Source organism: Mercenaria mercenaria, chromosome 13 (assembly GCF_021730395.1).
Source record: "Mercenaria mercenaria strain notata chromosome 13, MADL_Memer_1, whole genome shotgun sequence".
Classification (NCBI taxonomy): domain Eukaryota; kingdom Metazoa; phylum Mollusca; class Bivalvia; order Venerida; family Veneridae; genus Mercenaria; species Mercenaria mercenaria.
Window position 1 is genome coordinate 67908016 of NC_069373.1, and position 72089 is coordinate 67980104.

At 35.5% G+C, this 72089-nt stretch overlaps 1 protein-coding gene across 1 annotated transcript; it reads right to left on the reverse strand.

The window, feature by feature from the left end:
- Window positions 1-19523: 19523 nt before the first annotated feature.
- On the reverse strand, window positions 19524-27448 carry LOC128547992 (uncharacterized). The gene is made up of 3 exons (XM_053522161.1): window positions 27194-27448; window positions 20187-20353; window positions 19524-19663 (listed from the first exon to the last, which is right to left on the reverse strand). The coding sequence occupies exons 1-3, from the start codon at window positions 27388-27390 to the stop codon at window positions 19539-19541; spliced, it is 489 nt and encodes a 162-aa protein (XP_053378136.1). The 5' UTR covers window positions 27391-27448; the 3' UTR covers window positions 19524-19538.
- Window positions 27449-72089: the final 44641 nt, after the last annotated feature.

Sequence of the window (72089 nt, forward strand, 5' to 3'; positions counted from 1 at the left end):
GTGACGAATTATACCCCCACAATATGGCCTTGTCACAGAACTAAGCCAATGTCAAAGTCGAACTTGCTTGACCTTTGACCTGCTGACCACAAAATCAATACAGGTCATCTGCTAGTCATGATCAACCTCCCTATGAAGTTTCATGATCCTCTGCCCAAGCGTTCTCAAGTTTAAATGACATTTGACCTTTGGAACTCAAAATCAATATGGGTCATCTGCTTGACTGACCAACCTCCAGATTAAGTTTTCTGATCCTAGTCCCAAGTATTCTCAAGTTATTGTCTGAAAACTGTTTAAATGTTCCGGGTCACTGTGACCTTGACCTGTGACCTACTGACCTCAAAATCATTAGGGGTCAACTGCTAGTCATAACCAACCTCCATATCAATTTTTTTCATGATCCTAGGCCCAAGCATTCTCAAGTTATCATCTGGAAACCGTTTAACTGTTCCAAGTCACTGTGACTTTGACCTACTGACCTCAAAGTCGAACTTGACCTGCATTTCATGATGTTACACCTGTGTACCAAAATATATGATCCTAGGCCCAAGCGTTCTCAAGTTATCCGGAAACCATTTAACTGTTCCGAGTCACTGTGACCTTGACCTTTGACCTTCAGACCTCAAAGTCCAACTTGACCTGCATGTCATGATGTTACATACCAAAATTTATGATCCTAGGCCCAAGTGTTCTCAAGTTATCATCCAGAAACCATTTAACTGTTCGAGTCCCTGTAACCTTGATCTTTGACCTACAGACCTCAAAGTCCAACTTGACCTGCATTTCATGATTTTACATCTGTGTACCAAAATTTATGATCTTAGGCCCAAGCGTTCTCAAGTTATCATCCGGAAACCGTTTAACTGTTCAGGGTCACTGTGACCTAGATCTTTCACCTACTGACACCAAATTCGAACTTGACCTGTATTTTCTGATGTTACATCTGTGTACCAAAAATTATTTAAATTGGACAAGCCTTTCTTGATTTATCATCCGGAAACCACGCAAAACCAACGGACCGACTGCCAAGCTCACTCCTATATACACCCCCGCCCCCTCCCCCTCAAATTTCGTTTTGTGGGGGTATAATAAAAGCTAACCTTAGAATCGGGCGATACAATAGGGCCAAACTGGAGCAATATACACGTAGAGAGAACATTAGAATACACAGCTGGCCTTTAAATGACGATGTCCCAAGCAGATTATTGTGCGTTTTATCTCCAGGGCCAAGGGACCAAGGTGTCTGAAGTTTTCAGGCTCAAAAAGAACATGAAAAATTCCAAGCAATTTAAGAGTCTTCATTACAGAACATAAGACACAACTAAAAATGATTGTAAAAATGTTAAAATCAGTAGAGATGTGTCTAATGTATTCAAATTTATTAATGCCAAGGAAGATTACTTTTTGGAGATGTATTTGTCTTCATCAAAGCTGGAAAGTCGCCATATGACCTATAACTGTGTCGCGGCGACGTTAAACTTAAATACATCTCCAAAAAGGTTGAATAATGCAAATCAGTAATGGCTTGCTATGGCGACTACCCTATTTTAGTGACTTTCATTTCTATGCTAATTTATCTTATGCCGTTTATGTTTAACAATTCATTTTTAATACAGAATAATCGTGAGTGATCAATTGTATCCAGTTAAGAATTGGAAAACATCTATTTACAGCATTGAAAACTGCATAAATAGGAGTTGTCAGAGGACATGGCCGTTTTGCTGGTCATCAAAGACCATAGTTTTTAATTAAATTTTAAGAAGCCCATTTTAAAATTGCCATTTTAAACACACAAAAATAATAACACATATACTAATAAAAAAATCCAAGCTTTTGCATTATTATAGGAGTTACTCAGGGCTGAATCATATTTCTTATCATTAAAAACAAACATGCACATTTTATGAGATAACTTGAAAACAAGTTGGGGCATACCTAACCACAGTTTTATAAACTGATACAAGCGCGTATGTTCATTTCCAGTACTTTCAGCGAATTTACCATTAAACATAATACCAAATGTAACAATTAATAGTCTATGTCAACCGTTATTTATTTAACACGGAATTTATTTCTGTTCAACTCATTAATCGTGTAATTCAAAACGTTTGTGAGTCTCCTAAGAAATATTCTAATTTGATCTCGCTAAAACAAATGTCATAAAATGGAATTGTTCATCGCTATTATGATATTGTGTGTACTTTAAGTGACCGATAATACATACACGTAAACATTTCAAAATTGTATTGGAAAGATCACTGCAATTATCAATGATAAAATACTATACACGGAGAGGTTCCTATCTAAACTCATCCAGTATTTCATCTAGCGTTGGCAAGGTGGGCGAAACTAGACTTTTTATATGCCAAATACTCGGGTCGGTTATTGCGAAATTCGACGACATCTCTGAAAGTTGATTAAAATAGGTCTGGACGTTTATAATAGTCCCACTTGGTTGCAAAAATGTTCATCAGAGCTCAATATAAAAAATACACTTTAAACTGCAACTCCTAAACAGCTGTTATCATTTTGAAATAATTTTACACAAACGTTTCTTGTGTAACCCTTTGAAAAGAATGTTTACATTATTCTGTTTCGTAAAAACACATATATCTAATGGAAAATTGATCCGTATATTATTCCAATTCGTCCCGTCCGCTTAGCTCAGTAGGGAGAGCGTTGGTCTACGGATCGCGGGGTTGCGAGTTCGATCCCCGGGCGGGGCGTATGTTCTTTGTGACGATTTGATAAAAGACATTGTGTCTAAATTTATATATTTATATTGGTTTTACGGCGCACCAACACAGTATAGGTTATATGGTGCCAAACAGGACTACAAATTTTGGTTTCACATCTCATTTACATCGAAATAAAACATGAGGTATGGAATCAAAATTTGCATACCTGCTGGAATCACAGAGTTACAGCAAAACAAAGTGTTAAGACCCTATTAGTCGCCTTTTACGATCATGCAAGGGACAGGCAGTGGTTCCAATTCACATTGTGTCTAAAATAATTCGTCCTCCACCTCTGATAATTCATGTGGGGAAGTTGCCAGTTATTTGCGGAGAACAGGTTTGTACTGGTACAGAATCAAGGAACACTGGTTAGGTTAACTGGCCACCGTTACATGACTGAAATACTGTTGAAAAACGGCGTTAAACACAAACAAACAAACATCGTCCGAAAAACTTACGCAAGCGTGCTTAATTACTTTTTCCTGTTTGTTTATTGAAAAAAAAATGAAATTATTCTTGTAAGAAACGCTTAAAATAAAACGAGAGGGACATCATGGCCCTATATCGCTCACCTGAGTTTAGTTGATTGCTAAAGTTTCAAATACAAAATGCAGGCGAGTAGGTCATATTAAAGATTGTTCAAGAGAACTATAATATGTTAAAATATACAGGTGGTCCAAATCTCTTTGCTATAGCTTCAAAAACAAGAAAATAGGTCGGGGTTAACAATATTAAAGATGAGTATTGAAATCTGTATCAAAAATTAAACAGTTGGTCCAAATTTCTATCCTTTAACTTCAATAAGAATGTTTTAAAAGGTATTTTCCTATACAAGTATATTAAAACCATGTGCCCCCAGACCCGGGTGGGGCCAGGTTTAGCCACAGGGGATAATTTGAGCAATCTTGAAACAAGCTTACTATACAATGCTACATACCAAATATCAAAAGCTCTAGATCATGTGGTTTTATACAAGAAGAGTTTCAAAGTTTTCCTTATACAAGTCTATACAAAAACATGTGACCCCCAGGGGCCGGGCCATATCTGACCCAAGGGGGATAAATTGAACATTCTTGTTGGAGGACCTTTAGATTATACTACTACGTACAAACTATCAAAGTCCTAGGCTCTGTGGTTTTGGACAAATAGATTTTCAAATTTTTTCTTATATGTCTATATAAATTATGTGGCCCCAAGATTTTCAGTTTTCCTTATATAAGTCTATATTAACCATGTGACCCCCAGGGCCGGGCCATATCTGACCCAAGGGAAATAATTTGAAAATCTTGGTAGAGGACCTTTAGAAGATGCTACATACCAAATATCAAAGCCCTAAGCCCTGTGATTTTGGACCAGGAGATCTTCAAAGTTTTTCCCGATATAAGTCCATATAAATCGTGTGACCCCCCTGGGCGTTGACATATTTGACCCTAGGAGGATAATTTTAACAATCTTGGTAGAGGACCACTAGATGATGCTACATACAAAATATCAAAGCCCTAGGCGTTTTGGTTTTGGACGAGATTTTCATTTTTTCCCCCTACGTAAGTCTATATAAACCATGTGACCCCCAGAGCGGTGCCATATTTGACCCTAGGGGGTAATTTGAACAATCTTGGTAGAGGCCCACTAGATGATGCTACATACCAATTATCAACGCCCTAGAACCTGTAGTTTTTCTAAGCTTTCCCTATATAAGTCTATATAAACCATGTGACCCCCAGGGCGGGGCCATGTTTGACCTTAGGGGGATAATTTGAATAATCTTGGTAGAGGACTGCTAAATACAAAATATCGCAGCCCTATGACATGTGGGTTTGGACTAGAAGATTTTTAAAGTTTTTCCTTACGGTTGCCAGGGTAACCACAGTTCTGTATGAAATTCAATTCTTCGAATACGTTTTAAAGAAGACCATCGAATGAACATCCCTTTGAAGTTTCATCAAATTGGCCTTGTGGTTTACGACGAGGTGTTGTTAAGGTTTAGGAGTATATCACCAAAACACAGAAATATTCTATAAACGAACAACATCGTTACCAATCTTTTAACTGACACAGTTTTCAGCAATTGTTTATTTTTATTTCTTTACAAATGGCATTCATTTTCAAAGGGGGACAGCTTTTTCAGAGTATTTTAAGTACTGGACAGTACGGCAGAACATGAAAAAATGAAAACATACTTAGGGTATATATATTTCTTTTACCTATATGTGTAGTAACTTTTGCCTTCATTGTACAAATTGGTGTATTGTGATATGATTATTTGCTATTACACAATACATTCGTTTGAAAATATATGGACATTTTACTTGCGTTAAGCAGGTTCTTCAATTATACGTATGCTTTAATATTTTGGTTTTATATTTTGAGACATTTCTGGCGTTACTTAACCTCCGCGCGAATCGAACATGTAGTTTCGAACCCACTGTACTACGATTATACTTTACCTTAATGTGTTCATGCATTAAAAATACCACTTTAATCATGGGTTTGAAGATAACGGCGATTCCTGGTTTTAATATGTGTCCGTCCATACAATTCCTAGACTAGTTTTTCCTAGCAACAAAAAAAACAAAACAAAAAAAACACGGGTATGAAACGTTGCCTGCGGCACAAAATGTGCCGCACTGAAATGAAAGCATCGCGCCTCCGACGGCGCAGGCATTGCGCAGGATGTTTACAAAAATAACGAGCAAGGTGAGTAAAATTGAATGTTTTTGGTTATTGTCTTTTTACAGTAAAAACGTTTTAGAAATCGGGGAATGCAGCGGGATGTAGTTGTGTCTTGCCGATAAATCCATGCCCAGCTTGTGAACAAATATGTAATATTGTTATTTTGCGCGTGTTTTTCATCGGATACAGTAACGTGAAAATTACAAAAGCAGTGAATATTCCGAGTCATTTCACCTACTGCTGAAAAAGGAATGATGTATTTATGTAGTATATTATATAAAGCCATCACATCTGATCTGAAATGAAAGCATCGCGCCTCCGACGGCGCAGGCATTGCGCAGGATGCTTACAAAAATAACGAGCAAGGTGAGTAAAATTGAATGTTTTTGGTTATTGTCTTTTTACAGTAAAAACTTTTTAGAAATCGGGGAATGCAGCGGGATGTAGTTGTGTCTTGCCGACAAATCCATGCCCAGTTTGTGAACAAATATGTAATATTGTTATTTTGCGCGTTTTTCATCGGATACAGTAACGTGAAAATTACAAAAGCAGTGAATATTCCGAGTCATTTCACCTACTGCTGAAAAAGGAATGATGTATTTCTGTAGTATATCATATAAAGTCATGACATCTGATTGATTGAGATTAAATACATGGCTAGGAAAAGGCATATCCCCTCGTTCTGCCGACTTTTCAGTCCAGTGCCGCAGGCATCTCGATGGTGCCGCAGACATCGTGAGAGGCGCAGTAATCTTGAATACTATTGTAGTCAGTAGTTCGTGTAATTTCGACCTTCTAACATGTATTGAAGTACAAAAATATCAATAACAATGTTGTTCCTCCAGTTATTGTAGTAGTAAGACAAATCTTCTCAATCCGAACATTGTAATATAAACAGCTATTTTAAGAAGTTTGCAGTTTTTTCTCGCTGTTTTGGGAATGGGGCCAGGGAATTCACGTCATTTTGTATAGATTTGGAATTCATTTTCTCTCGTAAAATAGCAGTATTACTAAACATCCCATTTGTAACAATTTTGATGCTTATAGTTAAAAGCAAGGTATAAAAACCAGCATCGGAGCACAAAAACTGTAATAACTTTTGTCATTTTTCAACTAATTTTAATGTTTTTGTTTCTGCTTCGAGTTTTTGTTTTTCTTTACAGTTTGGGCGTACTTTTTTATTAGCGGCGAGCTGAATTTCACCCCCCCCCCCCCCCCCCCACTCCCTCCAAAAAAAATAAAATAAATAAATAAATGGTGAGATCCGCAGTTTTGGTGTTCCGAAAAAAAAGGAACGCTATAATACACACAAAAAACAAAAAACAACAACATAAAAAAATGAAATTTCTCTCGCTCATCTAGCGCCATGGTTTTCTGTAACAGTATATCAGCACAAATTTCACAGTTAAGTCAAGATATTTACATACGAACGAAGAATATTTAAAACGATACTGTTCCCAAGTTTTGTGTAGAAAAGAACCAATGAAAAAATTGTCCAAAATGGGGCTTAACTTGTTCTAATTATTTCTGAAATTCTACAAAAATATTAACATATTTTACTCACTCTTTGTCGTTCAACTATGATTTAGGTCTGTGCACTGAATGTACACATAAAGTTTTCGTCTGATCATAAGGAGAAATGATTTTCTTTTTCCTTTTAATATATATTGAATTCATGTACATCCATCTGAAAATATAATATAAACAAGATATTTAACTATCGATAACTTCATTGCTTCTTTTCCACACAAAACTTGGGAACGGTATCGTTTTAAGGGAAGTTTTATATTTTTAAGGTTTATTTGGTGTCTTTTTTGCGTTCCTTTTCTTCGGAAAGCCAAAACTGTGATTTTTCGCCATTTTATTTCGGGGTTTGGGGGGAGGGGGGCGAAATTCATCTCATCGCTTATCAAAATAGTACGCCCAAACTGTAAAGAAACAAAAAAAAATAAAAAAAAAAAAACTTGATGCTGAAACAAAACATCAAAATTGGTTGAAAAATGACCAAAGTTATGACAGTTTTTGTGCTCAAATACTGCTCATCATACCTTGCTTTGAACTAAGCATCAATAATTGTTACAAATGAGAATGTTTAGTAACTGAATATTGTTTTTAGGAGAAAATAATTCTAATTCGATACAAAATGACGTGATTTTATCAACTGGGAGGCACCTGGTCCCACCCTCCAAAAGAGCAAGAAATAAAATATTGCAAACTTCTTAAAATTGCAATTAGTATTACAAAGTCCGGATTGAGAAGATTTGTCGTACACAATAACTGGAGGAACAACATTGTTATTGATATTTTTGTACTTAAACACATGTTAGAAGGTCGAAATTACACGTAAGTACTACCGACTAAAATAGTAGTCAAGATGACTGCGCCTCTCACGATGTCTGCGGCACCATCGAGATGCCTGCGGCACTGGACTGAATAGTCGGCAGAACGTGGGAATATACCTTTTCCTTGACATGTATTTTATCTTAATCGATCAGATGCCATGGCTTTATATAATATACTACATAAATACATCATTCCTTTTTCAGCAGTAGGTGAAATGACTCGGAATATTCACTGCTTTTGTAATTTTCATGTTACTGTATCCGATGAAAAACACGCAAAATAACAATATTACATATTTGTTCACAAACTGGGCATAGATTTGTCGGCAAGACACAACTACATCCCGCTGCATTCCCCGATTTCTAAAACGTTTGTAATGTAAAAAGACAAAACCAAAAACATTCAATTTTACTCACATTGCTCGCTATTTTTGTAAACATCCTGCGCAATGCCTGCGCCGTCGGAGGTGCGATGCCTTCATTTCAGTGCGGCACATTTTGTGCCGCAGGCAACGTTTCATACCCGTGAAAACGCAGTACAAAATATTTTTGTGAAAAAAACTAATAAAACTTTCTGAATGAAATGAAAGTCCGTTTTTTTTCGGCGTGCCGTATTAAGCACGATTTTATGACCTCGTATGACCTTATGTCGCCTGAATAATGTACCAATCGGATTGCTTGGTAAGGTATTCTCGGTATTTTCAGCCATAAAGAGAGATTTTGTAAGAGTGGCGCTGATTGGAGGAAAGGCTGAAAATGCTTCGCTCTGAGTCATGTGTGACACTGACTGAAATGACAACGCGTTCGTCATCTATAAACTCTGTAAGTATAGCACCATCGGGTTGTATGCGTACCACTAGAACAGGTGTGTGTAACAAAATATTCATCTGCTCATCCGGACATATTTCTGTTTTGTTAAGTTTCCTTTCCTTAAGTTTTGTTTTTACAAAAAGGTTATTTGTTTTATACAGTCATTAACTCTTAACCTGCATTACAGCAATAATTTCTAACCAGTGCAAATCATTACTAACCTGCAACAACATGTCAGATTTTAGATTTTAGACACTAAATTTTTAATTAATCTTTCCAGTGAAAACAGTACTGTACACATTCTGAACGAAAGACAAATTTGATAATAAGCTGAAATAGGGTAAGGATTCATGTTGCTTCTAACAATTCCAGAAATAAAGTATAGAACGTATTTCAATATTGTTTGCTTACTGTTACCATCTTTTAAGCACCAAAGGCTCAAAGTGAGCTTTTGTGATTGTTTTGTGCCCGTCGTGTGTCCCTCCACAATTTCTAAACACAGTCTTCTTCGGAACTACCATCCTCATTTATACAAAACTTCACAGAGGCCGCTTTCAACATTGCCAAAAGATTTAAAATACAGGTTTCTGCCCATATATATCTTGTGCTTCAGTTACAACACGCCGACCATCTTTTTTAAAGATATTTCCTGGTTGCATAGTATAAATACCGTGTCGTAGACTTCTGTACGAAAAAGGTCATTGTTTTTAAATAATTTTGATAATTGTATCTAATGTTCGATAAAATAGAAGTTTTACTGAAATATCTTGAATAATTTAGTTCAACACTTTGTATAAACATACAGGAAATTCTCATACATGTATCTTTGAATCCCGTCGAAACGAGATCCGATACATTACCACATTTTAACTAACTCATCCTGAATTAGTTATGTATCAGCATGTTTGGAAATAAAAAAAGGAAATCTCCACTTCGTATTTTCATGATGATTAAATCTGATATAAGAATTGCATGTTAAAAGTTAAGTTTTAAATTTACTATCTTAAAGTGACTACTCAGTATGGATTATCAGTCTCAACTGGAATTTAATCTTTAAGTACCATTAAAACTTGCTGTCAAAATGTCAATCTAAAACCCAGCGGACACCGAAAATTGTTTTGTGAACAGTAGGCATGGGACGCATCCATGGTCAAATTCCGATAATCATGCATTCATATGGTATGTGTAGATACTCGGCTTTGGGGAACTTGGACAAAGATTTAAACTCATGGTATATATTGGTTTAAAATTATGATGTAGCCATCTTTTATATCCTGATAACGTGACCGAGAAAACTGAATGAATTCAGTACCGTATAAAAATGAATTTGTAGGGTTTGAAAAAGTTCAGAATATACATGTATAATACAAACTTGAAGTAAGACACTTTTACCGCGGTGCATTAAACTGTAACGCATTGTATCGTGCATATTCAAAATTGTGCGTCGTACAATAGCATTTCAGCGACCCGAGTGCAATAGTACGAAACTATGTTTCTAAAATCACTATATATATTCTTTAATACCAAATATTCAACTAACTTGTAACATATGTTGTTTTGATTACCTGATTGAAAATAGGCAGACTTCTTGCGGCACAGGTGAAGAGTGTCTGTCTCCTTACTAGGTGGTCATTGGTTGAAATCCTTGATTAAAAGGTATGTTTGATCATTGAATTAACACCCGTTTTCACTGCTAGCGAATACTGGCTAGAACCTCACGAAATTGACTGCAAGCGTATAAAAAAGTTGGTACATTTCAGATAAAAAATAATAAGTTTGCGATGTCTTGTTTATAAATACGGTAGTCGAAAGATTTGTAAAGATACATTAATAAAAAAGGGTATAAAAGGTAAAAAAATATTTTTTAAAAATAATGCGCCAATGCTGTTAAGAATGCTTGTAAAAAATATATGTATATCGGTAATTCGTATATACAGTACAATGCATATTAGTAAATCTTATAACTGTCTTTTCTCGGATATTTTAAATGGAAACAGTATTACGACATTAGAACCGGATGCTAAATATGCCACTGTTCAGTTATGCATAAAAAACTTATATACAGTTTGAGAAAACCCCTATAGTAAGTTCGCAGTCCGCAGTACGCAGTACGCGTCGAAGTAAGCTGAAAATCTCTATTACTGAGTCAAAATTTGCAGATTAATGATCCTGCCTTTTTACAAAACTTACTGGTTGTTACTAAACAAAACGACCCGTGGTGATATAATTAAATGAAGTAATACGTATTGCTGCCTTGTATACGGCACTTTAATAAAAATATGAACAAATTAAAAGATACTTTTGTTAAGGTCTGGTTTGTATTTCAAATTGCAAATTTTTCAGCAAGTGAAAAACTTGATCAGACATTCGCAAAATTTAGTGACTACGAAAAGCAGTGGATAATAGAATGTTCATCCAAGAAGTTATCAGTTCATGGGTTCACAATCAGTCTTGATACAGAAGGTACAATGCATTGCATGAAAATGGAATTGATAATTGAATCAATTGTCATATCTTTAATGTAATGAAAAGATCCTTTGGAGGCAAAAATGCAACCAAGAAGAATAATAGCAGACTCCGTTTGATCGAGTCTGTTCATGAGAGGTAATTAAATTTGCAACACCTCTCATGCCCTCTAGCTCTGGCTTTAGCGGAACTCTATTACACATATGTTGAATGGACCCCATGGTCAAGGACCAGAAAATATAACAACACTGAATGCAAGTACGAGGAGATTAAAAATTGCTGTTGTGATAGTTAATAAAATCTATAAAAGATGGAATTGCACTCTGTGCATCATTGAAAGTTCCATGTGCACCGCCGTATGAATACCTCTTCGGATGTCTGGTACTTACTTGTGTTTTGCTCATGCTGGGGATAGAGGGCGTGGACGGTAGCTTGCACTTCCACTACCGTCCGCGAACAGGCTAAATCAAACAGAGTCGTAACATTTTCCACTTGTTTATTTTATTTTATTATTTTAGAAATAGAAAAACAAGAGGGTCATGATGACCCCCGATCGCTCTCCTGACTAATAAAATCTGTAAGAAGATCCCTTGGAAGCAAAGAATACAACCAAGAAGAATAATAGCAGACTCGGTTTGATTGAGTCTGTTCATGAGTGGTAAAGAAATGTGCAACACCTCTCACGCCCCCTAGCACCGGCTTAAGCGGAACTCTATTACACATATGTTGAATGGACTCCATGATCCCAAAAGACCAGAAAATATAACAACACTGAATACGAGTTACATGTTTCAAATGTGAAACTGATTCTAAAATATTAAGAATTTCATATTGATCGTCACTGAAAGTCAGACTGAAACTGCACATGTCATCCTAATTTCAAGGCTGTATCTTAACAAGAGGGCCATGATGGCCCTATATCGCTCAACTGAGTCGAATTGCTTGCTGCTTAAACAAGTTTCTTAATTTAAGCTTTAATTAAAAAACAAAAAAATATTACAGGTGGTCCAAATCTTTTTGCTATAGCTTAAAAACAAGAAAGTAGGTCAATAGGTCACATTGATGGACACTGAAAGTCAGCTTAAATATCGGCATGCAAAACTGTATATGTCATTCAATTTTCAAGGTTGTATCTTAAAAAAAAAATAGGTCTGTAGGTCAAATTGATGGTCACTGAAAGTAAGTTTTAAGACTGGTGTGCAAAACTGTACATGTCATCCAAATTTCAAGGCTGTATCTTCAAAAGCAAGAAAGTAGGTCAGTAGGTCACATTCTTGGTCACTGAAAGTCAGTTTTAAGATCGGCATGCAAAACTATACATGTCATCCAAATTTCAAAGCTGTATCTTAAGAAACAAGAAAGTAGGGCCTAAAATATCAATTATTGGCCCTTTAAGGGGCCGTAACTCTGGAAACCATAATGGGATCTGGCCAATTTTCGAAAGGAACAAGATATTATGCCAGTACCAGTTGAGTGCAAGTTTGATAAAAGTTGATTGCAAAATGTGGTCTCTATCGTGTTCACAAGCCAAAAGTAGCAAATTCTGGCCATTTAAGGGGCCATAACTCTGGAACCCATGATGGGATCAGGCCAGTTTTAGAAAAGAACTGAGATATGCCAATACAAGTTGTGTGCAAGTTTGATTAAAATTGCTTCCAAAATGTGGTCTCTATCATGTTCACAAGAAATTGTGGATGGACGACGGACGGACGACGGGCGATCACAAAAGCTCACCCTGTCACTACGTGACAGGTGAGCTAAAATATAATCCAAACTATTTACAGTCCAGAACGGACACAGAGAACATGACAACATGTTTCAAATCTACAGTCCAGTATAAACAAAACACAAGAATACCTTCCAAAACTACTTACAGTCGAATACAGAGACAGAGAATCAGCAGATATCTCATACAGTCCAGGGTTGTCACAGGATTTACATCCTGCACTGAAATTTAAAATATAATGTTTTTATTGATAGTAGATGATAGTAGATTGGCAAGGTTCAACATCTGAGATCTGAACATTCAACCATGACTGCTTTCATATCAAACTAAATAATGATAGGTTATTCAACATTGTTTGAGCAATATATTGATATATTTGGATAATCACTAATTCATGAAACATAATAAGAGAGACTGGGTGTTAGTCTGAATATAAATTTATTGTTCTGTATAGTAAAATGTTCATTTTTCCTTTCATTCTGTGTTTACCCAGTCTCTATATTCCAGGAGATCTGATTAAGTGATACTGAAGACAGAACAGTTCCTACAGTGAGACAGATGCTGGGCTCCATGAACTGGAATTTGTAATAATGTCACATCATTCAGTATGGAATAAACCGTTATCATACAGGGAACTATAATGATGGTAATCTTGCGCATGTAGAGCAGAAATACAGAATAACATACCCAGCAAACACCTGACGTCGAAACAACGTTGGATTTTGGTCGCGACGTCGGCGACCTAAATACAACGTCTGTTCAACGTCATATTCACGTCGTCTAGTCGATGTTAGATTTAGATGTCTATACGACGTTGGATTCTGGTCGGACTGATAAGAGAATGAAATGCTGTTCTAAGTTAAACAACTATTTGGTGTAGAATTTAGAAAGTCTGAAACAAACCCTGAAATATTCAAGTCCAAATATCATGAAATCAAATCAACTTACAATGACTATTTTGCAATTTACACAGACGGTTCAAAAGATGAATCAGAGGTTGGCTGTGCTGCTGTCAGCCTCCTTCATCAATCAAAATTACGTTTGCTAAATAATGCAACAATATTTTCAGCCGAGGCGAAAGCTATTGATTTAGCTCCAAATTTTATATCAAAAAATAGTGCACAAAATTTATTATCTTTTCCGACTCGCTTTCTGTTTTACAGTCAATTCATAACCGAAATATGGAAAATCCATTCATTCAAAATATTCTTCTCAGGCTTCATGAACTGTCTTTAAAAAAGTTTATCATATTTTGTTGGATTCCTAGTCATGTTGGTATTCATGGAAACGAGGATGCTGATATTGCAGCAAAGAAATCCCTTTTATTATCACAATCTAATTTGAAACTACCACATACCGATTTTAGGCCCAATATAAACAAATACATTTTATCTAAATGGCAGTCGTCATGGAACCGTGCTTCATTAAATAAACTTCATGATATCAAATCTACTCTAGGGGAATGGCACCAAGGGAACATATCTGTTCGCAGGGAGGACGTTGTTCCTTCTCGCTGTCGAATAGGTCATACCCGTTTGACTCACTCTTACCTTTTGAATAAAGAAGATCAACCCGAATGTGTACCATGTCAAACACCGCTAACTATTAAACACATTTTAAGGAGGTAGGTTACCTTGTTACAAGGGTAAATTCAAATTAGTTGAACCGCAGCATCTTTTTGTATTTCGTGTAATATGAAGTTTTAACTGCTAAAATCTCAGTTTCGTTTGTCTCTGTCCCTTCAAGTTCAATTTTTATACAGGTTTGAAGAACAAGACCCTCCATAAGTATTTTATATTGAAAGAAGAAGGAAAATGCGGATATTTAACACTTTTCAGTGTATTTTGGTTTCATTGATATCTGTAGAAGTCAGCATAATCTATAATTTTACTAGTATGCACGTTAGCTTTCTAATATAAGCTTAAAATGTATATGTCGCGGGGCTCGTGTTTCCATAGTAACGCATTCTCTCTCATTTTTAAACAATTATGTATAAAAATTGGGGTTTTCGACGGCTTCAGTGCCATTCTGTTAATGACCAACATGGAATATTTGGGTAATATTATTAGCAAAATACCAAGCACTATACATGGAACCCTATTTTTTTAAAGTTTAAAGTAACCATGGCAACAGAGATGTTTAAAATGGATTATATCTTGCTTTTTGTCGTAATTTCTTATAAAATAATATTGAATAAGATTATCTTTCTAGTTGATATAGCTTTAAAACATATTATTTCTAACGTAAATTATATTTTCGTGTTATCTGAATTTTTTTAAAACAAATTTCTAAGCTTAGAATACTTACAGCAGTACCCCTCGTCTGGCATTTTGCATGGAAAAATCGTTCAGCATGCTACTATTATTCTCATGGATATTGTTGAAATGAAAATAAAAAGCCGAAGCTGTGTTTCTTAAATAGACTAGTGTCAACGCTTTTGAATTTTACATTTAGATACATAGGTCACGGGCTTCGTTTCCATGGTAACATCAATTCAATTCAAGAAACCACAATTTTTTACTGAAATTTGAACAATTTTAGATCTTAGTTTTAGTATATAAGTAACAAATTATCAACGGAACCTGTAAAATAGGTATTACAAATCAAACTGCTAGATGTTGTATTTGAAAATGGCCGTAACAAGTAACATCTCACCCAACTATATTCCAAATAACCTTGGTTACCATCATCCATTTTCTTACATTCCGCATAGCATTTCAATATAACTACATAAAAGAAGCAAAATATTGATTATTATTCAGAGCAAAAGACTCATGAAAAATATTTCAGCAAATAATGGTTATTTGAAAATAGTTTGAATAAAGAAAATGCACAGAATTACGTACTTTCAAGATAAAAGCTATTAATTTTGCGCGGTAACTGACACGTAACGTCATGACGTCAATGACGTCATTTTAAGGCAACATTGTTTTGAAGCGTTTCTGCGGCAATTTATTCATTATTTCTGCATTATTAAACCATAAAGCGTCAGATCGAAGACAGGTCTATGATTTGTTTTCAGAAGAATGAATATACAAACACATTTAGTTTGTCGTAAACGTCGTCGTAAATCGTCACGTTAGCTTCCGGTTGGACATGCGTACATACAAATGTAAAGGTAACCTACCTCCTTAATCGACTGTGTGGACTTCGCTACACAACGCAGTACATATTATGACGTTCAATCTTTGAGAGAATTATTTGACAACGTTTCAGTCGGAAATATTTTATCGTTTTTAAAGCAGATAGGAATATATCAAAAGATCTAACACTTCTTATTTTTATTTACATCTTGCAATATTATTATGTTTGCAGCTGATATTTTAACACACACGTACATACATTTTTACATTACTGTTTTTAGATATGCTTTACATTTTTACATGGATGCTTTTAGATATGTTTTACATTATTCATAGTGTTCTTTACATTTTTACATGGATGTTTTTAGGTATGCTTTATATTTTTACATCAGTGTTTAGGCTTTACAGTTGGCATTTGCAATATGACTTCTTCTCGGCGATAAGAAAATTTCATTTGGATATTCATGTGACACTGCATTAACAAACATAGTTGACAACTGGATTAATACAATAAATGATGGTAAACTTGTTGGAACAGTTTTTCTTGACTTGTCAAAGGCTTTTGACCTAGTCAACCACAAATTACTTGTTGAGAAACTACAATATTACCATCTGTCTTCAAGGACAATTCAATGGATCACATCCTATCTCTCAAACAGATTACAGACAGTCAATGTACACAGAATTGATTAAATTTCAAAAAAGAACTGCCAGAATCATTCTAGATAAAAGCTATGATAGTCCATCTGCTGCTCTATTTAATGAATTAAACTGGATGAAATTTGATGAACGAGTGAGATACAAAAAAGCAGTACTCATGTTCAAGTCTATAAATGAACAGTCATTCCCAGCTTACATGAAAGAAAAATTTCAAAGTACAAATCAAAGACACAACCGAAACCTAAGATCTGTTGTTAATTCAGAACTAGTTGTTCCAAAACCAAAAATGGATTTCTTTCGGAAATCTCTGTCTTACTCAGGTCCAAAAATATGGAATATTCTACCTGCAAATATCCGTAAGTGTGAGACACTAAGTGAGACACTAAGGACATTTCAAACATCTTATATCAAATGGCATTTCTCCTCAGTATCATAAATCAGTGTACCAAAGTATGTTGTAGCATATTTTCAGTTTGTATGATAGTAGTAATGTATAAAATATTTATATGTTTTTCTATATATGTCATTGTGCTATATAATTGTTCTTTGGTTTTTGTTTTCGTAATTTATGTAAATCTTGTGTATCACTGTGTTGTTGAATGCTTTATCATCTGTATATTATTATGTATATATTCTGAGGCCCACATGGAAGATTGGGAAACCAAATGTGTACCCAGCGGGCACAACAACGTTGAAACAACGTTAGACTTCAACGTTGAAATATAGTTGGATTTGAAAGGTGAAATGACGTTGAAATTTCAACGTTGAAACAACGTCAGGATTTCAACCATATTTCAACGTTGAAATATGGTTGAAATCCTGACGGTTGGTGGTTGAAATATGGTTGAAATCCCGCCGGTTTTTCAAATTTGAAATATCACGTATCTTAAAAGACATTTTTGTGATGCATTATAATGATGTCTTTATGACACGAAAAAATAAGGCATTAATGTCTGTTTTAAATGTGAATTCCAACCATAATCCAACGAATATAAAAGAACTGGTATTTTAAGCATTGTTTTTTTTAAATTTATTTAGCACTTGTAATCAGCATATATATTTTCTGATCTTTATTTCATAGATCTGTGGTCGTCTTTTATCTAAATAACATAGTAAGTCCATTAATAGCTTATTTCTCAAAATCTTCATCACGGCAAAACAACTGGACCTGGTATCACCTGAAATGTATAAAAGGATTTGAGTGTTTTACAATTATCATTTAAAATTTTCATGTAAATTAAATAAAAATGCAAAAACAGTGATGATGAATAACGTGCTGATAAAACAATTAATGGATGCATTTAAAATATTATCAACATTCGATTAAGCTATATCCCCTCCAAGTTTTTAAGTATGAGTCGATTTTAAAGAAAAATGCAGATAATAAAAAACTAATGATATTAAAGTACATACACGTCAGTCTTTTAAACATAATATTATTGATGAATATAATTACAAAGTTATAATAATAAAGTATTGTACTCACTTCCTCTGCGTCATTCTTTTGTACATGATGTATAAACAGCTAGCTTAAACCTCTATCAGACTAACTGAATTAATGTGTAAACTAATACCAGGATACAGGCGTGACTAATAGATAACATGTGTAGAGAGAGATGGACCTTTGGTTACCATAGTTACAAACGTGTTATAAATTTTCCCAACAAATCCCATTATAATCATCCCGAATATTTTAAAATGTATGAATATTATTATTAAAAGTAATTAAACCATTTCGAAAAGAGCTAGACAACACACAAATTACAATAACAATGAGGAACATTTTTCGGGAAGTGCAAACATATATCATCTACAATCTAGTTTTAGTCCATTTTCATGAATTTTGGAACGCTAATAAATACATTGTATTTTGAAAATACAATAAAAAAAATTACCTGTCAGTTCTATAATGAATTAAGGAATTAAGGAAATTATCAAACTTTTGAACCAACATATCTAATATCATATTTTTTCCCAACAGTTTAGATACATGTTCATTTTTTCGCGGAAAATTAAGGTAGATTTCTTATAATACATAGGTATTTGTAGATGCTATTTGAATTGTTTTGTTTCAACTAAAAGTATACAGGGAATGCGTCGTACCAAAATATATATATAGTTTATATCTCTGACACTGGTCAGATATCAACGATTTTTCAATGTTGAAACAACGTCGTAATTTCGACCATATTTCAACGTTGAAAGATCAACCTTATTTCAACGTTGAAACAACGTTGATTTTCGACAGCATCTCTTCCTTGAGAGTCCGACGTTGAATCAACGTTGGATCAACGTTGTTTTATGACCTGACCATATTTCAACCATATTTCAACGTTGAAATGACGTCGTGTGCCCGCTGGGTAGCCTCATTAAATAAAGTCGTTACTTACTTACTTACTTAAAAAGTCATATCTTTTTTCTTTTCTTTTTTTTTACCGAAATTTCGTATCAAAGACGGTCTACTTTCATAATCAAAATAATAATAATGATAATAATAAAGATAATAAATTTTACACAGGAAATCAATACGCATTGAACCTGTACTCGTAAAAGTTTACAACCCAGTGTTACACATGTTGTATATTAGTCACGCATTATCCACGCTCAATGTATGTTCCATTGTCTTCCTGTTTAATTACTCGACCTTTGACACTGAATGTGTACAAGGTATATGGCACTAGATCACATATTATAATACTGTCGTTGAATTTCTTCTTATGATAGTAAACTCTTTTCTCCTGCAATACAACAATACTGTCAAATCATTCATTTTCACTGGACACTGATTTTCGAGGATTTCACCGTTGAGTCAACCTATGAAATTTAATTCCACTGAAACAGTAAAATTTCCATTAAATTAAGTTCAAAGGTCAACATTCACAAAATGATATACACATGAAACTGTCACTTAGGCCAAAACCATGGAATTTCATGCCCATAAAATAAAATGATGTTGTAGTAAGTGAGTTCTGTAACATGGGGAAAAAACTTTGTAAAATATCACCTCAACATTCCAACTCACCAGTTCTGGAGAGCAAGTTTATCTGTAGGTCACAATAAACACGTAAGATCTGGTTGGACTTGATGGTTTCCATTGAAGCTCTACACATCGGTTTTGCAATGGTTTCCAATACCCCTTCAGTTCAGTCACAGGCCCTGGTTCAACTAAAAGCATAAATAAAACATACACATTTATTCACACATGTGACTTGCGTATATATATGTAGGAGTAAAAACTGAACATTTTATGGTTGTTTAGTAACAGAGATAAAACATGGCAACTAAATTTTTTCCTTAGATTTTTCTAGTGGGAATGGCAAGAAATACCTTAACTTGAAAATGTTAGAGCAATTTCAGAAACAAAAGAAAGGTACTAAATTATCATTTAAAAACTGGGAACAAATGCTGTCTACATAAACTGCTATCATAAGATGTTTGGTACATTTACTGTCCTGTTTAATAACATCTAACCCTTACCCTGCTAAATTTCTATAATGAACTTGTCCATCATTCAATTTGGACAGTACCATTAACTGTTAAATGGGTGTTTATCAAAAAGATACTGGTTGAATAGCAAACAGTGCAGATCATGATCAGACTGCACTGATATGCAGGCTGATCATGATCTTCACTGATTGCAAAGGCAGAACCAATCGTGTCCAGCATGGTAAGGGTTAAACCTACTTACCTATATCAAATTTATTGAATGTTTGATATATCACTTCTGAAACATTTCGCCTGGTGTTCCTCACAGTGACCCTTACATCTATTGTTGATATGGGTGCTGGATATGATAAAGGATCCCAACGACAGGAAGTGTTAACCATGTTAGGGCACTGCTCCCAGAAGCTACCACTGTTTGAAAACAACCAAAAAATGTAGTATTTATTTTAAAAATCTCTTGTAAAAAACATGTAAAATAACTTGTTGTAATTGTCAAGGTTCATTTGTATTTTTACTATACAAAATGAACATTTTCCTACCCCTTTTCCAGTAACAACATACAACTGAATCTGCCATAGTGGCCACATGTATTAAGCTGCCACTTGTTGTGAGTACCTAGTGAACTAATATCACAAACTGATATTAGTTCTATTTTCACATGGCTTAATCAGCCATAATGAATAACTCCAACAGCTGGCTCCTTACTGGTTTTACTGTAAGAATAGAGAATGATTACACAAATTAAAACAAAAAAAAAACAAAGACAAATATCAAACAGGGAATGCGTCGTACCAAAATCGCAGCCTCCCCAAAACTAAACCTACAGCACGCAGACGTGCACACCACAACACACACACATATACACATACACGCGCACACACACAAAGCCAACACATGAGGACAAAACGAACAAATACAGGAACACTGTGGGGCACCGCCTTGGAACAGTCAGTGGCAAAAACACCACTGGGGAGCTTAAACCGGTTTATGGTGCGCACCCAACCTCACTCTTACTCCCACCATGTTCCAAAGACACGGGACAGTGTAAATAAATGTAATCCCCTCCAGGTGAATCTCTAACACACGTAATGGAAACAAAAAGGCATGGCATGTAAAACACAAAAATGCTCGTGTATAAGCAAACCTTTAGAACCAAAAACGTATGTACTCAATGCCTTTTCAGAAGACAGAGCAACAAGAGAAACACCCTTAAGGGTCCGACGAAACAGGCCAGAAGACAGATATCAAAACAGTTCAGTCCTGGTAGGATTTAAAAACCTGCTTATTATAGAGTCCTCCCCCTCTTCCGTCAGACACAATCAAAGAGGGAAGCGTAGTGTCCAACTGTAAACGGGTTGAACACTAAACATGCGTAATGTCTCAAAACAGTTGGGTCGTAACCTCTTTTAATAAAACGTTTGATCAAAGTCTTTGCAGCCAAATTATTACTAGAAGGGGAAATTGGTATCTATACTAATAAAATAATGAAATAAAACTAGATGCCCACGGGCAAAATGTCGAGCCCGTCAGCTGTCAAAAGGACAGAGAGTTGCACACGACACTCTGTCTCATTGAGGCAAACATTTATGCCAAATAAAAAAAAAGACTGCAAAAAGTTACAATATAAGTTATTTGTAGTAACAACAAAGGGAAGTAAATCTTAAAAAAAAAGTCCACAAAAGAATCCTTACCAGTAGAGATAGGTCAAAATACACCTCAAAAAAGTGGTCTTGATTTTTCCCTACGACCAGTAATAAAAAAGTTACAATATAAGCTATTTATAGTAACAACAAAGGGAAGTAATTCTAGGTTATTGCGCATGACACTCCATCTCATGATGGTGAACAATCGTGCCAACAGGCTTTCCAGTGACTTTTGAAGAAAAAATAGGAGAAAAGTAGGAGCCTCTAACATAAAAAAGTAGGAGAAAAGTAGGAGGAAAGTAGGAATCAGATCATTAAAAGTAGGATCTTGTAACGGTCAACTTACCATTTGATCTTCTAATTACTCACATGTGCCATCATGTAAACACTTGAAATGAACTCATTCTTTGGTGTATGAAGCTGTTTTCATTCTCATCAGGTTCTGAAGTCAATGGAAGTGCTGCCATCAACCTAAAATTTTTTTTTCATTTTATTATTCAAACTGAACATTTTTACATATCATAAATCACAATGTTATATAAAAGCTACTGTTCTAGGGAGATATATTGAAAACTTTAAGCATTATGTTTCACAACTGGGCCTTAATACTATGCCTGAAAAGTTCTTTGAAACATATAGATTTTGTCCAAAAATAAGCCAAGTGTTTTCTGCTCATCTTCCCTAGAACAGTCTAGTTAATCTAGACAGTACAAAGTGATTATGTGTAGCTCTTTATATAATTACAGGCAATGGTATTATTAAAGGCACTATAAGCCACAAAGCATCTAAATGATACAGCAAAGTAAAGTATCATGCATTAGCAATAACATTTTCTAAAATGCAAGGTCAAGTAGATTTTAAAATGTTAGCTGAAAACATTGACATACAAGTACTAATCTAATACTAAAACAACCAAACATGTATTTTCTACATCTAGCAAGCCATGCCCCATTTTAAAAATAACCCTAAATGATGGACTTAGCAGATATGAATGTTGTGCACTGTATTAATATATTGTTAACATCAGTTTGCAATACATATAATATTCCTATACATGATTGTGTCACACCATATTAAAGCTATATAACCAAGAGCTGGTTTTGTGGCTTATCCTCTCTCTGTATAGTCAATTTCCTTTCTTGTTTGATTTACTTGAGTCCAATGATGTTTTCTGTTTGTACATAAAATTGTCAAGCATCTTTTGCCGCTTGCAATCAATGTCTTGCCTTTTTTCTCTGCAACATTCCAAAGCATCACCAACCTTATCAAGGTTTGATTTGGCAACCTGTAACAATCCTTGTGCTATGTCTAATTCCTGGAAGTCTTTCTTCTTTATTGCTTCAGAAAGTCTATTATTTGCTTCTGCAAAGACATGCTTTGCTTTTGACAGATCATCCTTTAACTGCTGTTCACTCTTCTTTACTTCTTTTTCTTTTTCCCCTAATTTTCGTTTTCTTTCTTCATTCAGCTTCAGTGACTGCTGTTCTTTTTCTCTTTGTTCTTTCAATGCTTGTTTTTTACTTTCAGTCAATCTAAATTCAGCTTTTTCTGTCTCAATTCTATCCTTATACTTCTGATAGGACTTGGCAACAGAAGACTGTAGATCTTTGGTCATTGGAATGTCTGTGACCTTACCCTTGTACATACCAACAGCATCCCTAGTCAACCTGAGGCCATTCAGGGATTCTTCAGACAATAGTGTTCTTTCATTAGTTAACAGTTTCTTATTGATAGACAGACTTCTTTCGACATCTGCATTCCCATGACTTATGCACAAACAGCTTATCACTAACTTTCTCAGATTTTTATACTTTAGACGACCTGATGGTGTTTTCCTGCTCAAGACATAGCCCCAATAATGATCTATTCTATCAATCTCATCCTGGTCATTATATATCTTGCTATCTGGAATATCATCTGCTCTATACAACTTCCATTCATCCCTGATTAAAGGAACTTCTTCTTTTGAAATACCTGGCAGAGTCTCTGATAGCCTTTTCAAGTGTTTAAAGGCACTTTCCTGCTCTCTTACTTCTGGATGTAAACACTGAATATTTTTTACCAAAGCAACATCAACCGGAAGCTTTTTAGCCAAGTAACTTGTTACTTCTTGATAAAATTTCCTCATGTCATATTGCAGACTTTTCTGCTTTCCTGAGTCAAGCTTAGATAACGTCTTCTCAGTGTCACTACCAACTTCCATCTCTTTCAAATCAAGACAGTTGTTCAGATCTTTCACATCTAATTTAACCAGTTTAGACCCGATGGCATCTGCAACAATGTCATGTTTGACAAATCTAAGCATCAATGTCCTAATAAGGTCACAGGCTTCTTGCTTTTGGAACATGATCAAAAATCTTTCAAAGACTGGCCCCACACTAATAAGAAACTGAATCTGTGCTAGAATTTCTTTGGACTTCAGCTTTTCACAAATCCTGAGGTACCTAGAATTCTTCTTCAGATACTTGTCAGTTCCTTGATCTTTACTAATCTGTGGTAGCACTTTCAAGAAATATCTACTAGAACCCTCCCAATGCTTGAGTAGTCTTCCAAGAGCGGGTATCAATGTCAGCCACCTACACTGAACGTGTCTTACAAACATGTTTTCATCAAGATTAAGGTCTTCCAGCACTGCAGCATAATCTTCTCTCTGACAGGTGTGTGATTTAAACCACTGAAAGAGGTCGATGGCTAATTCCTCTGCATCCTCACCATAGACATTAAGACCTTTTCTGAATCCATTGTGAACAGCATGTATAGAACATGGAACAAATTCAGTAAGTTCAGGTAGACCGAGAGAAGCTTTATGTGTATTGACATGGTTCCAAACAGTCTTATTAACATTGGGACCATCACTCCCAAGTGATACTAATAAATCTAAAGGTATCTGATAAGGTGTTTCATTCAAAGTATCAATTAAAGCCTGTCCTACATCAACACCTTTGGCATGACCAAACAGTTCACTCTTTAAAAACATAGTGCTTATTTCACCTTTCTCTTCATTCCAAAACCTGATTAATATATCACACTGTTTCATATTTTGGACTGTACCAGTTTCATCAAACTGAATTGTATATGGTATCTTATCAGTTGCTATTTTATTTGCTATAGTCTGTCTAAAATAAGGACCAAGCCCATCTGATATCATATATGATACTTTGATTTACTCATTGTAAAGTCCTTTGCCACAGAGCTACCTGGGAACATGCTTTGGAATAACTCTGGTGTCCCATCACAAGAACTGTATGTGTAACCACTAGCTGCTACTTTAAACGCCCACAGTGTCTCTGCTTTACAAACTTGCTCCTTATGGGATAATGACTGAGCTGAATGATTGAAGATTTTTTCTCGGTATCACCTCCTCCTTGAGAAGTACTTGCAACAACACTGCTCTGTTTTTCAACAAAGAACTTCTTCTGGGAGCATGAATTTCTTAATTTCATATTATCTTTGTGCTTTTGTCCATCAGCATGGTTCATAAGTTGCCCAACACCAGTATTGGAACATGAAATTGATTTATCACAAATAAAGCAGAAGCCATTCAAGTTAGATGACGAATCCTTTCTACACCACTGATTAAGTTTGTGTCCATTTTTATCAATCTTATTAAGCCAAGAAGCATTAAAATGAGTCTTTCCACCTGGCATAGTTAGTATCTATGTTAAAGGATGTTAGTTTATCTTTGGTACATCTAGACTGTTAGTTGACACCTGCAAAATATATCAAGTTAGCTCAGCTACTACAAGCATTAATGTTTGCAGCTGATACTTCAAAAGCTCAAATGTTTTCTTAAAACATTTTCAGTGGCTTAGAAATATTTTCATGTAATTATACATCAAAATATAAATTACATTTGAGAGAAGTACCAGTAGCAAACTGATCAGGTTAAGGCATCCCAGCACTGCTACAACAAATTCTTATCCGGCTTAGCCAGATAGAATTATAGTTGGTCACTACAGTTATGTTCTACCTTAACCTATGCTTAGAGTGAACAGAAACATTATAATGCACTTTGAAATAGTGAAATTCAGATCACAATATTTTATGTTTTAAAAAGATGTCTTTAGAAAATTGGGTCTAAGTCAAAGTACAGTGTATCATTTCTGTTCACCCAATTCCCTCAGTTTGCACATCATTGGGAAAGAGTTACAGTGCACAGCAATCATATCTGTTAGCCTACTTGTGTTCAAATGTGTATCTCTTTACCTTTAGAAGACAATATTTGCTGGATCCGGCACTGAAGATTCCCTAAGAGGTCAATGGCAGCATGTCCAGTAGTCCAATCAGAGCCTGATGAGTAGCTATCACACCATAAATCATATAACACAATTCATTCTACAAATAGACTAAAGCATAATCATGTTAACTACTTAATTTAAAATTTCATTGAACATGTTTTAATTTTTTTTTATTTTGAAAATATCAAAAAAGTAGGAGAAGTAGGAGTTTTCTGAGAAAAAGTAGGAAAAATGTAGGAAGGGATCTAAATAGTAGGAAAAGTAGGAAAAAGTAGGACTACTTGAAAGCCTGTGCCAAGTTACATAAAAATCCCTTTATGCATGAAAAAGAAATGCTCCAGACAAAATCATTCTTGTATCTGACCTTTGACCTCTAAGTGTGACCTTGACCTTAGACCTAAGGACCTGGTTCTTGCGCATAACACTCAATCTCATGGTGGTAAACATTTGTGCCAAGTTACATCAAAATCCGTCCATGCATGAAGAAGAAACGCTCCGGACAAAGTCATTATTGAATTTGACCTTTGTGACCTTGACCTTTGAGATAGGTTTGCGCCTGACACTCAGTCTCACTGAGGTTAACATTCAAGCCAAATATAAACAAAATTGCTCCATGCATGTCAAAGTTATGATCCGGACAAACAAATCCGGACGGACGCACGCACATACACCGAACAGCCATTTGGACAACTATGTCTTCGCTTCCGCAAGCGGGCTCGACAAAAATGAAAATCCAATTCACTAAACACTCACCTTGACGGAAGATAATAACATTGTTAAAAAATACATTTGTGACAGTATCTTATAAGTGTCTATAAAACATGCCATACTGTTTGCTCAATAAATCTCCAAAAGACAACATAATGGTGTCCTACTAAAAAAAATTGAAAACCTACTGCTCATTAAGAAATAATAAGTTCTCAAGCTTGGTTTATCATAGAATAACCTGTGTTTTGAGTTCTTATGTGTAAGAATATAGCATGAAGGTCCTAGGCCTGAGTGATATATTGTGTCGCATAAGAACGAAAACCTCTGGTTATTCTACGATAAATCACACTTGGGAACTGGTTATTTCGATTCTAACACGACATACTAGTACCAGCAGTGTTAGAAAAAATGGTAACTACTTTTGACGATGTGCTACGCACCTGGATCATTCTATACATAGAGGATGACGTCACTACTTTGCACGCGCATGGGTTATCGCAAAATAACCGTTGATTGATTTTCTCCTATGTGTATATAGGTTATTTGCCGGTCATGTTAGAATATCTAATATATCGTCTTTTATAGAATCCATTGAAACAACATATAATACTTAAGCATTATAAAAACAAACAAACAAATAAAAGACATTTTGATTAACATACGTTGTAGACTGCACACTGGTTTCATCATTACTGGCATTATAATATTCACATGTGGTGTTTATGTCACCCGGATTATGATATTCCACAGCCAGGGACCAGTTACACATCATCTCATTAAAATCATAATCCCAACACTTTAGGTCCACAGGCTTGCGTAGAGGATCTGTGTGGAATAAAACAAAATCTGTGACATCCATAAACAATTGCAACTCTGTTAAAATTCTACATCTGACAAAACAAGGATGAGACTTTCAATCATAAAAAGTTTTCTAGAAATGGTAACTATTACAATGACTAAAATTATATATTTTGTGGAAATAGTTTAAACTTATAGACACCCAAGTTATTCTTTGTTTGTTTAGTTAAAAAAAAAATTTTCAATACATTGTTTACTGCCTCATTTCTAAGTTTCTATCACTGGTTTGCAGATGAAAGCATTCAGTGACAATCACCATTTCCACAAAAACATATAAACTTAACAAATGTTCAAATATAACACTTGATAAACTGAGATACCTTGTTTCAATTCTGACATAACATTGTGTGAAATGCCCAATCAATCACTGAGATAATTGTTTTAATTCTGACACAATGTCGTTTATCAAATATTCACGGAGAACTCGCGACCCCGCGATCTGTAGACCAAACGCTCTAGTTTTGCCAGACTGTGTGTTGGTCGTGTGTGCGTCCAAGATCCCCTCTCTAAATTCCAGTTTATTAAGTTCTGCACATTGTTTTCTTGTTAAGGGCAAATCCATTATTTTATCTGCGAACTACAAAACAGAAAAAGTGGAAACTCAACAGGTTGTTCAACACGACAAAAACGAAAATGTTGCAGATTCGAAATCATTCTTCCTCCGCCTCTCATTCATGTGAGGAAGTTGGCAGTTACTTACGGAGAACAGGTTTGTAATGGTACAGAATCCAGGAATACTGGTTAGGTTAACTGCCCGCGTTACATGACTGAAATACTTTGAAAAACGGCGTTAAACCCAAAAACAAACAAACACCTCATTTGATGTGTGAAAATATAGTGAACAAAAGCTTTAAAATGCAGCTGTTCCAGAGCACAATAACAGCTCAGTTTGCAAGACCTGAACTAAAAGTAGTTGTGTAAGAAGTAAAACTAAAATTTGGAAATAAACAAAAAAGATATTTTACCTGTATTTTTCCAAATTTTTGGTTAGATTTATAAATCCTTTCAAAATATTTTATTAAAAATTCATGAATGGCAAAAGTTAGTTCAAAGTTTCAATTAGTGCATAGGATAATTGTTTTACTGAATAGAACTAAACTTAGTACAAAATCTGTTTTCAAATCTGACCACCTCATGTATTAAAACGAAAATAAATCTGTACATATTGCTATTTTCAGCATACATAAAAGTAATGCAATGTGCGGACAATGATTTTTCTACGTATGGTGTACCAAACTGCCTAAAATTGTAAGACAAGTCTCAGACTTAATGTGAGCAAGATTTGGCAACGGTCCAAAATTCTTGTCAAGGACTGTGCAGGTATAAGAAAGGTTTAATTTATTATAGTGGAATTTATGTACTTACGTGCTGCTTATCTCACGGAATATTTGGTGGAAATGGGATAACACAGTGAGAATAAATCGCAAAAAAAATGTACAGCCAAATATGTTAGGAGGTAATACAATTTGTATACAATTGTAGATAACTACGAAACATTTTACAAAATTCAATCAATTGAACTTCTCATGCGAAAACCTGGTGATTAAAATCAGCAATATCTCAAAAGTAACTTTTCTGTATCTTGGTTCTTCGTTAAAAAATGATATTTTTGCACACTTTCATAGATTTAAACCGATAATAAATGTGTATTGAAATTCACACTGACTTTACATTAGTGATTACTGCGGTGTTGACAGCGGAAGCAGCGGTCCAGTACTAAGACTGTCTACGAAACCAAGGATAACGAGTTCTTTATCTGAAAATTACGAACATTGGGATCAGTGTTCATTATACACCTGAAAAAAATAGACTTGCTATTTGCCGAGTGCACACTTGTCTTCTATCGTCGTTAATATAAAGTAGACTAAAGTCTGTCCCACCTAATTTTGGACCTCAACTTTGGGCTGATATGAAGAAATGAAACGGGATCAAAGAACATAAAACATGTTTTTGTTAATAAAAAAAAAAGTCACCCTCGAGAATTTCAAGGATTTTTTAAACAATCGTCTGGTTTTCCCGTGCGACTAAATTTCATTTTCTCTATGGGAATTCACTGTTGTTTATAGTCCTGGCTTCCAAAACTCTAAATGCCGCTTTTTTATATTTTATTTTTTTCATAGTTGCGGCTTTAGAGTTTTGGACCAGGCCTACTATGAAACCATACCAAAATAAAAAGTTGTCCAACTTTTCGTCGCAAACGTAGTCAACTGAAATTTTGAACGAAGATGTATGGATATCTTGATAAAGTAATCACTTCTACATCAGTTAACAACATTTATCAAATTCTGGAAGCAAATCTTACAATAAAATCGCCAATTTTTACAAGTCACTGCTAGATCAGCATCATTTCGGCGGCCATTATTGAATAGCTACAACGAGATTCTCGCATGACGTAACAGCGCGAGCCGCTAAAAATACACATGTAGAGTCTCTAGAGCACCTTGTAAACAAAAGAAATGATTTATACATACAAGTTTTCTTAAGGATTTATCTATGAAAGTAATAATGCAAATCAATTTCAATAAAAAATAACCATTTTCCCAAGTTTTTGTGCCACCGGGATGCTGATGCAACTTCAAATACGAAGCGGCACATGTGAGTGCTCTCTTAGCGGTTCGCGCGGGTGAAAGGTCAGTCTCGTATTTCAAAGGAGCAAGATGGCGGCGTAGAGTAAACGTTTCAGACCAGTTCGAAATTGTCAGGTAGTTCTGCCATCAATTATGGGTTTTAATGCGTAAAATTTGGCACAATGGTAGATTTTACTATATATTAACTGATCAGAAAGTGCTGCTGCCGATTTCTTTTAAAATGTACAAACGCGAGCGTGTCAGATTTCTGGCACGATTATTGGTATGATTTCCCTACGGAGTGCACTTCAGCTCTCCCGTCCAAATCCAGTATATAAACCGAGAGAGCTGAAGATCTTAAGCTATGTTGTTTATTTCTGGTCGCCATTGCCAAATATTCTCTATTTTGGAGATTTTCGGGAAATTTCACGTGTTATTCCGTGGGGATGTTTCACACTTACTTTTTACACTTAGCTATTTTTCCTCCCGTAAGAAACAGAATGGGTTTGAAATAGAATTTACAATTTAGATCTAGTATACAGTACAAACAAAATTTTGAAAAATGAAAAATAGAAAAAGAACTTACTTTGCACGAAAGAATCCGGTCATTAAGTAATGTATTCAGTTATAAATTCCTTTAATCATTATTCGATTTATCCTTAAATCCTTCCAAACGATGTCCAGTTCAATGCACAATTTTCAAAGTTTTATCTTCATACATTGAAAATCCATCATCCGAAAATTGATCCAGTCAATGTGCGGCAGTCTTTCGAAGAATTTCAGGCAAATAACTGAACTATGCATTTGAAACAATATCTTTAATCACAGTATTTTCCAAATGCATAATCCAGGAAGAACCTGTACGATACAAAGACGTCAACTGCTCCAGCCTCCTTAGAATATAGCCTTCTACACATTTAACAAGCTCGCCATGACACAATAACTTTTCAAACGCTAAATTCCAGTTATGTCATACAATATAGATATGACGTCACTAAATATCTCGATCGATCAAGAGCATAGGCGGCACATGTCGGCTCTGTTATGCATAGCTACCCCAACGACAATTAATTAAGTAAATATGGAAGCTAACTGAGTCACGAATTTAAAGAGGATAAAGCAAATTAGCTGTCGACTGTGCCAGTCTGACTACGTGGATAAAATTTAAATCAAAGGCGGGAATGATTCAGTTTGCTTTAAGTTTGAGCCCAGACCTAAATCTTAAAAAATAGTTAATTTGTTTCCTTTATAACATATCGATAGATCTACAGCTACTTTAAAAGAAACGTGTAAAAAAGGGATTTTTCTATCACCGACAAAAACAAACAACCTTGACGTTACCGGTTACGGAAGGTGCGCAGGCCATGATCCAGGGCCGGGCCAAGGGGGCCCGTGCCCCCCACCCCCCAGTTGGGTAAGAAGTGACCCATACTCATCAAAGATTCACCCTAGTGACCCTACTACTAGTATTGTGGCAAAGGAATAATTATTTCTAAAAATTTAGACCCAGAGACGCATCAGAGGTCACCATTTCATACCTGTATAATTATCAAACTTTTCCGGGGGAGAGCCCCCTGACCCCCTGTCCTCATAACCCCTCTGTCGCCTCAAAATTAAGACCTTAAATGCACCAAAGGCCACCATTTTATACCTATATTTCAAAAATGTTCAAGGGGGTGGGGGGCCTGACCCCCCTTATATGAGGGAAAGTACATCCATCTATAAATACACTAAAGGACAACATTTTATACATGTATTTAAAAAAATCCAGGGGATTACCCCTGATACCCCTAGACTTACCGCCCCCAGCCCCAGTCAAAAATGTCTGGAACCGGCCCTGGTGCGTTACATTTATAAATTTGAAATTTTGACTTTTTACCTGTAAAGTGATTGTTGGAAAGTCCCCATTATGACCTAAATTGTGTCAGTGTGACGTAAAACCAGGCGTAGAAACAACAACACGAAAACCTAATGACGGCTGTCAACATTAGTTCTGAAGTTTCAGGAGATTCCACAGGCCAGGATCCAGGGCCGGATTGAGGGGGCCCGTGCCCCCTCCAGTTGGCTGAGAAGTGACCTAAATAGGCCTACTCATATTACTCATCAAAGATGCACCCTACTATTTTGGTAAAGGAATAATTGTTTCTCGCACCCAGCACGCACCAGAGGCCACCATTTCATATCTGTATTTCAAATTTTTCAAGGGGGGTCGGTGACCCCCCCCCCCCCCCCCCCCCCCCCCCCCAACCGTCCCAACATCAAGAGAGGAGTACGAAGTAACCCCTCCATTAGATCTATATTTGACCAAAAACTGCACCGGAAGCAACCATTTTATGTCTGTATTTCAAAGATTTCCAGGGGAAAGACCCCTGACCCCACTAAAATGAGGGGAGTACACCCACTAATAAATGCACCAGAGGACACCATTTCATACCACCAAAGAAAACAGAAATAAATATGTTAAGAGGGTATGTGTGCGAACAGGCTCATAATATTTTCAGATTAAAAACTACGGTGTTCCGTTTGGACAATCGTGACTCTTTCGTTAATACTAAACCGCGATGCATGATGGTACGATGACGAAAACGCGATGGCGCGATGGTACGATGATGAAACAACGATGGTACGATGGTGAAAACGCGATGACACGATGATGAAACAACGATGGCACGATGGTGAAATGTCGATGTAATAACGCGTAGTCATCATCTTACCATCGCGTTTTCACCATCGCATCATCGTGCCATTGCGTTTTCATCAGCGTACCATCGTGTCATCGCGTTTTCACCATCGCATCATCGTGCCATTGCGTTTTCATCAGCGTACCATCGTGCCATCGCGTTTTCACCATCGTGCCATCGCGTTATCATCATCATACCATCGTGGTTTCACAATCGTACCACCGCGTTTTCACCATCGTACCATCGCGTTTTCACCATCGTGCCATCGCATTATCATCATCGTACCACCGCGTTTTCACCATCGTACCATCGCGTTTTCAAATACGTAGTTCCGTACACTTGTATTTTTGTCAAAAATAGAATAGAATGTATCTCAATGTATTTTGTGAGACGAAATTTACCATTAAGATTCTGCTGTTCTGCAAAATGTTTTAAAAATGTTCAGTTCTCAGTTTATTACAACTGTAAACTCTTCAAGGCCACGTCCTTTGTATTTTATGTATGCATGAAAATAAATTAAAAGCTGGGTGTAATAGTCACATGGTATTATTCAAACTCAGCTTATTCTTGTCAGGATGTAGAAGGTACATAGTGCAATGTGAAAATGAGATTGTATCAAGCCTGTATTTTACTGACACATATACTGTACCACTGCGCATGACCGCGATGGCGATGGCGATGGCACGATGGTGAAAATGCGATGGTACGCTGGTGATAACGCGATGGTACGATGGTGATAACGCGATGGTACGATGACGAAAACGCGATGACACGATGATGAAAACGCGATGGTACGTTGATGAAAACGCGATGGTACGATGATACGATGGTGAAAACGCGATGGTACGATGATGAAAACGCGATATTACATCGACATTTCACCATCGTACCATCGCAACATCGCGATTTCATCATCGTGCCATCGCGTTTTCACCATCGTACCATCGTTGTTTCATCGTCGCGCCATCGCGTTTTCGTCATCGTACCATCGTGCATCTCGGTTTAGTATTAAATAAAAAGTCACGATTGTCCAAACGTAACACCGTAGAAAACCATCCTAGATAATGTAGATTCCTAGGAAAAAGTCAACAAAATGAATCTGGCCATTGAATTACTGGATAGGCGTAGTAATTGTAACAGAGAATTATCAGCAAGTAAATTGTCGAGTAATGGAATAGTACACAACTTCACAAATTTATATATTGATAACAACTTAACTAAAATAAAATTCATTTGGCATGTGACTATATCACGGCTTATACATGACCGCAGTGATATTCCGTGTAGACTATGTTGTAATAGTTACAAGTTGTGGCAACTGATACCGTCATTTTTGCCAGAGTATATTTTTGTAATGATCTTGATGCGTAGATGTATTTAATAAGCTAGCTATACACAGTAAGGTAAAGTTCATGCAAGTACGAATTTTTCGACTGAATATCTATGTAAAGTTTGAATTGCTACAAATCATTTTTTAAGGAATAACTGTTTTTTTGTTGTTGTTGTTTTTCTTTTTCTTTTTTTGGTGTTTTTTTTTTTGTTTTTTTTTTTTGTTGTTGTTGTTTTGCGTTCAACGTGTTTTTTGGTTGAATTTTCAATATAGTTATGTACTGCCCCGTTTGTAATAGAAGTAAATGTTTCGTATACGTACTTCTTGGTGAAAAAAACACACAAAAACACGTGTTTTATATAATCGAAAATGAAGTAACTGACGCGCTTGAACATGCTTCTTTTATCTAGCTGAAGAACAAAATACCCCTTCAAAAGGTCATATGAGCCGCGCCATGAGAAAACCAACATGGTGCATTTGCGACCAGCATCCGCGCAATCTAGTCAGGATCCATGCTGTTCGCTAACGGTCTCTCTAATTGCAGTAGGAAGTTGACCAGATTGCGCGGATGCTGGTCGCAAATGCAATATGTTGGATTTCTCATGGCGCGGCTCATATTTTTATTTTGTCTATAGGTCTACCATGCCTATCAATAGCACAAAAATGTTTTAACATGCCACTTTGGATTTCACCGAACGGTCGAGCATGAGAAATAAAGACGCGAGGATGGAATTGAAAAACTGGTATTATGTTATAAAGAATAAAGGCAATTATTAATTTGTTTAACGTAGTCCGTTATATAGGCGGTTGTCTCAAATTGAAATATGTATATTTTAAATCATTAATTGCATTGAGGAATAATGTTTTACCTTGATCGAACGGTCACAAAAAATAGTGAGCACAAGTCAGTACACAAACATGTATTCATGCTATTAAAAAACAACATTTTAGCAGACGTTTATCGTCCGAACCTTTGATACGATTATAAACAACAGTAACCAATAATGAAAATGAGTTAAATGGGTTGCGCGCATCTCCGCTGTCCCCACCTCTATTAAATAAGACGGCTGAAACAATGATACGCACTTGACTTGAGACATGTATTTATTTTACGTCAATGCGAACGAGTAGGCCTAAGTACAAACACATTTTCAGAAAAAAAAACTGAAAACCTGAAACGGAAATAACTTTGAATAAATTTGAAGTAAAATGTTAATTCAGGGTCTTCCGTACAAGAAAATACTACAAGTTTTGGACAGAGTTTGTTTTAATTTTCCATTTCTGTTATACAACAATAAAAATATTTGACGTCGCTAACTGTGAGCAAACCCCCAAATGACGTTTGTATGGACGCCGCCATCTTGAAATAGACGTCGCGTCATTTTACAATGCAAGTCTATGGGGAAAAACATAAAATCTTGATTTTTAACTTCATTTTACATTTTTTCAAAAAAAATGAAAAAGGTGCCTAGAGATATTAACCGTCAGGTATTAACGATGTCATTTTTGACAATTTTATATACAGTATAAATAAATTATCGGAGGTCCAAAATTAGGTGGGACAGACTATAGTAAATATCCGTACATATGCATAATCACATAAACATTTCTTTAATGTATGTTCTCTGAAATTAACAAATAACTGGCTCAACTGAGACACCATACTTTAATGTAAATTCAGTTTATTCACCACGAGGTTCAAAATGCACGGGAGTCTCGTGATAGTACATGCCTTTAATTTCACATGGTTGAAGTGTAAACAAATCGTTAAATTTGCTTCGTTTTATTTCTCACGGAAAAGATCGGACGGTTTTTTATATTGGTATAATTATAGAACATATATGCATTTAAAGTTGAAAGTTGATTGTTTTCTACAGGACGTAAAACTGAAACAAGTAAGCACTTTTACTTTTTCAGCAATGTTCCTCAGCTGAACTTTGACATTGTTTACGAAGAGAAATCAGTTTTGTGTCATCTTGAAATGCGTTGTTCGGCTGAAACGTATAGTTCCCGGAAAAGTTCTAAAATGGTTTATTTTGGGGATTTTTTTTTATTTATAAATTCAACAAAATGTGCAGTATTTCCAGTTTTTTGAAAATGATTGAAATTCAACTTTATTTTAGAAAAAGTTCCGATCTTTCATTAATATTTTGCCAACGGATGCCTACAAATTTTAAGTGAAACGGCTTTCTTGACCAAGAGAGGTGTGTAAAGCGAAAAACTATCATTACACATTGCTTTTATTCTTGTAATGTGAAGGATCGGTAACAGATTAAGGAGATCGGACAATTGATATCTCTAACCAAGAATAAGGAGACACACATATTTAAGTAAGGAAATCTGAGGTAAAAGAACAATCATATATTTTATTCCTTGAAATAAACATGACGGCGAAATATTTTAGAAAAACTATGCACGTGTTTTGCGTATTAGAATGTTTACCGACATTTTCTTGAAAAAGTAACGCTCGTGTGCACTATTTTGGCATTTCTTTGATTTGGAAATAAATATTTTATAGCAATTTAGGTTGCATACGATACTAAAATTTTGCACCAAAAATGTTCACTCATTTTCTTTCAAAGCACTGTGGAGATAGGGTTCAGCATAGCTTTCATGCTCGCAAGTTTACCTACAGATATATCTTTTCAACTTTTGTCATATATATTTTATGTCCTTGCATTTCGAAAGCTGTTTCGAGGATTCTGATTTTTCACATAAATTTCTAATTTCAATTTGCGGAAGTACCTTAAAATCAATGATCCCAAAGGACCAGAAAATATAACAACACTGAGATGAAGTCTGGGCGACTTTTTACGGCCGCCACACAGCACTTAACACCCGCTTTTGTGAAGTAAATATAATCTGAAAGGTAGGTCCCTCGGAAGCACCGAGAACAAAGTAAACAGTAAAAATTGCAGACCAGAAAATACAGCAACATGAAAATGGGCGTATGGTCCCCAGTTAAAATAATGGGTTTGTCCTAAACGAGAAAACAATGGACGGAACAAAACAAACTGGAATTTAGAAAGGGGATCTGTGGTTACAGAGCCTGCATATCACAGGAACTGCCAAATGACAAAATTAAAATGCAGGCACCATATCCATGGGGTGATTATACAATACTCAAAGCTATGAAAGCGGGAGTATTGGAACCACCCAGGCCGAAATGCCATGCTGAGAAACTAAACAGTACCAATACCATGCTGAACTAGCTGAGAAGATCGAAATACAACAGCCCTGATTGAATGTTCGGGGAGACTTTCTACGCCGCCACACGACACAAACAACGCCGCTGTGATAATAAAATAGTAAAAGTGGAAAATCCTCAGGAAACTCCTCCATAAGCCGCTTTCATGGAATTGCACTTTGTACATCATTGAAAGTTTCATGTGCACCGCCGTAAGAATACATCTGCGGATGTCTGTAAATTAAATCCTAGTACTCATAACATGCGTTAATGTTGAATTCTGCTCAACCCGGGGCTAGAGGGCGTGGACGGTAGCTTGCATCCCTAGTACCATGAACAGGTTCAATAAAACCAAGCCTGCTACATATTCGTTTCTGTTGTGTTGGAGTGAGTGTGTGTGTGTGTGTGTGTGTGTTCGGGTTTAACGTCTTTTTCAACAATTTTTCAGTCATATAAACGACGGTGTCTACTTGTAGCAGTGAGCACAATGCCCAACTTTATAGTGCTGCCTCACTGGAATATCACGCCGTTGACATGTGGCATGATACCCCACCCAGTCACATTATACTGACACCGGGCTGACCAGTCCTAGCACTGTCTTCTTAATGCTGAGCGTCAAGCGAGGAAGCTACTATAGTACCATTTTTTACGTCTTTGGTATGACGCAGTCTAGTCTAGTCTAGTGGTAGAGCGTCCACTTCGAGTGCGGGAGGTCGTGGGTTCGATCCCCGGCCGCGTCATACGTCTGTAGAGGTCAGATTTATGACTGTATCTTCATGAAACTTGGTCAGAATGTTTATCTTGATGATTTTAAGGTCAAGTTTGATTCTTGTTTATGCAGGATCAAAAACTAGGTCACCAGGTTGAATCAAAAGCAAAGCTAGTTTACACTGTAGAGGCCACATTTTTGTCCATATCTTAATGAAACTTGGTCAAAATGTTAATCTTGATGATCTATAGGTCAACGTTAACTCTGGGTCAGGTCACTATGTCAAATCAAAGGAAAAGTTTGTTAACACACTAGAGGCCACATTTATGAATGTATCTTCATGAAATTTAGTCAGAATGTTAATCTTGGTGATCTTTAGGTCAAGTTCGAATCTTGGTCATGTGAAATCTTCTTGGCTGAAACTGCAAGACCTAGCCTTTTGATATTAGGTATGTTGCCTTTCCTAGTGTTTCTCTACCAAAAGTGTTCAAATTATGTCCCTAGGGTGACCCTGCCCTGAAGTTTAACATAGACTTATAAAAATAAAGATCTTCTTATCTGAAAGCCCAAGGCCTGGCCTTTGATATTTGGTATGTAGCATTGCCTGGTGGATCTCTAACAAGTTTGTTCAAACTGTGCCCCTAGGGTGAAAAGAGGCCCCCTCATGGGGGTGACTTGTTATAATTATGAGATAAATAGGACAAAATACTTCAAAAATTATTAGATCATATTTCCTAGACTGTTTTATTATAATTATCTGATGTCCCCAAGCGATTAGGGATCACTTGACTGTGACCTTGACCTACTGACCTACTTTCTTGTTTCAAGCACGAAGTGCTCAAGGTGAGCTTTTGTGATCGCCCTGTGTCCGTCGTCGTCCGTCCGTCGTCAACAATTTGACTGTTAACACTCTAGAGATAACAATTTATTTTGACCTAATCTTAATGAAACTTGGTCAGAATATTATCCTCAATACAATTTTGGACGAGTTCGATATTGGGTCATCTGGGGTCAAAAACTAGGTCACCAGGTCAAATCAAAGGAAAAGCTTGTTAACACTCTAGAAGTTACAATTTTGGCCCAATCTTAATGAAACTTGGTCAGAATGTTACCCTTAATAAAATCTTGGACGAGTTTGATATTGCTTTATCTTGGATCAAAAACTAGGTCACCCAGTCAAATCAAAGGAAAAGCTTGTAAACATTGTAGAGGTCACATTCATGACTATATCTTCAAGAAACTTGCTCTGAATGTTAATCATGATGATCTCAAGGTCCAGTTTCAATCCTGGTCATGTAGGGTCAAAAAAACTAGGTCACCAGGTCAAATCAAAGAAAAAGCGGAAGCGGTTGTCTAGTGGATAAGGTGTCGGCCGCTCAATCCAGGGGTCGTGGGTTCGAGCCCCATTGGGGTCACGACCATGACCTCTCATATGACACCAGTACTGGTTTTTCCAAGAAGCAGACTCGAGAGTGGTTCCAATAAGCTTGAAGCTTTCATCACAATCGGGCTAAAACAAATTAGTATAAACTAAAAAAAGAGCTAGTAAACACTCTAGGAGGCCACATTTATAACCATATCTTCATAAAACTCTCAAAAATTTTAATCTTGATCATCCATAGGTCAAGTTTAAATCCGAGTCGGATGGGGTCACCAGGTCAAATCAAAGGAAAAGCTTGTTAACCCTCTTGAGGTCACAATTTTGGCCCAGTCTTAATGAAACTTGGTCAGAATGTTACCCTCAATAAATCTTTGACGAATTCGATATTTGGTCATCTGGGGTAAAAAACTAGGTCACCAGGTAAAATAAAAGGAAAAGCTTGTTAAGACTGTAGTGGCCACATTTATGACCATACCTAAACGAAACTGGGTCAGAATGTTAATCTTTATTATCAATAGGTCAAGTTAAAGTCTGGGTCAGGTAGGGTCAGAAACTAGGTCACTAGGTCAAATCAAAGGAAAAGCTTGTTAACACTCTAGAGGCCACATTTATGACTGTATCTTCATGAAACTTAATCAGGATGTTAATCTTGATGATCTTTAGGTCAAATTTGAATCTGGGTTATATGGGGTCAAAAACCAGGTCACCGGGTCAAATCAAAGGAAAAGCTAGTTAACACTTTAGAGGCTACATTTATGATTATATCTTAATGAAACTTGGTCAGAATGTTGATCTTGATGATCTTTAGGTCAATAGGTCAGGCGAGCGATACAGGGCCTTCATGGCCCTCTTGTTTTTAAATTTGGATATGTACAGTTTTGCACACCGATATTAAAACTGATTTTCAATTACCATGAATGTGACATACTGATCTACCTTCTTAATATTTTAGCATCAGTTTGCCATTTGAAATATATGGCTCATATTACTCAGGTGGGCGATCCAGGGTCATCATGACCCTCTTGTTTTATAATGAGGCTACAGGTAAAGTTTGATAAAGATATATCAAGATATTCTTAAGAAGTAAATGAAATATATGATTTTATTTTTAGCTCAAGCGGCACCTAACAGGTGCCAAGCGCCTCTTTTGCAACATATTTTGACGGGACATTGTAATAATGCTACAAATTTCGATCACACTCCCATCAAACAGTTCATGAGAATGTGCTGCTTAAATTTTTTTCTATTTTTAGCTCTGCCAGGCCCTTAAAATCGCCAATAATCTCCAACTTCTGATTTTGATATGTCAAACATACTTTTAAATAATCATGAGAACGCACGACTAAATCTCCCGCATTCAGAAAATCCTCTGTATCTTTGAATATTGGATCAGTATATGCCTAAAGACAGCTTCCGCATCAAATTCTTGTCCTTTGCAATCGTGGGATGGGAAGGAATGTAAATCGGGAGTTACTCCCCCTTTTGATTTCTGTCATAAGGTTCTAAAAGGTGGATCACTATCACCTAGTGTTACACTTTCCTTATTACATACTACCGCAGTATTATAATGATCAAACCTCTGCATCATCTTTTTCAACATGAACATTTGTGCCTTTTCGTAATCAACTATTATTATAAAAATGATGCATAAAATGCAAACATTCACGTGCCCTCTTGTTCTGTTGTGCCTCGTGGTACAAAATGTTAAGCGTCGCATCATACTGTCGCGCGTTGTGGGTGAAAACAACGCTACCATTGCCATCACAAGATTCCATAGATATCAACATTTCAATTCCCAAATATGTACTTTGAAAGTTTAATTAAAAAACAAAACAAAGGAGTACCGTATTTCCGGATAAGATATATCGCCTGCTGGAATGGTCAGTAGTTTCCCAACTTTGAGGACATCCTGTCTCTCAAGTGCTTAGAACGTCCGTTCTCGTAAGGAGTTTTGGCTTGTGGGGGTAACTGCTGGAGGTTCCCTTTAACATCATCCAATACATCACTCCATTTTGGTTTGATGTTCTTGGTAAGGTCTTAAAATAAGAAGAGTTTCTACTGTTGACAGTCAGCTTGCGCTTTAGTATAATACGCCCTGTAAAATCGTTATGTTTGTTTTTCAAATAGGAAAACACATTCATTTTTAACAGATTTTAAGATATATCAGTTCGTATTTTTTTACTCAGAGATGAGGCATATGAATGACCATCGATATACACTCTTGCTCTTATTGTACATTCACACGCTAATGTACATGAATAAACACATGGTGAAGCCAACGGCTGGTGTCGTGTAAATACTCTAAACTCAATATCAGTTCATTGTTTATATCACGATGATGGGTTCGAAGTAAGATAAAAATTACATATAGGTCGACAACGTTTTTTGAGCGGTGACTAATTTATGCAGGACAGTTGATTCGCCATAAAAGGGTAGGAACATATGTGTAATACATAGTAACGCGGTATAAGTTATCGATGAATGAAAACGAATACATGGCCCAAAGGATATGGTGTTGGCTTAACAAACTTGCTTTTCGAGGTTCGAGCCTTTCTTCGTTTCAATTAAAACTGCAAGTTTAAGATGGCGCATATGAAAGACCTTATTTCGGAGGGTTTGCAAACAGTTGTTCAGAATATCTAGGTGTATGGACCATGTACTGTCAGTTGAACAGAAATACTGAGAGTTAGATATTGCAGTAGACATCTTCCAGCACCGGTGATCATCGAGCTAAACTCTGATTCCGATACATCATCCGACTCAGAGACTGACACAGCTAAATGGTCGTCAACAGCCACAGCAAGTGAAGTTGAAATTATGTGACATGAATTAAATTGAAATAAAAGTAGCAAAATATATTGACAAGAGGGCCATGATGGCCCTATATCGCTCACCAAAGTTGATCTGGTTTGATTTGGCCATGTGACCTAGATCTTAAACCCAAATGACCCAGATTAAAATTGGACCTAGAGATCATCAAGACAATCATTCTGAAGATGTTTCATAATGATTGAGTCAAAATTGTGGCCTCTAGAGTGTTCACAAGCTTTTCCATTGATTTGGCCTACTGACCTAGCTTTTGACTCCGCATGACCCAGTTTCAAACTTGACCTAAACATCAAGACTAACAAAGCTTTATAAATATTGAGTCACAACTGTGGTCTCTAGAGTGTTCACAATCTTTTCTTTTGAGCTGGCTACTGACCTACTTTTTGACCACAAATGACCCAGTTTCAAATTTAACCTAAAGATCATCAAGACAAACATTCTGACCAAGTTTCATATAGATTGAGTCACAACAGTTGCTTTTAGAGTGTTCACAAACTTTTCTTTTGATTTGGCCATGTGACCTAGATTTTAAACCCAAATGACCCAGATTAAAAACTGGACCTAGAGATCATCAAGACAAACATTCTGAACAAGTTTCATAATGATTGAGACAAAATTGTGGCCTCTAGAGTGTTCACAAGCTTTTCCTTTGATCTGGTCTACTGACCTAGTTTTTGACTCCATATGACCCAATTTCAAACTTGACCTAGAAACCATCAAGACAAACATTCTGACAAAGTTGTATAAATATTGAGTCACAACTGTGTCTCTAGTGTTCACAGGCTTTTCTTTTCATCTGGCCTACTGACCTAGTTTTTGATTCAATATAGTTCAGTTTCAAACTTGACCTAGAAACCACCAAGACAAACATTCTGACCAAGTTTAACAACGATTGAGTCAAAATTGTGGCCTCTAGAGTGTTCACAAGGCTTTCCATTGATCTAGCCTATTGACCTAGTTTTTGTCCCCACATGACCCAGTTTCAAACTTGTCCTAGAGATCGTCAAGACAAATATTCTGACAAAGTTTTATGGATGTTGGGTCACATATGTGGCCTCAAGTGTGTTCACAAGCTTTTCCTTTGATCTGGCCTACTGACCTACTTTTTAACCCCACATGACCAAGATTCGAACTTGACCTAGAGATCATCAAGACAAACATTCTGACAAAATGTCATAAATATTGAATCACAGCTGTGGTCTCTAGAATGTTCACAAACTTTTCCTTTGATCTGGCCTACTGACCTAGTTTTTGAACCCACATGACCCAGATTCAAATTTGACCTATAAATCATCAAGACAAACACTCTGACTAAGTTTCATAAATATTGGTTCAAAACTGTGACCTCTAGAGTGTTCACAAGCTTTTCCTTTGATCTGGCCTACTGATCTACTTTTTGACCTCACATGACCCAGTTTCGAACATTTCCTAGAGATCATCAGGACAAACATTCTGACCAAGTTTCATAAAGATTGAATCAAAACTGTGGCCTCTAGACAAGCTTTTCCTTTGATTTGACCGGGTGACCTAGTTCTTGATCCCACATGACTCAGTTTCGAACTTGACCTAGAGATCATCAAGACTAATATTGTGACCAAGTTTCATAAAGTTTGGGTCACAAATGTGGCCTCTAGAGTGTTCACAAGGCAAATGTTGACGCACGACGGACGACGCACGCCGACGGACGCCGGACAATGACCGGTCAAAATCGCTCACCTTGAGCACTTTGTGCTCTGGTGAGCTAAAAATATAGAAACGATGAAAACATAAAGTCAAACATTATTATTGAAATATATAAAATTGTTTTATAAAAAGAGTCTTCAAAGATTCTGGACTAAAAGAGAATAAAAAATGTATATTAGAGAAAGAATACGGCCATAATCTGGGCTAGAACGCATTACGATCTACCAATTGCGCCAGCGATATAATCAAGTTCATGGTTAAACTTTTTCAGCCAGGTATTGACCGAATATCGATATAACCCAACTGAAAAAAAGTGTATAATTCCGCCACGGCTCAAAACACGCGGTGGAACTATACCTCGATTCATTTTCTGATTTTGCTTCACGATGAAGTATGTGAATTTGATTTGTATCCTACCTGTGCAACTGAAGGCGATGTCAAAGGTAAAATACTTGTTGTATCAAAATTTATATTAAATCATTAGATAGCTTTTGTGTACTCGCGACCGCTACGTGTTGCGAGAAAACTATTTTATGCCATTAGCTATGATGTTTGTATATTTTTGCAGAAAAATGGATCGGAACACACGGAGGCCGATTTCAGCTACTTTCCTGCACTTTGCCAGCCACCGCCAGATGCTACCGAATATTTACAGGTAGTCATCGGTGTTGTTACCTGAAGGCATCAGGTATATTGGAATGCAACAATTAGTGTAGCACATGGGGACTGGGTGATTTCACGTGACTTTTTACTGATATGCGATTGGTTTATCGCATTTATGGAACGCCGTTTTTGCAATATAACTGGCACTCTATATGATATATAGAGAAATGTTTGTGACCTGAATTCCTCATTCATTATTTCATATAATTTATTCAAACTTTCAGCAATGATCAATATTGATACCTTGTTGTGCATAATGGTTTTTGTGATAATTGCTCTTCAATTTCCTGGATTATGGTCCTGTGTTGTCATATAAGTCCAGGTGAAGGCATGAATCACATTTGTGAAAGCTCTAGTAAAGTATTTCAATAGTCAAGGAATGTGACCAGTTAAGCTAAAAGTTGATATACCTGAAAGGGAAATATAGTTATTTTTGCTCAAAACAATAACTTTCAGAATTAAGAAATACATAGTTCGTAGATCAACTTAGAAATCATGTTGAATGGAGTAATATATTTCCTACATTAAAGCGAAATGGTATAATAGTAAAAAAAACAAGTACGTTATTCACCCATAAATTACTGTCAACAATTTCTGGTCTGTATAACTTCTGGCCGCAGGAAATCTTTCGACTTGTAATTTTATTGATTCGCACACCGCCTAGTCCATTGTTAGATATACGGAATAGACTATTTGCTGTACGAAGGAAGAGATCGTTTCCGCAGTTTGAGCGAAAATCGTTTTCAATTAACAAGTTAAATGGATATCCGTCGAGCGGTTCATAAGAAGTTGTTTAAAGGAATTTCTACTTTTAGCTCTGAAGGTATTTCTGTTTTCCTTCTAGCGGTCCCTATAAGGCACCAAGAGCCAAACTGAACAAAAAATGGTTGAGTACCTTACAATAATTTCCAGGACAATAGAAAAAGTGCTTTAGCTCTAACGTCCCCTACACGAGACCAAGCGCGCACATTTGGGAGAGGACCTTCAAATGATGCTTCAGACCAACTCTGATAAAAATCCACATAGCAATTCATGATAAGAAGTCATCTAAAGGTATTTCTATTGTTAGCCATAGTGACCCCTAAAAGGGGTCAAGCACTTGAACAGATTTCAGAGAAGACCCTATAATGATGCTACAGACAAGATTTGGTGAAGATCCATCCCGTAGTTCATAAGAAGAATTTGGTTGAGGGTATTTCTGTTTTGAGCTCTAACGGCCCCTAAAAGACATCAAGCGCCCCCCTTTAAATGATATTTAAAGAAGACCTAACAATTATGCTACAGACCAAGTTTGATGAAAATCCGGCACTTGCAACTGAACTCATAGGCTGGATAAAATGATGTTTGTTGTGTCTCATTCATTGTACATCTTAGTCCTTCCTCATCATTTAACTTGAAAGTACCTTATATAGCCCACATTCCTGCTTAGACACTTATCAGAATAATGGTCTTGATAACATCTGAGCTAAGTTTGCAACTCAGTCATTTCGGATGTACAACTAAGTCTGAATTTAAGCACAACCTTGTGCATCCAATACATTTCATTCCATATACCTTAAAGGCCTAGATTCACTACTATATAAGTGTCCCCCCCCCCCCCCCCCCCCCCCAAATCCAATATACAACTCCCATCTTATCTGCTGTTTATCAGCGATGATGTAATAGCAACTGATTAGAGGGCAATTAGCACAGCAGGGACCCCAACTAGACCATGAAGATGTGTGCAGTGGAGTTGAAAGAAATTATTTTTTCTTCAGTAAATGTGGAATGATAATAATAGTAATTATTATTTTGATATTATATAGATGGTAATAACTATTACCTTAATGTTATAATAATGATAATAATAATAATAGAAATGATCATAATCATAATTATTATTATTATTATTATTATTATCATCATTATCATTATTATTATTATTATTGTATTATCATTAGTATATTATTATGATTATTATTACATTACATATAGGATGATAAAAGATACAGTAATAATATTGAAAATAATAATGAATATAAAACAAAAGTATAGTGAAAACTTCCTGAGTTCTTTGTGCTAACAAACAATATTTTTCGATTTGGAAATTGATTTTCATGTATTCATGTAATCAACATTATTTGAATAAAAAATTATTGTGTTCCATCTATACTCAATTTTCATTTTCAGTATGTTGCCAAAAGGCACTTTTTTTCATGCTTTGCTTTGTAACTTTGAAATTCACAATCTGTTTTCAATTTAGACAAATGTTATTTACAGTATTCTGCAAGCTTTAGATGAGTGAATGTCACATTTTTCAGAAATATCACAATTCTCCAGACAGAATATGAAAAAATAAAAACTTGCATGTTTCTTTAAGAAAGTTTCTCATTATTTCATTATAAAAAAAAAATTGTGAAAATAACTTTCAGATTATTTTATCATTGTGTTTGATCAACAAGTATTTTTCTTTACATAGAAATGCCAAAAAAAAAACTAGTATAACTTTAAAAGTTATCAATTATTCATTAATTTAAAACAAATTACACCATTTCCCCTTCTCACTAATAGATACACTTGTAAGGTAAACTGACTCCCCAATAAACAATGACCCTTGTTTATTGGAGCCATACTGTGATGGTCATTAGCCCCCAACTGTGCTGGTGAAGACAAAACCCTTGGCCCACTGCCAAAATCTAGGCCTTTAAGTGGTCGGTTCCGCATATGGGGCATGATCAGTCAATAATTAGGTCAATAAATACAACAATAAAATTATGCTCCCACTACAGAGACAGTGTTTTTCCCAAACATTCATGAAACCCCATCAGGGGGGCGTCCTTGTGCGCTTCGTTCTTCTTGTTCTTCTGTGTCCGGCCCGAGATGGAATCGCGCTAACGACACGAACAAGGCCCAAGAACATTGTTCTCGGGTCAAAATTTCACACCAGGACCGCGAACAATGCGGGAACAATATTGCGGAATGAGAAAGTGAGGACGATTTGCAGGGCAAAAAAATAGTCCTCAGCCATTTGTAATCCCGCTCGAAAGTAATTCAGAAATATAGCCACATATACCAAATTATTCCTTGGTCTAAGACAAAAACAATATGGATGTATCTCTTCCGGGGACCGCGGCTGGATCCGGAAATGACGTCATCAATATGACGGCCGATTACGAAAATACTACTGCTGAATAATTTCTGGAAAAATCAGTAAAATTGCTTATAATATCGAATATCATGTCATTAAACAAGCCAGTGGGACATTTCAAATATCTATATTTACATTTTTTTCAGGAAACAATATATTCAATTTATTTTAACAGTTTAATTTGTACCCAACCCACTTAATTTACAATGCATTTTAACACGTCGCTTCTACCTTTTGATATTAACTATTTTCGACTATTCTTATGGTGTTGAATTTGAAATAAGTTAATTTCCGAAAGTTACAAGAAAAATAACATACAATAAGGGAATACGAGGGGCGTTCAATAAATACCCGGAAAAGTGCTCTTAATTCTTCATGTATCATCAAAAATAAATGAAAATGCTACAAAATGTAGACTAGGGAATACTGAGTTGATATGTCAAAATTACATTGTCTTTGGATAAATAATGAGTAAATGCGAGTCCCCATGGCAACGTCATGTGACGTCATCCGGCCCAATTTGTCTCTTTTTCTATTTTACATGCGCTAAAACATTATTTGCCACTTACCTATTTTTCAAGCTACCTTTTCCTAAATTGGGTGAATATTGGTATGAAAAGTAAGCGTTACGCCAATAGCGTCAAATTATAAATGTGACATCATTAAAATAGTTGGCAAGCATATTGAGTTGGTCGTCGCTTGAAAATCAGTGTTGAACGGAGATGTGAGATAACATTTTGTGTTTTGAATCGAAAATCAAGGAAAGACAAATGCTATGCTGAAAAAGGTTTAAGGGACAATGCCCTGAAGAAAACAAAATTTTATTAGTGGGACGTGACGTTTAAAAGTGGTCAGGAGAATATTGCTGACGACTTGTGTTACAGACATGAAAAATAACGTTCAGTCACATTTAATAAATTAAAGAGCTCCTTGATAGAGCATCATTTCAGTGTCCAATTTCTTCAATACGACAGGAACATCATTTGAACAGTATTTATTTATTCTTAGGAAGGTGTAAAATGCATTTAATGGTGATAAACATTGAATCAATGGTAATCACGAGTAGTATTGATTAATTGAGTGTGATATGACAGTATCATAATGACGTTGGGCCGCTTTTGAGGTGATGGCGTAGCCTAGGAGACGACAAATAAATATTGTGCATGTTCTGAAATCTGTAATTTAGGTATTTGAATTCAGTATGTTCATATCCGTCATATTTTCAAATTTTAGCAAAATGAGACAAGAAATAAAGAAATGAGAGCACTTTTCCGGGTATTTATTGAACACCCCTCGTATATGTTACCAATATCTGCTTTTAATAAGTACCTAGAAGGAAAGGAATTTGAACGCAGTAAAATCAATGTCGGCACAAATAGTTGTCTATGCTGTTATTAAAAGATTTTGTGCAAATTACATGCATTGTTGCAAGTTCATTTTGATTAGATTTAAGCACGATCAAGACGATTATGCCAGTAGAAGTTTAACAGATCCTTTTTTAATAAATGCAAGTGTTAAATTCAAGATAGTCTTCTTAATTCAACACTGAAAGTGTTCTACTTAATTCGTCTTCAGTCCGCGATAACAAAGCTATCTACAAACATATTATTCATTACTCCTGCATATAAAAACGTTCTGAGTTTAATATGGGCTTTCCGCAATTACCTTCAGCTAATTGCAGCAGGAAGGTATCAGGGGCATGGGTAGTCGTTTCATTGTCTTTTTTCATCATTCCTTCTCTGCAACTCAAAGTATTTCTCAAAAGATCCGATAGTGATATACTCTGCAACGCCTCTTTAAACCGTAACACTGCAGCAATGCATGTATAGTTTAGAACATGATAAATACATGAACAAAGTAAAGCATATAGACAGAAAGCTCAGAACGTAAAATAAAGGAAAAGAACGTAGTGCGGCAACGCCTTGGAACGGTCAGTTGTAATACAACGCTGGTGTACTTAAAACAGTATTTTGGGAACAATGCTCACACTCTATATCTCCACCATATTCCAATGAGATATAACAGTATACATAAAAGTAAGCCGTCGACTGCTGAATGTCTTATTCACGAAAGGGAAACTAAAGGCACGTTATGTGAAAAACAAAAATGATTGGGTTAATATCTATATGAAAAACCTCTGGTCCCTTAGTTTTATGGAGTTCATTTAATATTATCACAATAGAATTCCGCTCAAACTGGTACTAAAGGGCGTGAGGGTATTTCACCTTTCTAAATCTCTCATGAACAAACTTAGTCAACCGAGTCTTCTATTATTTTGATTAGATGAGTTCTATACTTTCAAGGGATCTTCTTGAAGCTTTTTACAAACAATCTGCCCATGTTCTCCATGCCGTTGCAGAAAGCAGAACGACAGCAGAATATTATTAAGGATCCGACGAATCAGGAAAGCAGAAACATATCAAAGCAGCTCAGTATTAGTGGGCTTTAAAAACTATCATGGCGTCGTCCACCTCTTTCGTTAGACACGATCAAACAGGAAAATCTAGCATCCAGCTGACAAAGGACTGAACACCAAATATGCAATATATCTCGAAATAAGTGGGTCAAAACCACATATGATAAAACATTTTATCATTTTACCAAATACATTTGAATTTGATAAATAAGTATTGTTTTAAATCACTTAGTAACAGAAATGTTTTAAATTGCTATTAAACGTAAAAACACACACTGAATAACGATACTGACATTAAGTAGAATATTCTTGCAGTTGATAATAACGGTATTTTTGCAAAATGACATATTGATAACGTTCACTGAATTCTTGAAAGACGCTCTTGCAAAGATATGGCGATTACATAAAGGTAAAGGAAAAGGTATTTATCAAACATTGCATATAACCGACAGACAACATGACCTACAGCTATTGTGAGACAAAGCACGCATCTAGTAACAGATACCTACCTGGTCCGATATATTTCAAAAAAGTGTATGGGGAACATCCCCCACCCATCAAAATAGAATAAAAGCTTGGGTAAATCAGTGTACTTAAATCAATTTCAAATATGGAGATACATGTATGTCATCCCAAGCGATGCAGTATTGTAGTCTACATTTAATAACTATACTTCCCTGGCATAAACACGTCAACTATTCGAGCAACAACTAATTGTCCGTATTTGGAAACATCATCAAGAATGCGTGAATTATTGTTGATATAGCTGACTGTGTATAACGTTTTCCAAATCATACGAAAAATATCTGCGACAAGCTAGGCAGAAATAGTTCTCACGGATTACTTATTACATCTCGAAAAAAATGCATTCCCTAACCGGACATCAATGTTGTTCAATATGGAGAGGGTTTGACAAACTGCTTCATATGGTCACATGAACAAAAAGCAATGTTTAAAAGAGAAAAGGCTTAACTGAACTTAAATGCATAAAAATGAGTTTAATTTAAGCAGTTCCTTTGTCATTCATTAGAATATTAGGTAAATAGGTATAAAGAGTAAAGAAATTATATGAAACAATTAACAGCAAACCTTGTAATTGTTGGATTTTAATTTTTCTAGGAATGTTTTTTTCAGAGTTTGCATATACTTTGTCGCAATATCGTTTCACGCGGAGTAAAATATCAGTTAGGCATGAAGTTATACGATAAAATAAACTAGTATTGGTACATCTAAAAGGGTGAAAACATCTATGAAACGAGCTTAATGTGATTGTATATGCAATTAATCTTGCTGATCATCTATGCGAACTTTGAAAATACAAAGTTCAGGGATGTGATTAGAGGCCAAATCCTGTTCATTAGAAGGACTCAAGGTGTAGATTTATATATATATATATATATATATATATATATATATATATATATATATATATATAATTAACTACTATAAATTTCCTTATGTAAAACGTAAATATACTGTAGGCGCTAAACGACGATGACATCATAGACCACCTAGTATGCTGGACTAAAACGTACATAAAGAAATCTTCTGATGATTCCTTTTGTAGATTTCTTTAACTCAGGTTTACGGGGAAGTATGTATTAATTGGATTTATCAATTTTAATAGGAGAATCTGCACTATAAAATAGTTCACGTTTTAAAGCTGTTACATCATTAGAAACAACATTCTTAAGATTGCATTATGTAACAGATTTTTTTCTACTGATTTTGCGTTCTGACAAAATTGTCGGCGCAATAAGCCGATCTGACACACTCACACAGATAACAAAGGTATATAGATATATATAATTATGTTATTTGACTATGGAAGTGATAGAGTATTTGACTATTTCTATTTTTAATCAAGCATACTGTGCCATTTAGCAGAAATTTGCAAACTTAATATCGTTATTTAGTTATTTTCGTCATTTTCTGATATTTATGGATATTTTTCATTTTAAGCATAGTTAATTACATCTTATTTTTCATTAAAGGGTTGTTTCTGCTGGAATAAACATTAACTTCACTAAATATATCAGTTTTACAATCATAACATAGTTTTCAAAGACGTTGTCACCTGTAATTATTAAGCAGTCATACATTTTCTGCCTTTCTTATTTTCTCTTTAGCCGCCATATTTATGACGTCATAACTTTTTCAGGTCGCGTGTCTGGAAAGAGATACATGGGAAATTACGATAACTCACTTCAATCTACAATGTGGTATAGGTCTCTATATTTCTCAATATTTTTCTCACGGCGGCCCATATTCCCATAAATCGACGTGTACTAAAACTCATTTCCTGATCCTTTTAGTATTGAGTGCAAGGATATGATAAATTTATGACCAAATAAAATATTATTTGAACAAAGAAATTATATAAGATACCATGCACACGAGATAAGTTGTCGTGCGCTTGAGATAACACGTCGTGCGCACGAGATAAGATGTTGTGCGCTTGATATAAGATGTCATACGCACGAAATAAGATGTCGTGCGCTTTAAAGATAACACGTCGTGCGCACGAGATAACATGTCATGCAAAGGAGATAAGATGTCATGCGCACGAGATAACATGTCATGCACTCAAGCTAGATGTAGTGACCACGAGATAACATGTCGTGCGCTCGAGATAAGGTATCATGCACTCGAGATAAGATGATGTGCGCAAGAGATTAAATTTCGCGCTCACGAGATAAGATGTCATTCGCTCAAGATAAGATGTCATGACCACGAGATAAGATTTGATGCGCACAAAATAAAATGTCGTGCGCTCGAGATAATGTAATTTTGTAGAAAATAAATGCATGTACTAAAACTGCCACGGTATTCTTTTCAGGTATTTCGCGCAATTTTCCAACAAAAGAGTTAGCCCCACCAGCTGAATCTTTCAAACATGAAACGCAACATAAGGTATTTAGATAATCACAATTTTTTAGCAATCGACTATTCAAGATCTAATCTTGATATTTCGTTTTTCATAATTGAAAACACATCAATGTATTACATATCAAGATGGAAAGTATTAATACGCCATTTGCGATTAGTTTTACAATTCTCCTTTTCTCATTATAAATAAATCGGATGTTTCACACTTTACATGTTCGTTACCGATATTCAAAATTAATTTCATCATAGACCGGTTATAGAAATAATGTCAAAACCTTAAACTAATTCTAACATAAAGTTTTATTAATGATCTATAATGTTAAGTTACTTAAATACAATACAAGAAAAAGTCCTCAAAAGAAATCACAGCCAAACTGTGAAACTAAAGTGATATTTGAGGGCAGCTTCCTTTAGATTTTGATTAAACAAAGTAATGCAAGTTTATCTAAAATTTAATCGTAAGTTCAATTAAACCAAACATTTGACTAATTTCATTATTAATGTTGAAGTTATCAAGTTACAAACCCATCTGCAGTAACATGGTGGACACTTATTTGTTTTACGTACCCTCTATGAATGTTTTAGATACACATGTTTGGTGTTCAGTCACTTTTAATTACAATGCCGACAAGTTTCTTTTAGAAGTATGTATATATTTATAGAATTCCTAATTCTATACTGTTCTAAATTTTGACACATATGTTTTGAATCTTGACGACCGGACGCTTTTTGATAAAAATGGTAAAATATCAAACGTTCCCTACCACTATTTGCTAGAAATCTAAAAAAAAATCTTTTTTGATGTTGAAAGCAAACATTTATGCTGTAGCATATATGTAGTAGAACAATACAACATATAGTCCACAGTATTGGCTACTATACATATTTCCGGTATTCGGAATTCCAGATGCAATCTTTAAAAGATGCGCCATGATTTGTTTTAGAATTTTTGTTCTGTGCTTCATTTTCTTACGTACTTCTTATTCCACACAAGAAAGTTCATGTCCCGAAAAGTTAATATTGCCTGCCTAGCAGCTCACAACGGCTTTTAGAAGAAGAAAGGTTTATTACTTTATTACATTGCGCCAAACGTAGCAACTGCCTGTAAAATGCACGACAAGTTGTACAAATACCGTGGATTCATATTGTTGTAACGTGTAATTAAATGTAGTTTAATCATCCCAATACACTCTTAAAGGGATTTTGCGTGTGTTAACTTGAGCATTATCACGACGTTACAGTGTTTTAGGCTACCGAACTCTTTCGCTAGACTATTATTATGACAAAGATCAGCCATCTGCTGAGACTGACAACACTTAAACTTACCTGTTTTCCAACCATTTTATAATCATGTTTTCTCTTAAAGGAAAACCTTTTGAAAGTACAAATTGATGTTTGTAATGTTATTGCTTATTACATATTCGAACTTACGACGAGTTTCTTGATTCACTCTGCTTGTTCATTCACTTTTGTGTAGACTGTTACATTATGCATGCAGACAAATTTATTTTCAGACTATGGGATAGTAAACAGGTGCTAGTAACTAAATCCTTTTTAGCTCGACTATTCATAGAATAGTAGAGCTATTGGACTCCCCCGTGCGGCGGCGGCGTCGGCGTCCCGATTTGGTTGTTTTTGTATGTAAGCTGGTATCTCAGTAACCACTTGTGGGAATGAATTGAAACTTCACACACTTATTCGCTGTGATGAACTGACTTACATTGCACAGGTTCAATAACTCTGGTTTGCTTATTTATAAAATTATGCCCCTTTTTCGACGTAGAAATTTTTGGTTAAGGTTTTGTATGTAAGCTGGTATCTCATTACACACTTATGGGAATGGATTAAAACTTCACACACTTGTTCACTGTCATGATCTGACATGTACTAAGCAGGTCCCATAACTTTTTTTTTTCCAAAATTATGCCCTTTTTTTCCACTTTCCACTACAAAGCTGGTATGTCAGTATCCACTAATGGGAAGAATTAAAACTTCACACACTTATTCACTGTCATGATCTGACATGCACTGTGCAGGTCTCATAACCCTACTTTGCATTTTGTCAAAATTATCCCCCTTTATCGACTTAGCTGTGTTTGATTAAGTTTTTGTATGTAAGCTGGTATCTCAGTATCCACCAATGGGAAAGGATTGAAACTTCACACACTTGTTCACTGTCTTGATCTGACATGCAGTTCAAAGGTTCAATAACTCTACTTTGCATTTTTACAAAATTATGCCCCTTTTTCAACTTAGCAGTTTTGGGTTAAATTCTTATAATGTAAGCTGGTATCTCAGTACCCACTAATGGGAATGAATTGAAACTTCACACGCTTGTCCGCTCATGAGCCGATATGCACTGTGCAGGTTCCATAAACCTGTTTTGCATTTTTACAAAATTATGCCTCTTTTTCGACTTTTGTATTCATTCAATTGACAAGGCTGTTGAATATTCGAGCGTTGCTGTCCTCCGACAGCTCTTGTTAATGTTCTATAGCCCTATATATGTATATACGTAGTAAAGGTATTTAGCGGAACTCGAACACAGTATCAACAAATGAACAAAAAATAGTCTGTAAAAAGTCCAAACCTCTGATGTATGCACGGATGAATCGCCCCGACTTCATTTATGTGTTGTTATATGTTCTGGTCCTTCGGGATAATTGATTTCAACTCGTGTAGATTTGAAGACTGAATACTGCTTAAGCCGGCACTAGGGGTGTGGGCAGTGTTGCATTTTCCATTACTGCTCATGAACAGACTCAAGCAAACCGAGTCTGCAATTTTCACTGTTTGCCTTGTTCTCGGTGCTTCCGGGGGATCTACTTCCCAGTTTTATTTTTGGACTTGTTACAGGCTATTTTGAATATATTTTTTGTTCATTTGTTGACACTGTGTTCGACTTCCGCTAAATACCTTTACTACGTATATACATATCGTCGTGGTCACTTGAAAATGCCTGAACTACAAAACACCAAATTTTCAGGAGACGGAAAAAACATTTTTTCTTGAAGAATACAAGTAAAAGGAAACTCTTTTTTGCATGATCTCACATCAGATAAAATGTCTTATAATTAGGTTTTGCTTTTGTAACAAAAAAAAATAATATTGACCGAGATAACTGCAACATCGGCATTTTATTATTTATGTTTGCAGTTCCGGAAAATTGAAATGCAATAAAAAGCCGGAAATGCATTTTTCAGTCTAGAAATTGCAATTCAGGGATTTTACATCGAGTTACAATTAGATTTGTTGATGCTTGTTTTGTTGGGTTTAACATCCGTTTCAACAGTATTTCGGTCATATTACAGGCGGGCAGTTTACCTAACCATCGTTCCTGGTACAGACCAGTACTAAACCCCTTTTCTCCGTAAGAAACTGCAAACTTTCTAACATAAACAGTCATGGTCGGGGTTATACACAATAATCGGTAAATCATTTTTCAATTATTTGTCCTTTTTGCAACTTCCAATTACATTATCGACTATAACTGTTACTCATGAAACTTAGCTCGACACCTGTCAAATAATGCAAGGTCTTGGTGTGCGCACGGTTCCGTCCACACCAAAGTGTCCTCGTAAAGAGGCGGGAGGGACGTAAAACTGTGAACTAACTAACAACAACAACAACAACAACATGTGCGCACGGTCAGTTTGTGCTTGGAGATTCTGCGATAGGAGCGGGTCACTGGTCTAGTGGTAACACAAAAGACTTGTCACCAGGGGCGCATGTTCGATCCCCCGCTCCGCCACTGAAAATTACAAGCAGTCTTCTGATGAGACATTATAATTTGAAATGATCTTCAAACGCACAACCTTGTTGAAATAATATATCAACCCAAAATGTTAATGTTCATCTTCTTTATTCGAACTGAATAAACAATTTAAAATTCAACATGAAACGGATATTACGTTACTTTTCGTAGAACCTTAACATAAAAGCCACTAAAACAGTGCTCAAAACATTTACCTGCTCATTTTCTACCACACATAAATACTCTTTGTTTGCATAGGCCATAGGTTACTTTTATCCACTGAAGAGGATAAAACATCAATATTGCAAATGACTTATTGACAATAATGAACTATCAATTACGTCAAAACTTTAACTAGAAAGAAACAGTAAATTTAAACAAGAGGGCCATGAAGGCCCTGTATCGCTCATCTGATCTATTGGCCTAAAGATCATCAAGATTAACATTCTGACCAAGTTTCATTATATAGGACTATAGAACATTAAAAAGGATTTAGGTACTAGCAAACCGTGGGATAGTACATGTATATTTTAAGTAGAGGCAGTGCGTTAAGTTTTTAGACTAACACACTTAAAATCTTGCAAATGGAGTTAACACAACAACTTTATATCTATTTATGAATCTAAAATATATTACATTTCTCATGGTGTTAGAAACATCAAAATAAATAGTGAAGATATATTTAAACACTAACAGACATGGAAACCGTGTCATTTGATGCCTCCGAAATTCAGAGTAGAATGTTCTTTCATTTATAAGCTGTCACGTAAACACGTGATAAGTACGAGCGTCAAGACATTGCGATTTACTTAAGCGATAGTTACTCTGCTTCCATTTAAATTACACACTGAAATTGCTTTAAAAAGGAATGAAGTTTTCCCTAGGCAAAATATATTATTAGATTTCTTTAGAGGAAAGGAAAAAAAGGATAAGGACTATCTATATCTGGACAACTTGTGACCAGATCAGAGTAGGCTTACATTTGATTTGGTACATTGGTAGTGATCAGGCTATTTGCAACTCATGATAAAAATCGTACTGCACGTACGTTTCTTCTACCTTACTGTGCTAAATATATGTATATATATTTATAGAAGTTTAACCCTTACCATGCTGGAAACGATTGATTCTGTCTTTGCGACCAGTGCATTGTTCGCCATTCAGCTAGTATTTTGTTTTTGGTAAGCATCCCTTTTAACAGTTAATGGCATTGTCAAAAAAAGATGGACAAGTTCATTATAGAAATTTAGCAGGGTAAGGGTTAATGCTTTGGCATTCAGTTCACCATAATTTACTGGAACTTGATAAAAAAATGAAAGAAGTCTTTTCAACCGGATTAATGTTCATACATAATTTGAAGGATGGTATAGCGTAGTGTAGATGTTGTTTGTTACTTTTTTATGCCCCCGAAGGGAGGCATATAGTTTTTGAACCGTCTGTCGGTCTGTCGGTCCGTCGGTCTGTCAGTCTGTCGGTCCGTCCGCAATTTTCGTGTCCGATCCATATCTTTGTCATCGATGGATGGATTTTCAAATAACTTGGCATAAATGTGTACCACAGTAAGACGACGTGTCACACGCAAGACCCAGGTCCGTAGCTCAAAGGTCAAGGTCAAAACGTTAAACGTTAAAGATCATTTTTCATGATAGTGCATTGATGGGCATGTCCGGTCCATATCTTTGTCATTCATGCATGGATTTTAAAATAACTACGCATGAATGTGTGACACAGTAAGACGATGTGTCGCGCGCAAGACCCAGCTCCGTAGGTCAAAGGTCCTAAACTCTTAACATCGGCCATAACTATTCATTCAAAGTGCCATCGGGGGCATGTGTCATCCTACGGAGACAGCTCTTGTTTTCTAATATCATGTCACTAAAATTGTTTTTTAAAATTCAAATACCATTACAAAAACCATGAGTAAAAGCAACGAGCTTCTTTATATATATATAAATATATATATATATATATATATATATATATATATATATATATATATATATATATATATATATATGGTGTGTACTAGTGGTATATACACGTTGACTTGATATATCTTTCAATTTGTCAAAACGCGCTAAATCGTTACCAAAATTCAAAAAAAGCCGAGCGTTTATACATAAACGGAAGCTTAATTTTACAACGTAGGGTATTTTTTCACATTCTTTACTTCTTCCCTTTTTAGTTCCTATGTTTCTGCTTATTATTCTTTCTAATAATACCTCATTTTTGTTTGTAATTTTCGTAACCAGTAGGATGTCTTGTATTGCAATGCAATACTTGTCTTGCTTATACCCCTTACAACTTACACATTGTGAGCAATTACATTGTCCTTTGGATATTTTTCTGAACATTTTCTTCACGGTATTTTGCAAATCTGTACGAAATTCAATGCCTCAGCTTGGCTTTTAAGTGTTGACTTTGGAACCATGGTGGGAGCCAAGGATATGGTTACAAGCGCAGCATAAACCAGTTTAAATTTACTAGTGGTGTGTTTGCCACTGGTGGTTATAAGACGGTGGCCGACTGTGTTCCTCCTCTCCTTTCATTGTTCATTTTGTCTATAAGTTTTGCTCCGTCATATTTGTAGATATGTTTATGCGTACACATTCATACATACACTGCTATGTGGTTGCGGTCTGATGGGGCTGCGTTCTCGGAACCTGATGTTTTCTTTTGGATATCTGTTCAGATTCCTTTGTGGGTATTACGTGCTGTTTGTCTCACGAGTTGTTTCATACCGATTTTAGGCCAAATATAAACAAATACGTTTTATCTATATGGCAATCGTCATGGAACAATGCTTCATTCAATAAACTACATGATATTAAACCTACTGTAGGGGAATGGCACCAAGGGAACAGATCTATTCGCAGGGAGGAAGTTGTTCTTTCTCGTTGTCGAATAGGTCATACTCGTTTGACTCATTCTTATCTTTTGAATAAAGAAGATCAACCCGAATGTGTACCATGTCAAACACCGCTAATTATTAAACATGTTTTAACCGACTGTGTGGACTTTGCTCCACACCGCAGTACATACTATGACGTTCAATCTTTGAAAGAGTTATTTGAAAAAGTTTCAGTCGGAAATATTTGATCGTTTTTAAAGCAGATAGGAATTTATAAAAAAATCTGAACTTTTCATATTTTTATTCACATCTTTTGCAAAATTATTGTTTTCAGCTGATATTTTAACACATACGTATATACATTTTTACATAAATGATTTTAGATGTGCTTTACATTTTTACATAAATGATTTTAGATATGCTTTACATTTTTACATAAATGATTTTTAGATATGCTTTACATTTTTACATAAATGATTTTACATTTTTACATAAATGATTTTTAGATATGCTTTACATTTTTACATAAATGATTTTAGATATGCTTAACATTTTTACATAAATGATTTTATGTATGCTTTACAACTGGCGTTTTCAATATGACTTCTACTCGGCGATATATGACCATTTTGTATCGATTCGCCGTAAAACCCAACTCACTCACTTATTCACTATCCCCACTGAAGCAAACACTGTGTTTTTTCACCATCTATAGTCTGTAATATCCTTACACTACCTTTCTCAAGTTACTTAATATGATTTCTCTCAACATTACCCTACGCTCGTCTTAGTATGATACGGAATTCCCGTAATATTTCAAATTATGTAAACATCTTTCCCGCTTAGTTTTCATTCAGTGTTTTGTGGTAGCCAGCCTTACTGTACTTTTAGTACTTTGTTTTCATTATTTATTAAATATCAGGGGTGCATTCTTCACCATCGTGTTTGTATATGTCTGCAATTACAACCGAAGTTAAGGGGACGCATACTTTGAAATTAGAAAAAAAGTGGGTGGGGTATTATAAAATTTATCTGCAAAAAAGTACACGGTTTTGGTAAATGAAATGAATACTGTTTCAACTGTTATAAGTACACAAAGGATTGCTCACTAAAATAAAAATGAGAAAAACTGAAACAAGAAAGTTATTGTTGAATTACATAAGACTTCTTGTGTACATTCAAAGTCAACAATTAAGACTTTTTGGTGCGAAAATAATAGTGCTTCACTTTGTACAAACATTTATCAATGTCCTACAGATTCTAATTTAAAGAAAGAATGTGAAATAAGTTCACTGTCTTGCTTTTCATTTGGCATATGTGAGCTAAAACACATTATTTAGTTTGTTTACAAAGTAGTGCATAAGAAAAGATACGGTGGTCAAGGAATGCCACATTACAAAACTAAAAGAGTATATTCCCCTTAATACATTAAACATTTATCATTACAGAAGTCTAGTGGCTTACAATAAAGGCCTAGAAATGTTGCCATTATTAATTTTTAACTTGGTATTCATGAACTGCATGCACTTAAATATCAAAACACATTCAACAAACTTTTGAAAATCTACTGTCTTAAAAATCCCTAAAATAAGGTATGAAATTTGGTTGAGAGGTCCAATCAATGTGTATATGTGCAAAAGCAACATTCTAATCTTGTTCACAAAAGTTACTTAATACACAGCAGGAATGTCAATGAATGATAAAAACTGGACGAATATACAGTTATCCTCACTTTAATGTCATTTATAATTTGTCCTTGAATTCTCCACCATACTTTTCATAACTCTGTTTGCACGAGTTGCACGAGAATGCTGTCATTCACGTAAAAAAATGGGGTCAAATAAGTTGTAAATGCAATATCATGTAAACGTAGTTAATGGATTATGCAGTTCAAGATAAACTTTATCTCATAACGTAACGAACATGTATAATGTTGTAACAACAACTTTACCTACACTGATTTAAGTAGCAGTCCGTTTATAAGTGACTTTATTGATTCATTTTGTGTTTTGTTATTGTTGTCAAAAGTATAACGGAAGTGCCTCACAGCTGAAGCGGAAACCAGTTTGATGCGCAAAGTAGTCCACTGTAAGTAATATTTTTTGACAAATGTCCACAGAAATTAATAATTTTCTAATATTAAAGACGAATATCTGAATAGGATTCATTATTTGATAACAAATTATAATCATCGACATGTTTTTTTTTAAAAATCGTACACCTGCTGACACCTAAGTTGTCTCCCGTTGTTTATTAGAGTTACCTTTCGTCCGGCACAGTAATACATTTGCAGTGAATCGCCGAGAAGTCGTGGGAAAATTAAAAACCATGTAAACAAACTAAAATTAACCACCTTTTCAAGATGAATTTCAAGTGATCGACATTATGCATTTAACCCGCCTGACCTGTATAGCATCTTAGATATCTGTTCTAAGGTATTCATTGTGTAGAATGTCATGTTATGTCCTTGCAATGCTAATTCCACTCTGATTTTTTTGTTTACATTTTTTGTCAATGAGAAATATGGCGTCCATCCCGATATGAACTGACGTGGCGTTAAATTTTTACATGTTTAAGCAAACCTGGTGTGTTAGAAAGAAAATCTCATCCCTTCAACATTATTTGGAACACTGTTACTGTAAAAAACCTGTTTTTTCCTTATACAAAAGCTTAATATTTTGTGTTGAATGTACTTTCACAAACACCTCTGTTTTCCTATTACATTCATAGTACCACATCCTTATCCACAAAATACTGAATATTACAGGTGTCCATCAGTATTATATCAGTTTAGGAATATGTTTTTTATTTTCCCACCATCGATTTCTTGAATATGCACCCCTTCCGCATTGCTGTATGAACTGTGAATGTAGCAATATGCGTCCCCTTAAGGCTAAAAGCTGTAATTAACGAACATTACACAAATGAATATAAATGGGGTAATTGCTGAATTTTATTAATATCTAAAAACCTTCCTTTCCTTTTCCGTTGATTAAACGGTCGTGTCCTGTTGTATTTCTGTGTTCAAACAAAATTCACTTTTCTGGAACAATTGAAAACGTTAATGTGGTTTTGATGATCTTTTTTTTAAAAAAATGATGGCCTACATGGGGAAAGTAGGTCATCAGTCTAACATTATAATATCAGTATCATGTATCTGTATCAGTTCGGTACATGCAGCAAGGTTACTGGTGCGAAGCAAATGAAAGATATGATATACTTCAGGCTGCAAACTAGTTTTTAATCCCCCGCCGTGGCGGAGGGATTATAGGAATGGTCTGCGTCCGTCCGTCCTTCCGTCCGTAGCAAATTCGTGTCCGGTCCATATCTCCTAAACCCCTTGAAGGATTTTCATCAAACTGGGGTCAAACGATCACCTCATCAAGGTGATGTGCAGAACTTATGAGTCAGCCATGTCAGCTCAAGGTCAAGGTCACAACTGAAGGTCAAATGTTTGAACCTTCCATTTCGTATCCACTCTATATCTCCTAAACCCCTTGAAGGAATTTTATAAAACCTGGGTCAAATGATTACCTCATCAAGATGATGTGCAGAAATTATGAGTCAACCATGCCAGCTCAAGGTCAAGGTCACAACTAAGGGTCGAAGGTTTGAGCCTTCCATTTGGTGTCCACTCTGTATCTCCTGAACCCCTTGAAGGATTTTCATCAAACTTTTGTCAAATGATCACCTCATCAAGAACTCATGAGTCAGCCATGTCAACTCAAGGTCATGGTCACAACTGAAGGTCAAAGGTTTCAGCTCTGTATCTCCTAAACCCCTTGAAGGATTTTCATGAAACTTTGGTCAAATGATCACCTCATCAAGACGTTGTGCAGAATTCATGAGTCAGCCGTGTCAGTTCAAGGTCAAGGTCACAGCTAAAATCAAAGGTTTTACCCTTTCACTATCCATAGCAGTGGAGGGGGATTTAGCTGTCTTTCAGACTGCCTTGTTCACAAAACAATCGGACTAAAGAAACAATTCATAAGACTATTGAAACCCTGAGATTTTTATACTATAAGTCTAGCATATGTGAGTGATGTATCTGTAAATATGTATGAAATATATTTATTTGTAAATTAGTTAAGGATTTTAGACAGTTTATAAAGAGCCGTACAGAAAGCACATTTGGTAAATATACTCCTTATTTTTGCATATTTTCTACTAAATAATATTATTATTAATATCATTATCTTTTAGGTCTATGTTCTACATTATCTCACGAAAGCATACAGTTCTACTACAATCTTGTACGTCCTAACAGTCACCTTGAATAAGTGATCACCTGTCAGAAGCGGCCAAATAGAGTCCCCTTCCACCACTTTTATTCCTTGAATGACTTCCAATAAACCGTCGTCTGCCTTTTGCAATCAGCGTTAAGCTGATTTCACTCCTAAATACATATTTTAACCCTTATTCGCGGGCACCTCAAACCTGCAGACATTAATTTTCCCAGACGATAATCAGCCAAGAACTGCTTTCAGTCAGTAGTTTGGGCTTGCCAATTAAGGTACATTCTATAGCCAAACTATTGACATTTTAGTACGTGTCTTTACAACCATTTAGCGAAATTTTGCTGAAGAGGTACACTTTTGATGAATGAAACGCCCATTGAAAATGATTAAGCTTTCGTTTGAAGTATATATCTTGAAAAATAAATGTCAACTTTTACCTGAAAATCTTGACAAAAGACCAAAGACAGAATTTTCTTTTAGCAGGTCAAGTTTTTTTTCTAAGTCGACAGCAGGCAGTATTCTGTCTAAAATCGTGACCAAAACTTACTTAAATAAAATATCTACTTCATGCGAGCAATCAATTTTCAAATAAATTTTATAAAAAGGCATGTTCTTGTTGATCATTTCAGATAATTTTTATTTTCTCCTTTTTTCATACAGACATCATCTTTTCATTATTGATTTGACTTAAACATGTGTATATTTACGACAAAAAAAAAACCAACATAATCTCATTACCAGGGCAATGATGTGTCAATCTTACTTTTAGAAACATTGCTGTCACTAAGTAATTGACAGAATAAAATGTATATTTCAGCACTTATTTTCAAAACAGTTGTGTTGTGCATAGAATGTGATCAGGCTTTAGCACATGGCCTTATGGCGTACATAATTTTCGTCGCTTAACGTAAAAACAGTTAAAGGACAGGATTCACAAACGTTAAATTAAAATTAAATTAAATGTTAAATGCTACACAATATGCATATGGATATAATTCACAACAGTATCACATATGGAGGTAAGTGGAAAAACATGGACTATTTCCTTCGAATGTTTACATGACTGTGCTGTCAAATGCAGGTCACGTTGTCCTGGTAGGAACGATGGCAAGTGCAAGTTTATATATAAATCAGTTCTATTGCAACGAGTTCAAAACAAGGTATTGTTAAAAAAAAAAAACAAGGATAAATATCAAACAGGGAATGCCACGTTCCAAAAACGCAGCCTCCCCAAAACAAAACCCACAGCATGCAGATGTGCACACTTCTAACACACACACTCGCATGCAAAGCAAACACACGAGGACAAAACAAATAAAGGAACACAGTGGGGCACCGCCTTGGGCACGATTTACCCAGTCATTACCATTTAAATACATGTCCTGGGTGGAGAACGCGTGTATCACTACCAGAGGTTTATCACTGAGATGCAAAATTGATGCATTGTTTCATAGATAGTAAATCGGTTAGAATGGGTCATTGTCATAGCAAAAATATCGTCGATGTACGTTTTGTTTTGGATATGTATAGTTTATTCATTCCAATTGACATTGAATTTAAAAAGCAGTAAATCTCTTTTCTAAGGAGGAAGAGGACCAGAAAACCTGTATAATTGGCTGAACTAGTCAGCTATGAATTAAAAAGCCATTAATATACTTAAGTAACGTTAATTACCGCGTTATTCGCCTTGAATGAAAACCTGCAGTGGAACCAGCGCTCGGCGTGCACAAGGAATACGACCAGGAGTACAGAAAGGTAAATGTCAATATCTCATATACATTTACAATATTTTTATCTGAAAAAGAAACGATTTCTCTAAGTAAGCCAAAAGGGATACCTCTTCATAGCTGACAAGGGTCATGCACTGAAATATCATCAACAAATACACGTTGAACTACAAAACATATATTTTATATAATAAATGGTATAATAGTCAGTTTTCATGTCATGCATGAATTTTTTTAACTACATCTGTACATCTGTACATCAACTGATCCATTTGCAGTAGACCAACAGAATAAACTTGTTTAATTTTAAAAAGAAGTGAAGCGACACGAGTCGTTTTAAAATGCATAACGAATCCATAGAAATTCCTAAGGTAATGTTAATTTCCTTATATTCATAGTTTTTTTTTTGTACTGTACTTGTATTTCAGATGAAGATGTAAAATGATCCAAGGAAATAATGCGGACATGTATGCTATAATAAATGCATTTTTGTGTCGTAATTTATGAATACAAAGTTATAATGATAAGTTTCTAAATGTCATGCGGGGCGCATGTATTGGGAGGTGAGGGTACTGTGGCGAGATGCTCCTAACAGGATTTATAGTGTTGATATGATTTAGTTGCTAAGATTGGAATTTCAACTGTTAGGGTAAGTGCGTATGTTTAATTATCTAATACAGTTGTAAAAGGACATATGTAAGCACAAGCATTAACTACTTACACTATAATTGAAGCGGATAAGTTTAAAAGAAATACTGACAAGATTTTCATGTTTTCGTGACAAAAAAATTATAAACAAGGTATGATGCATAGTTTCTACTTTGTATCCTACTCTTGAATTTTGCAATTGCTATACGGTAAACCTGTAAACATATTTCATATTGTTCTTTACTTACTAAATCATTTTTTTGCCATTTGAGTAATAATTGCTACCCTTTCTAGAGAATTACAATTCATCCTAAAACGTTTTGTACATCTGCTTTCGTCCCTTAAAATAATTATCTTTTTTCAACACTTGTAATATTTTTACAGCTGTAACTTTTAGGCATTTTTACAGCTGTAAGTCTTTTTTACAGCTGTACCTCATTTGCATAATTAAACCTGTTTTACAGCTGTAAATTGAAATCTACAGCTGTAAAATCAGTGTTGTTATATCAGATCCACAGGTGTAAATTTCAAATAAGCATGACTGTAATTTTCAACAAAATACAGGACCTTTACAGCTGTAAAATTTCGTGCAGGATTGACCCCTTTGGAATGAAATAAATGAATTAATATTTATACTTGAATTCTGGTTTATTCGTACAATTATAGTGTAGTATGTAGCATTACCATTATTCACGACAAAAATCTAAATGAGTTATGTAGGCACTAATAAATGTGACGTACCTGCAAGTGTATGTGAATTTCTTTTCAATTTACATGCGGTGTTTCAACTGCTCATGCGGTGTTCTTAACTTTATATGTAGCGCATTGTATTGGGTACGCTGTGCTTTCAACTGTAAAATTGTATGCGATTCCTTTAATATATATTATAAGTAGAGAGAATTTATACGAACTAATCACCGACCAATTACGGCAAAGCGCCTAGCAAAACAAACGAGCATATATATATACAGTCCTCTAACCGAACAAGTAGGCTTCTTTTAAAAAAGAAACCTTTGAGTCCAGTGTTGCTCCTTTTAAAGTTATATCAGAACCATAGATAACAACAATTGTTATCTATGTCTCTGGTTATATGATAGCCTAGGTTGTGCTATAGACGAAAACCAGTGTCCCTGTTGCAGGTCACTGTGACCTATTAGGGTTCATAGTCACTGTGACCATGACCTAATGACCTCAAAATCAGGTTATGATCAACCTCCGCCAATCCGAGGACTGTAGGCACAAGCATTTCCTAGTTACTTAATTTCATTTAAAAATGTTCAAAAGCTACCGCTGCAATAATTGTACACTGAACTTGGCCCTGGTGAAAGCTGCCAAATTAGCATCTTACCATTTTTGCGGGAACCTCACCTGACAGGCTTGTTTGTCAACTGCCCCGTTTAGGCCCAAGAGAATAGCTTCAGAGAAGCTTTTAGGAAGCTTGGAAGAAAATCAAAATCGAACGGAAGTGAAAAAATATATCATTCTTTGTTTTAAATGTATTTTTTTCAGAGATTTTTTATTGTTAATGTGCTGTTTGAAAAAGAAATTCTAAATATTTTATTTGTTCTAGTTTATTACTGAGTTTGTTCGGAAGAACTCTTCTTATTCCGGCAGATCTTCCGAACGGGACAAACGAACCCGCCAGTTAATCAATGAATTCATTTAATTGAACGAAATACATTTTAACGTGATCAATTCATATGCATATCTTTGAATACTGCGAATAAAGAATAGTAAATATATTTCTATATATATATATATTTTTAATAACTGAACCGTACATTTTATACGGTGGCACAGAGGTGACATCTGCAACACTTTATTTATATTGTGGCCACAACCTAGTAACTTGTGGCCACAATTTACTAAGTTGTGGCCACAAGTTACTAAATTGTGGCCACGATTTACTAAGTTGTGGCCACAATTTACTTAAGTTGTGGCCACAATATAAATACAGTGTTGCAGATGTCACCTCTGTGCCACCGTAATTTTAGACTGGCTCACCGTAATTTGCGCTAGAAAGTGAAAATTAGTAGATTAGTCTAAATCCTCCTAACTATGGAGAGGTCTATCAAAATTAGTTTCGATACTGCTTTATATATACACCCAAACGTACTACACATTCGTACTGGTTCATCATTTGCATATATACTCAAATCTCTGTATATATATGAATGACCTCGTTTATCTGTCAAAAAGTAAGTTATGATTTATAAAATGCAGATTTTGCAAAATTTTCCAAACAATAAGTAGATCACATAGTATGAAAATGTTAAACAGTGGCGGTTTCTTTAGAATTGGCAAAAAGACAGGGCTCATGTGTCAGAAAAGGCATCTGATGCTGCCAACTGAATATGCGGAGCAGTCAGCATTATGAGCAAACCACTTAATTAGGTTGGAATATTACGAAAGTGATCGAATATTGCCAAAAACATAGACGTAGGATATTATTTGAGGTTTTTCTGCCTCTTCAACAACGGTTCATGTGCCGTTTCTCTTAACCTTAAATAATCAAATTCATGTTATGACAGTAAACAAACTACTTCTATGGTTTTATTTGTCTCTTATAGATTTTAACTTCTGAAGAATATTCTCACAAACCATTATTCTTTAAATATACATATAATGTCTTTCTTGGTATACCCTTGTATTAAATCGTATGTCAGATAATTCTGGAGAATTTTTATGCCCCCGAAGGGAGGGATATAGTTTTGGACCCGTCTGTCGGTCTGTCCGCAATTTTCGTGTCCGGTCCATATCTTTGTCATCCATGGATGGATTTACAAATAACTTGGCATGAATGTGTACCACAGTAAGACGACGTGTCGCGCGCAAGACCCAGGTCCGTAGCTCAAACGTCAAGGTCACACTTAGACGTTAAAGGTCATTTTTCATGATAGTGCATTGATGGGCATGTCCGGTCCATATCTTTGTCATCCATGGATGGATTTTAAGTAACTACGCATAAATGTGTGGCACAGTAAGACAACGTGTCGCGCGCAAGACCCAGGTCTGTAGCTCAAAGGTCAAGGTCACACTTAGACGTTAAAGGTCATATTTCATGATAGTGCACTGATGGGCGTGTCCGGTCCATATCTTTGTCATTCATGCATGGATTTTAAAATTATTGGGCATGAATGTGTACCACAGTAAGACGACGTGTCGCGCGCAAGACCCAGGTCTGTAGCTCAAAGGTCAAGGTCACACTTAGACGTTAAAGGTCATATTTCATGATAGTGTATTGATGGGCGTGTCCGGTCCATATCTTTGTCATTCATGCATGGATTTTAAAATAACTACGCATGAATGTGTGGCACAGTAAGACGACGTGTCGCGCGCAAGACCCAGGTCCGTAGGTCAAAGGTCCTAAACTCTACAATCGGCCATAACTATTCATTCAAAGTGCCATCGGGGGCATGTGTCATCCTATGGAGACAGCTCTTGTTCGTATTACAAGGACCTCTTAGTAATCTTGTCTCATGTAAAACCCAAACAATAGAATCTGACACAAAACTAACATAATGATGAAAACCTTAGTTTCTCTCGATTGGAGGAATAAAATTACCGAATTAATTTTCTCATATATACCATGTTACGTTACACCTACCAATAAATTACAAGATAATTCAGTTCAGGTTTTTCCTCATATATCTCTTTTCAAATCTTAGTATTATACAAGCTCGTTGATCAGAGGTTCGACATAGATGTGAAACAAAGCATGGTGCATGAGAAAGAGTTTTTTTATCAAAAGAGGTATTTACAACCGTATAAATCGCGACTTCAATGCGAAATGATTTCAGTACAGAATGTATAACATACTTCGATGCGACATCTGATCATGTCATTTTTTAAATTCGCTTTGAATGTAGTTTTTCTATATAATAAACATTATGTTTTTATCTTTAAATTTTCTTATTCAATGTACCAATAAAAAGGTTTTCTGTTCTAGTACACTGCTAAAAAGGAAGAATTTATACATATACAGTGATATGGAAAAATTAGACCCATCAGTTTTTCGCACGAATGAAAATATTTTATATAGCGCAAAGAAGGAGTACTGTACTTTATTCATATTGATGGAAAAAGTATTATATTTTTGCTTTGCAAATGATGTGATGATATTCAATATAATATTGTGTTTCTAAATGAATATTTAACTTTTAGAAAGACAAAGTTCTTTTTAAGGTATACTTTATGTCTGTCTATCTAGAATTAGATAGGATATGTAGTAAAATACGGATAATTTGCTGAAATTACTTGTTTGACAAAGAATAAATAGTTTATTATTTGGACTTTTAAGGTTCAACGATCCAGGATTCGAACAAATTACCTCACCTATTTTAGATCAGGCGATCCCCTATACATAGGAGATCACAACAACATATGTTACAAGTTATTACTAAATTGAATATTTGGTATCAAACAATGTATATAGTGTATATGGAAACATGGAGTTTCGTGACGCTGAAATGCTACTGTACGACGCACAATTTTGAATATGCACGATACGATGCGTACCATTTTAATGCACCGCGGTAAAAAATGTCGCACGTGGTATTATATATTCTTTATCATTTCAAACCCTACAAATTCAGTTTTATACGGTACTGAATTAATTCAGTTTTCCCGGTGCCCCTATCATGATATACATGATGGCTACATTATGAATTTTTAAACCAATATAGATCTTGAGTTCCCTGAAGCCGAGTTTCTATAGAGGCTATGTCAATAATGATAAAAGGCTGGTCTCGACTACTAAGCTGGTTGTATCAAATGACCATACGGAATTGCTCAATGTTGTCAACTAAGTAAATATAATTGCGTTGACAATTCTATACATGTACTGGCCATAAAACATTTTTGGAATATGATCGGGATTTTGACCTTGAACGCTTCTCAGGCCCTTTGTTCACTAAACAGTTTTCGGTCTCAGCTGGGTTTTAGATTGAAAATGTCAGTTAGTTTTAATTGTACTTAAAGATTTAATTCCGGTTGAGACTAACAATCCATACTGAATATTTACTTGAAAATAGTCATGAATTTAAAACTTAAATTTCAACATGTAATTTTGATATCAATGACAAAGTTTGATTATCAAACTCAGCTGAGACTCGAAACATGCTCATAACTAATTCAGGATGTTGTCGCTAAATTATGGTAATGTATCGGATCTCGTTTCGATGGGGATGCAAGATACATGTATAAGAACTTCCTGTTTGTTTAGACAAAGTGCTGAACTAAATTTATTAAGATATTTCATTAAAACATCTATTTTATGGAACATTCTACAATGATCAAATTTAATTAAAGAAAACAATGACTTTTTCCGTACAGAAATATTTATACTATGCAACTAATTAAACGGACGTTCATTTTATTCAGAATGTTTAAAAGAAAAAGTGTAAAAGAAACATATATACCATAGGCATATTTTCTTTCTTGCGAACCTTTAAAAATTTTGAGAAAATCCCTGTATTCGTCGAAGTAAGTTGAAAATCTCTATTAATCCACGTTCCGATTGGTTGGCCAGTTTATTTTTGTTAAAGACGCGCCACAAAATAACTGTATTCTTTTGAATTTCCATGTTGATAATTATACATAATTTGCATGACAAAAAAAAAAATAATAGAGAAATACCTAGTTACAAATTGTATATACATGAAGTTTCGTACTTTTTTTAACACACAAAACACGTCATTATTATAAAATTGTGGCCATATCCTTATAAACTTCCGAAAAGTGCACTGCTTAGTTACATTCTGAATTTTGACATCTCAAACGCTTATTAAAATTCAAAAACTGAAATCTTACATAATACACGTACTCGTACTCGTACAAATCCTAATATCTAGTATAAACGAAACCAGGGGTTGCAAGTTTGAGCCGCCGGTCCTCCGTACCAAGTTAGGACGCTTGAGTCGTCCATATAGATAATAGCAATCTAGAATTAAATATGTTTAACATTCAACCGCTAGAGATTTACCAGATGACTTACTCGCATTTGTGATATTTGCTAGGTT

Coding starts and splice junctions, on each gene's coding strand:
- LOC128547992 (XM_053522161.1), bottom strand. CDS start 27,390: ATGGATGTCACAGATTTTGTTTTATTCCACACAGATCCTCTACGCAAG. Junction 20,354..27,193: donor ACCAGTGTGCAGTCTACAAC/GTATGTTAATCA, acceptor GTTTTCAAACAG/TGGTAGCTTCTGGGAGCAGT. Junction 19,664..20,186: donor ATTCAATAAATTTGATATAG/GTAAGTAGGTTT, acceptor TTATGCTTTTAG/TTGAACCAGGGCCTGTGACT.